At 40.0% G+C, this 70,150-nt stretch overlaps 9 protein-coding genes and 2 long non-coding RNA genes across 12 annotated transcripts in view; 2 read left to right on the plus strand and 9 right to left on the minus strand.

The window, feature by feature from the left end:
• Nucleotides 1-10,023: 10,023 nt before the first annotated feature.
• LOC146234962 (uncharacterized) lies at nt 10,024-10,843 on the minus strand. Its single transcript, XR_014741565.1, has 3 exons — nt 10,700-10,843; nt 10,369-10,586; nt 10,024-10,201 (listed from the first exon to the last, which is right to left on the minus strand). It is a non-coding gene; the product is annotated as an uncharacterized LOC146234962 (long non-coding RNA).
• Nucleotides 10,844-13,998: 3,155 nt separating this feature from the next.
• LOC146234963 (homeobox protein Hox-B1b-like) lies at nt 13,999-15,706 on the minus strand. The gene is made up of 2 exons (XM_084689117.1): nt 15,104-15,706; nt 13,999-14,986 (listed from the first exon to the last, which is right to left on the minus strand). Exons 1-2 carry the CDS (start codon nt 15,648-15,650, stop codon nt 14,607-14,609), a joined length of 927 nt encoding a protein of 308 aa, XP_084545243.1. The 5' UTR covers nt 15,651-15,706; the 3' UTR covers nt 13,999-14,606.
• A 2,290-nt stretch (nt 15,707-17,996) lies between these two features.
• Nucleotides 17,997-20,422, minus strand: hoxd3a (homeobox D3a). Its single transcript, XM_084688638.1, has 2 exons — nt 19,978-20,422; nt 17,997-19,530 (listed from the first exon to the last, which is right to left on the minus strand). Exons 1-2 carry the CDS (start codon nt 20,420-20,422, stop codon nt 18,782-18,784), a joined length of 1,194 nt encoding a protein of 397 aa, XP_084544764.1. The 3' UTR covers nt 17,997-18,781.
• A 16-nt stretch (nt 20,423-20,438) lies between these two features.
• hoxd4a (homeobox D4a) lies at nt 20,439-32,045 on the minus strand. Of its 2 annotated transcripts, XM_084688640.1 has the most exons (4): nt 30,611-32,045; nt 30,127-30,223; nt 22,228-22,288; nt 20,439-20,524 (listed from the first exon to the last, which is right to left on the minus strand). In XM_084688640.1, exons 1-3 carry the CDS (start codon nt 31,077-31,079, stop codon nt 22,279-22,281), a joined length of 576 nt encoding a protein of 191 aa, XP_084544766.1. In that variant the 5' UTR covers nt 31,080-32,045; the 3' UTR covers nt 20,439-20,524; nt 22,228-22,278. The 2 variants fall into 2 exon arrangements, with proteins under 2 accessions (XP_084544766.1, XP_084544765.1); XM_084688639.1 differs by lacking the exons at nt 20,439-20,524; nt 22,228-22,288 and having other exon boundaries at nt 29,898-30,223.
• A 10,985-nt stretch (nt 32,046-43,030) lies between these two features.
• hoxd9a (homeobox D9a) lies at nt 43,031-44,257 on the minus strand. The gene is made up of 2 exons (XM_084689599.1): nt 43,625-44,257; nt 43,031-43,346 (listed from the first exon to the last, which is right to left on the minus strand). Exons 1-2 carry the CDS (start codon nt 44,241-44,243, stop codon nt 43,105-43,107), a joined length of 861 nt encoding a protein of 286 aa, XP_084545725.1. The 5' UTR covers nt 44,244-44,257; the 3' UTR covers nt 43,031-43,104.
• A 1,983-nt stretch (nt 44,258-46,240) lies between these two features.
• Nucleotides 46,241-48,683, minus strand: hoxd10a (homeobox D10a). The gene is made up of 2 exons (XM_084689777.1): nt 47,715-48,683; nt 46,241-47,020 (listed from the first exon to the last, which is right to left on the minus strand). The coding sequence occupies exons 1-2, from the start codon at nt 48,445-48,447 to the stop codon at nt 46,746-46,748; spliced, it is 1,008 nt and encodes a 335-aa protein (XP_084545903.1). The 5' UTR covers nt 48,448-48,683; the 3' UTR covers nt 46,241-46,745.
• Nucleotides 47,574-51,005, plus strand: LOC146234968 (uncharacterized). The gene is made up of 2 exons (XR_014741775.1): nt 47,574-48,224; nt 50,688-51,005. It is a non-coding gene; the product is annotated as an uncharacterized LOC146234968 (long non-coding RNA).
• An 830-nt stretch (nt 51,006-51,835) lies between these two features.
• hoxd11a (homeobox D11a) lies at nt 51,836-54,548 on the minus strand. Its single transcript, XM_084688888.1, has 2 exons — nt 53,869-54,548; nt 51,836-53,181 (listed from the first exon to the last, which is right to left on the minus strand). The coding sequence occupies exons 1-2, from the start codon at nt 54,470-54,472 to the stop codon at nt 52,949-52,951; spliced, it is 837 nt and encodes a 278-aa protein (XP_084545014.1). The 5' UTR covers nt 54,473-54,548; the 3' UTR covers nt 51,836-52,948.
• Nucleotides 54,549-57,871: 3,323 nt separating this feature from the next.
• Nucleotides 57,872-59,504, minus strand: hoxd12a (homeobox D12a). The gene is made up of 2 exons (XM_084689099.1): nt 58,911-59,504; nt 57,872-58,764 (listed from the first exon to the last, which is right to left on the minus strand). Exons 1-2 carry the CDS (start codon nt 59,473-59,475, stop codon nt 58,523-58,525), a joined length of 807 nt encoding a protein of 268 aa, XP_084545225.1. The 5' UTR covers nt 59,476-59,504; the 3' UTR covers nt 57,872-58,522.
• A 2,498-nt stretch (nt 59,505-62,002) lies between these two features.
• hoxd13a (homeobox D13a) lies at nt 62,003-63,504 on the minus strand. Its single transcript, XM_084689365.1, has 2 exons — nt 63,005-63,504; nt 62,003-62,781 (listed from the first exon to the last, which is right to left on the minus strand). The coding sequence occupies exons 1-2, from the start codon at nt 63,369-63,371 to the stop codon at nt 62,549-62,551; spliced, it is 600 nt and encodes a 199-aa protein (XP_084545491.1). The 5' UTR covers nt 63,372-63,504; the 3' UTR covers nt 62,003-62,548.
• Nucleotides 63,505-68,400: 4,896 nt separating this feature from the next.
• evx2 (even-skipped homeobox 2) overlaps nt 68,401-70,150 on the plus strand; it is a 4,251-nt gene continuing 2,501 nt past the window's right edge. The window contains exons 1-3 of the mRNA XM_084689077.1: nt 68,401-68,875; nt 69,267-69,508; nt 70,130-70,150. The exon at nt 70,130-70,150 is cut by the window's right edge and continues 2,501 nt beyond it. Of these exons, the coding sequence (XP_084545203.1) occupies nt 68,482-68,875; nt 69,267-69,508; nt 70,130-70,150 (657 nt within the window). The 5' untranslated portion in view covers nt 68,401-68,481. The remainder of the gene's footprint in view (nt 68,876-69,266; nt 69,509-70,129) is intronic.

The following is a 70,150-nucleotide window of genomic DNA, read 5'->3' on the forward strand; positions in this document are numbered from 1 at the left end:
GCGTGCACCTCGTCTAAGAGGCGGAGGTCGGAGGTGAGATCTGGCTGTAATAAAACCATATGCTCGCTGTTAGGGAATGAAATGTAAAGGTATTCCGATGATCCATCTTCATTAAACTATTTCCCTTCTCCCTTTCTTAGAGGGAATCTGTTTCAAGGGGGTCACATGTTTGCCCCTCTCCCACACGGCCGTGTGATTTTAACAAGCCATGTATTTAAATATAGAAGCCTGTATCAGAGCAATGCAGCGTGGCGCAGAGGCAAGGAGAAGCGGGAGTTGTTCCCATGCCGATCGGCCGCTGTTCAAGGGTACACTTGGAAGATTTCCCATCATCCCCCTCTGAGTGATACATTGGGATCTGACAAATGCAAACTGTGGCATTTAGGCAAGCAGGGGGAGTGGAGCGCAGCTACTGTTGTGCTGCTAATACCAGATCCCTCTCTGCCATACGGGCCACCAGAAACATGATCACACGCTGGAAAATCAGATAACATCCCTGTTAAGAACAGGTCAAACTAAATGACCGTCCTATGTTGGTATTGACCACGTTTGGATTTACTCGTTATTGGGATGAAAAAAAAGAAGGTTTCTTGGAAAGGTCAAATTAAATGTAGAACACTCAATGTGAAGTTTACTTAAGCTAAATTGTGACAACGGTTCAGGACTGTGAAGAGTAGATTAATCACTTCAGAGTCGAGTGGAAAGTTGAAAAACAGTCAACATCAGCTTGTATGTGCATAGTTCAAAAGCAGTTTTTGACATTATAATTAGATAATTGATGTCGCTTCTACCAACTGAGACGAAGATAGGCATCACTTTTGTGCTGATTCATAAAGAAAATACATCAATGGCTTTCTAGGGCGGATCAGATGAATTGCCTTTTTCATGAAATCATGTTTGTCTAAATAAATAAATGCTCCGTGATCAATCTTCAGTATCTCAGCCGAGTTCTTTGTCTTGACTGGCTCCTCATAGTCTGAGCAATAGGTATTTTAGCTGGCTGATTACCTCATCACTCCAGGGCGAAGCTGTCTCCCTGTGAGTGAGCAGGTCCACGTCTCTGCCTTGTGCAACCCAAACAAACACAAACACTCCAGATATCTTCAACATCTGCATTTCCCGCAGCACAACTTTCAAGAATCCTTCCGTATTCAAATACTCAACCAATATTCCAACACGGTCTTCGGCTGTTGGAGGAACCGGGCGTCCTGATTGGACGAGACGTACAGAACAGGATGTTCTCATGGAGGAACTAGTTATAATGGGTTGGGTTATATCTTCTCTTTTCTATTTCTCCAGGGCCATTCCCTGTGTCTGGTTGCAAAGACATTAATTATTCTGCTTCCAGGAATTACCTTGCTGCCAGGGTATCTGAATTACTGCCTTTTGCCTGGGCTGCTCTACGTTTTCTTTAATGCGCCCTTTAATGCAGTTTATCCTAATCCGGCTCATAGATAGAGGTGAATGGAAGAACTGGCTCTGTGTATATTATGCAAATTGCAAAACCAAGTGATTAATTTATAATGGGTTTTCGGTGCGATTGCAGGCTGTGTGATTTGATGTCAAGGGCAAGGACGTTGTAGGAGGCCCGCGGTGAGGGGTGGCTGTGCCAGCTCTGGGCTCAGACACAGCATGACAGGATCTCCCAGCATCGAGAAGAAACACCTCCTCCATCGATAATAAGAGCTTTTCAAATCCCTGCATGCCCCCCCTCTGTGGCGAGGGGCCTCATTTATGTCCGCTGTTGCGGTATTGTGTCTCAGAAATCAATCATACGGGAGAAATCAATCACATTCATCCATTGATCCCTGCCCTGGATTTGTGTTTGTGTTGAACTCTCTTTGTTTTCCTCGCATTATGGATCACCTAATACGTCCACCGCATCCGTGTCATAATGCCATATGAAAAGCTAGTTATTTAAACACGCGCACACACACCACACACACGCACACACATTCCTCCACAGCCCAACAGCCTGACTGGGATGGGTCCTCTAAGGTGCCGTTAAGGGCGGTGTGTCCGTCCTCCAAGGTGCTGTTCAGGGCGGTGTGTCCGTCCTCCAAGGTGCTGTTCAGGGCGGTGTGTCCGTCCTCCAAGGTGCTGTTCAGGGTGGTGTGTCCGTCCTCCAAGGTGCTGTTCAGGGCGGTGTGTTTACAGCCGAGAGGAGGAGCGTCCGAGAGGGTTTCCAGGGAGACACAAAGCAGCCGTGGCACTATTCACACCTTCAGCTGACAGAGCGCTGATGATTATAGCAAGGACAATGCCCTGCATGTGTCAAACAATTGGCAAATAATTGATGTCATCTTTTCCACTGTTGTTCCTGTGGAGGGCACTAACGGTGTTGCCGATATTAAACCCCCCACACGAGAGGGAGCAGAGAAATAAATAATAAAAGAGAGGTGCTTCAAAAGACTGATGGCGGGAGAGAGGAGTAGAAGGAGAGAGAGGAGGGAGGAGGAAAGAGAGGAGGGAGGAGGAAGAGAGGAGGAGAAGGAGAGAGAGGAGGGTGGTGTGGAGAGGGAGAAGGAGAGAGTGGAGGGAGGAGGAGAGAGAGGAGGGTGGTGGAAGAGAGGAGGAGAAGGAGAGAAAGGAGGGTGGTGTGGAGAGGAGGAGAAGGAGAGAGAGGAGGGTGGTGGGGAGTAGGGGGGGAAAATGCCATCCTCAGCTCTTTCCTGACTGAAGATGCACGGCCATCTGTGAGGAGACAAACACACGTCTGGCCGTCATTTGTCCGACGTCTCACGCGATGTGAAGGGCTTTTCAGTCGCCATGCCAACCTGCGTGGCAGATGATGTATGTGTTTCTTCAGTCCCGTGATTACTAGCATGGAGCTGCAGAGCAATGCTCTTCACCTCATCAGTTCCACAGGCTGCGCTCCTAGGTGGGTGAGGGATTCGCTGCAAGATGGCTTCTGACACGCAGCACAACCAAGGCGTACCGGCGTGAATATTATACACTGCATTTCGCCACAGCCAGCCACTGTGACCAGATCAATCGGGGTGGATGGGAAGAATTACAATTTTAATAGAGTGCCCAGCTGCAGTAATTAAAAAGAATGATTATATTTTTCCTAAATGTATGTATGAACAGCAGGGGTCTCAGGGGTTAGTGTTTGTTCCGTATGTATGTTTTTGTTTTGTTTTTAAACCCGATGAAGAAACTTTTGAGTGACAGAGCGTGATGGCGTAATGGAAGTGTGCAGGAATGACCTTGGACTGCTGCAGGAATGTAAGGCTTTTAGGAATACACGTGCGTGTGTGGACTCAATTGGATAAAAAACAAACTGACTCGTACAGTAACAGTAAGTGCAGTTTATTACCAAGAGGAAACGGAAAAGCAAATTGTTTGGTTCAAGCAAACAACAACCAATAAAACAACAAACATTTGTTATTTGTCAGTTCTTGTGCACTACTGAATGGAAGATGAATTCCTAAGGATTTATTAACCATTTCACGTTGGATTATACTGTACATAACTGCTCTTACCAATTTACTGGAGCGTGATGTTAGCTGTATTACCCACTGTCTGTGCACCCATTAATCACAGAAATTATTATAGTCATTGTTACAAAGTTTTACTTAATTTAGACCGTCTGGTCCTTCTGCCCTGCTGGGTTGAAATTATTTTAGGACCAGCAGGTGATAAATAACATCTTAGGGTAATAATAAGAAAGAAAGAAAGAAAGAAGAAGAATAGAAAGAATATGGAAACCCCAAAAGGCCTGGAAACAAGATACGGGGGGGAAACCTCAACCCAACCCAAGGTAGAATCACCCAGGCTGGGGAACCAGCGTGTGGAGACTGTTGTGGTGGTCGTGGGAGCCGTGGGTTCAGCTGCAGGGATAGAATGGAACAGCAAAACAGGAGGAATGGATCGTTCTGTGTCTGCTGTTGCCTTTTGCCACAGTCCTGTCGGTCAGGGTCGCCATCACATTTTTGAGTTTTGAAGACTGGAGCTGGCAGGAGAAATGTGTAACTGACTTTGTGCTGCAGAGAAGGAAAACTCATCTTTTTAAATACGTTTTTTTTTTTTTTTTAACTTAGAAGAGACCTTTGATTTGGTTTGTTACCACATGACCCAAGCTCATAGTAAACGGCATCGAAAATCTCACGTCAAGTATGTTCTGGTCTGCCGTCTTGATGTTGACCATTGTGTTTTCTGTGGCGTCTTTCAAAGCAGACTAGGTCAATGGATTTCATCCTCTCATTGACCCAGTAGCATATCCTTGACCAAAACAAAACTGTGACCTTTGAAAGGTTTAAGAGACGGGCAGGATTGCAGTTAATTGCTTCTCAGCTCACGGCAAAATATCGCTTGCTGCAACTAATTGAGCTGAGTCGCAATCTCTCAAAGCACCAAGGGTTGTCTGTCACCTAAAAGATATCCATTGTGTGGGAGCTACCGCTGCGGAGAGGGGCAATGTTGTTGCAAGATGACCCTGGAAACAGTCCCGTGTCAATTGGTGTCAGACTCTGTGAGAAGCACACTGGCTTGCCTCTGGCCAAACAAACCCTAAACTGGTCCCATTGTATCCCAGGAGCCCAGCTCAAGACCAGGCTGACGTGGTTGCGGTTGAAGTAGCCTGAGGTGGTGACAAAACAGGTAGTGACCAGACAAGGATCTGGTTAGGCAGCGGCCAGCCCTATCGTCCCCCCTCAGCCCCGCTTCACAGAGACAGCCTGCATTGGCATGGTAATGTAGGCTAAAGCAAAGGGGAGCTAATCTCCTTGTAATCACAAAGCTTTTCTTTGAGGGTGTCGTTGTCACGTCCTGGAAGAGGAGCAGCTTTAGCAGTTTGGGGCTACATCAGCTAACGTGATAATCCTCTGATGTGTGATGCCAACTCTTTGCGCCTTTGTTCCTCCGGGCCACAAGTGGAGAGCCCTCCGTGGGCCGCCCGTATCTGAGCCCTGCAGCACAGTCGAAGCTTTGTCCCTCATCAAAGAGGAGGAAGTTCTCCGCTCCTCTGCTGGTTCTGCTGTTCTCTACAGCGGCTACGCTCTGGACGGCGAGGAATCTTTCATGTCCCAATTAAGGGTAAGAAACGGACAATCGAACGACGGCACCTTTGACCCCGAAATGGCTTCTCGGAGCACCCGGCAATTTGTCTCGAGTGGAAATGACGAGCGATCCTTCACTGTCCACAATAGCGCACCACAGAAACGCACGCGCTCTTGGAATTCGGTAGATTTCACGGTGGGGGGTTAATTAATTTCTTCTAAACAATGCCTGGTCTTATTTTTTGCCACTGGGATACAAACCGGGCCATCCAGTTCACTGCTTCTAGAAATGGGAGGGAGAAAAATCCATTAGCCCCCCGCTCCCCGGCCCCCCCTCCCGCCCGCACCCCCCCCCCGCCAGCCCGCCCGCCCGCGGCTGGCAGCGCCCGCGGCCGTGGGTGAGCGGCAGCAGGTTAAATGTCACTCAGAAAGGAACGTGGCTCCTGGTGGACGAGTGGACGCCACATCCGCCGCCGCCGTTTTGGGTAACTACATTAAACAAACCCTCCGAAGGCCCCAATGAAGCATGCAATCTTAATTTTTATTACGGCAATTCATTATGCACTCCCCGAGCTTATGACAGCTCCGACTGTCATTAACAGATTAATTATCGTTTCCCCCCGCACTCAGAGTTATAGAGAAATGCCTGTGCACGCAGCACCCGGCCCCTTTAAAAACAATCAGAGTCGGCTCACAACATTTCTTTATTCCGGCGCCTTTACCCTTCAGCCTTCCTTAAAGTAAATGAACTAAAGGAAGCTGGGGCTGTTCTCCTTAGGTCACCTCCTGCGACCGCGGCGCATGACAAAGCCCTGGCCTTCCAGTGGGACGGCTGCACTTCAAACGGGGGTGGGGTGGGGGGGAGGAATCCCCATCCGAGCTTTTCATGCGCCGAGGATCCGTGACAGGGCTGACGAGAGGCCGACAAGCAGGCCTCCTTTGGCCTTCATCTCCTTTGTGGCGCGGCCCAAACACATGGAAATGAACATGACAGGGAAATCAAAGGAGAGTGAAGGGGCAAGACGTGCCCCCTGATTCACCTACTGTATGGGGATCCTCCCCTGGATGGGTGACCGACCCCCCGACCCACACCCAGCTGGGCCGCACACCCACACCCTGACCCCACAGCAGCCAGCCAGGACGGAGGGGACGCCCCACCGGCCTCTCTGACGCCACCACAGCAGCCTCTCTCTCTCAGGCGACATCATCGAGTGTCAGGAGAATCTCTCTTGAGTTGAGAAATCTCTGCCACATAGACTTCTCTAAACATAATCGTCGGGAGATACGCTTAAATTGATACAACAACAAAAAACGACTCCATGTTGTTTACTGTAAATGACAAAACAAATGGGGAGCTTTGGTTTCGTCTGGTGTATTAAAAGGCCCAGCGTCTGAGCCGCCGGGAGGGCAGGGGAAGTAGGCTAGAGTCTTGTCCCTCTGTGATGGAGCTTGACAGAACTGGCTCACATGCTCACAGACCAGAGAGACTGGAAGCACATCCACTGCTTTGTACCCAGCTGGATGTGATGTCTCAGCCAGCAAGGCGCTGGCAAGGTGCTGCAGGCTGGTGCTGCCATCTTGCCTGCCTGCCTGCCTGCCTGCCTGCCTGCCTCTCTGCCTGCCTGCCTTCCTGTCTGTCTGTCTGTCCTCTATGATCAGTGGACATAGCTTCTCAGTTTGTCCTTAAGAGAAAACACACAGTGAGCCCAATCCCTCTTTTACCCTGCCACATACAGTCCTCTTACAGCAAATCACATGGCGAAACGCTTCATTAGATTATCCCACAACAGAGTCCTGAACTTGAAATTGGTTTATTGCTTTAAACTTGCGAGTGCCTTCCCAGAGACCATACAACAAATGGCCCAGAGAGGAAGTGACTGGGCTGAATGTCTGTGTGTGCACAGCAAATGGAGACTGTGTGGGGCACAGTGTGACTCATGCTGCAAAGTACCATGTATCATTTATGAGCTGCAAGACACAATCGTAAAGAGAGCTCCTTTTCATTAAATTGTAATTAAGATGAATGCTGGTGGAAAGCTTTCCTTCTCTGAGGTGACTGAGCCCATCACTGATTTACTGGATGGAACGACACTACTGCAAAGGACAGGTAGAGGAGATGATCGTCCAAACAACGTGTGAGCGTGTGTGCGTGAGTGTGTGTGTGAGTGTGTGCGTGAGTGCTTCCTTCAAACAGTACTTCTTATACTGCCACGCCAGTGATTACAAAGCAAAAATGGAGACGGAGATCAAAACAGAAAAGCAACGACTTCACAGCTGCCACTGTGAGTTGTGTGGGTGTGGGTGTGTGTGTGTGGTGTGTTGGGCTCTGATGATTGGGTGTTGTGTGTGTGTGTATTTGACAGAGAAAGATGAATGTGTATGACACAGAGTGGAATGTGTGATTGCAGCCATGCAGATAGAGGATCAGGAAGCCAAACAGGAGAGTGTGAGAAACACGTAAGGCAGGATCACAGGGTGGGTGGGTTTGATTTACGGCAAGACAGTCGAAACACTCGTAGGTGTTTCGGTATGGTATCGGTATGTCTTTGATGAAATTCCACTGTGGTACCACTAATTGAACGTGCTGTCGACATTCTAGGTTTCATGAAGTGAAACAAAAATGTTTTTTTCATCAGACAGTTCCGGCCCCTGATTTGGATTGTTCCCGGTCTTAAAAACACTGACAGTGCATCAGCTGCACTGTCTCTCTATGAGTCAGGATAATGTACTGTGGTGCGACTCCATGCTTTGATACACTGTGCTCAGTGGGTTGCAGTCCATGAGTCCCACAGAGCCATACTGTGTGCCATCACGCTTTCTCCCCCGCCCCATCTCCCCCGACAGGAGCTCTCAGTGTTTCTCGTCGTGAGAAAATCATTTCATCTATTTCACTCTCTGTCAGGGCTGAGCGCCGGCCTGTCAGTCTCGTTCAGGTGAAGCGCCGAGACACCCGTCAGACACTCCTCCCCTTCGCATTCCACGCGAACCCGGAGACGCCGGCTTTCTAAGTGTTATTGCGTCCGAAGCTGTCGGCAGCGTATTCTTCATCTGGGACCTCCTCTTGGCCTCTTGGACTTGCTCCAGGCTATAGCTGGAGGCTGTGACGAGGGAGGGAGAACCTCTGAGAGACTGCAGCCTCTAGCTAGAGGCTGGAAGAGAGGGAGGGAGATGGTCTGAGAGACTGCAGAAGAGAGAATAGCAGGTCCCACATGGTTAGCATCAGATAGGTGGAACGATGGGAGTCTCGCACACAGTGGATGACTTCTCTGTAAGGGCCAGGATGACCTCTCTGTAAATATATACACAATCACCTTCAAATCTAATCAATAGGCGGGATAGTGTGGGGGGCTTAGCGCGTAGATATTCTGCAGTGTGCTGACACACAGACAGCGTAGGAGAATGAAGTAGGTTTTTTTTTTGTTATCAATTTACTGCACGTGTGTTTCTGGTGTTGTGTAAGGCAAAATGAAAGGCCAGGAAGACGTTGGTGTGCAGCCATTACATATTTTGATGTATAAAAAGTCAGATCGATCTGTTTCCCAGCGTGTGTGAAGATTGATGACGTGGCGTGGCCATCGCAGCTTCCTGCTCACTTCGATGTGTTTCCCACCATGCCTTCGCCTTCGTAAACTAGGCGATTGGTCCAAGTTCAGCCACAACTTGATTTTCTGTGTGGATGAAAGGTACCTTAAAGGCTGGGGAAGGGGTGGGGAGCGGTGGTGTGTGTGTGTGTGGGTGGGGGGGCGAGGGAGGATGGTTGAGGAAAGGGGGAGGGTGGGGGGAGGGTTGGGAGCGGTGGCATTTCTAGCTCACTGAGATGCTCAGTGAACGAGCGGGGCCGAGGCATTAAAGAAATCCATTGTAGTCGCTCAGCCTCACTGCTGACAGAAATTAAATTGTGTCCAATGACTTTTTATACAACAGCGCAAGGTCTGTGTCAATATTGCCTGGGGGGGGTGGGGGGGGTGGGGGGGGTGGGGGGGTGGGGGGTGGGGGGGGTGGGGGTACCAGTGGTGAGCAGGCACAGGCGCCTGAGCGCTGCTGCTGCTGCACACAGAAGACTGACCTCTCTCCTCTCGCTCAACAACAACATGTTGCAACACAGTACACCGTGACACGGTGGGAATTCAGCGGGGAAATGTGTGTCATGTCAACAGAGCCTGTGTTAGGGGGGTTCCAGAACCATCGGGACTGCTTCTTCTGAGAGTCGACGTCAGTGTTACTCGGGTCCAGCTCCCTAGTTACTGCTACCACTACTGTTTACTTATGACTTGCTACTCCTGACTACATAGAACGGTGTCAATCTGAAATCTTTTCTGTACGTTCCTTGTTAGCTGACATTGCAAATTCAGTCCATGAGTCACACGTGTTTGCTTACCATTGTAAATTATTTCAAACTAACTTGGCAAACAAAGCTGATTCTGGTTCTGATTGTATTATGATACAAAAGCTAATGGTGTATTTCCAAGCTCTGAGAGTTTCTGGTTGTGGTTTTGCCTGTGGCATGTGGTAACTCTATCCAAGCATGTGGGTTCCAAACCATCTGATATCACCACAACCACAAGTTTTTCAATTGTATTGAATAGCAATCACTGTACTTGTGGTAGTTTCTGGAAGATGTGTGTTGATAAACAATAAAACAGATGTCTACTATGTTGCATTTGTTGCTACAAGTGTGCTGTCTTGAAACTGAACTCCGAGCTTTGGAGGAAAAGGAAGACTCAAATGTCACACCCTAGGTCACCATTTATTATTGTGACATCAAACCAGGACAGACACAGTTTACAGTCCAAGTGAAGACTAACAGATGGATACATGGTGGAGTCGAACGTTTTTGCGTTTTCGCGTTTTTTTTTTTAACAGTGAGCAGTACAGAACAAGGAACTGGGTACTGACCATAAGTTACATCTTTTTTTTTTAAGCGTAAGGCATGCTGTGTGAGGCTGTAGTTCACAGAAAGTTCACTCAAACAGCAGGCTCTGTCATGGTGCTTTTGAAAGGATTCACTCCACTATCTCCCCTGCAGCCCCCGGGTAATGGATGAGGTGCAAGGCTCCAACAAAGGCCTCATCTGCATCCACACGATAAAGTGTATTACAAAGGAGAGGCAGGTTGCTTTGAACACTGACTCTCAGAGAGACACATGCTCTTTATAAACAGTCCATGAGCCGACCAATAAAGGTAGCCCTTCGAAAGGCCGCCTGCAACAGACAGATAACATTTCTGAATGAGCGAATACACACGTTCATTCAACTTTAAGTTTACCTGCAGAACCACTGTATGAAGAAAAAAATGATGGCGGTGGAATTGCATGTGCCTGTTTTTGTAATGTGTGCGCGGTTAATGTGCGGTGGGGGAACTGCTGTACCACGTTAGCGCTCTATAATGTGCTTCGGCCCAGGGCCTGTTGTTGAGGTCATATCAGCCCGGAGAGTGGACTGCATTGTGTAATTGACTGGCTAGCCCAGAGGCTCCTGGAAACGTTAGGCCTCTCTCTGGTCACACCTCGGTGCCTCACAGCTGACAAGGCTGGTCTTGTAACAAATCACACTCGGGCGACTGCCGTGTTCCAGCGCTGTCCTCTCCCTGAGGAGCGACACGAACGAACAGGCCTGTGATACCACATTTAAATATTGATCAGGATCAGCCTTTAGCCTAGCTGCATGTATGAATGAGGGCTAACCGCTGGTCTCAGTTACCTGTAACCATAGAAATGTCGGGGAGGCTGTGTTTCTGCGCCGGCAACTGGGGGTGGGGTCGGTGGGGGTCCCTGGCAGTGGCGAGGTGGAATCGTGTTGCCACGACACCCGGGGGAGAGAGAACAGATGGGGACGGCGCTCTTGTTGTTGGGCCAACAGGACGCTCGGACAGGCAGCCTGCACATTTACAGTCATGCTTCAGAGCGTGCAGGAGACACACTGGCCAATCACAGGAATTTAGGAAACACGCCTTGCCGCGCCCGACATGTAAACCATTGTGCGCACCGCAACCTGTTTAGTTGCTGCACGTGTCCAAAGTGTATCGGTTGTAGGGAGGTCATTTAGTGAGGTGGGATTCATTCACTAGGTGTTCTTGACATGGTTGTATGGCTGCAAATTGAAATATTGGCATCGATTAATGGGGTATCAACCTTCAACACGTAAAAATACATTGGATGGAAATGTGTGCCATTCATCCTTTCAGAGAGATAGATGGATTCCATCTACACGATTCCAGAAAATAACATTATCTGTCCCATCTGGAGCTGAAAGAAACTGCAGATCACCCACTTTAAAAACAAAAACATTCGCCAGCATGGTTCCCAGGGAGAACAAATGTATTCAGATTATGCCTGGTGGCCAGAAAGCATCCCAAAATCCTCCAGTTTGATTTTATCCCATTTATCATTATTCTCTTTGGCAAACACAATGTCATCGGCTCCCAGAAGAATTATAGTATTGCGCTGCAGAAGACAAACAATTTACTGGCACTTTGCCTCGCTGAACAACTCTGTCAGCTTGCCAGAAACCATCCATTTTCAGCCATACATGCTTTACTCTCTACGCCCCACACATTTGTTTTGGTGCCAGCTCTTCATATTTAGAAAAGACAGTATGCGACGTCTCGTTTTTAAATGATTTAACATTTTTCAAATATCAAACATGTTGATTCCCATTAAGCATTTTTCAGCTCATTTGAATGATGGACGTGGCAAACACAGGACTGAACCAACAGTTCATTGTGCTCCAACGAACAGTGTAAAGCAACAGTAACGCCACACAAGTTGGTTTTGCCGCGGAATACACAGAATGTTAAATGAATATCCATCTCAAATGTGCACTGTGTAATCTGTATGCTCTCGGCCACTATGCCCTGGAAGAGAGATAGCAGATAAGATTCTTCTTGGCAGGCTTTTCCGCATTAACTCCCTCTCCAACAGCAGTGTAAATTAAGTGGGGAGCCAGTGCTGTGTGCCGGAGGTGGGCCGCGGTCCGGAGGCAGAGCGGAGCATAGAAGCGCGATGCTCCAGGGGAGCGACTTCAGGAGAGCGGCTCCAGGCCAGCGGCAGGCTACATTATGCTGCGGCAGGGCCAGGGAGCTTTCTGGCTGACAGCCCCGTGCCCTCGGCGGACACGCCAGGACCACTGCCACCGTATTCTCAGGACATTTACATTATTCAAAGATAAATGCATTGTCAATTTTGTGTCTCCAAACACTAGATATGTGTGCCGCTCCACTCCTCCAGCAGCCAAAGGTGGCTTCACCTCTGCCCACCGCTAGACACACTACAAATGAAATCAAATGTCTTTCTGAGGGCTGCAGAATTATTTAACCCTGCATGCTACCTCTGAGGGACTGAATTATAATGCAAAAGCCCATGGGCTTGAAGAACAATAACTGCAATAAGACATTTTTGGTACTTTCTAATTTGAAACGATATACTATCATGAAAAGACATTGGGTTTATAGCCTATAGAGAAGGACAACATGGTGTTGCTGTCTGGTCTTCTGCAGGTTTTTCTGATAAATAATGATTTCCACAAAGTGTATGTGACCACTATAAATAGTATGGTCATCATATAATATTTTATAAGATGGCTTCTTGGACAGACTTTCAAACCAAAACTACTGAATAAAGATATTCGTAAAATAATCAATCTCTCATATCTAATGGTCACAGACCATTCTACTGAAATAATGTGTCTCGGATTACAAATGAAAACCATGCAAGATCATTCTTTATCCAGTGGACAGATTAAATTCCAAACGCTGTTACTGTAATAGGCACACTTGTAGCTTTCCATGAATTAGAACTCTAATTATATTAGGTACTATTTTAAACAAAATAACACATTTTCAAAATCCATAGGTGTAATTTATAGGTAAGCCAGGTTCATTTTCCTGGGTAATCAATTTCATTGGAGGAATAGAAGACAAATGTAATTATCTAAAGCGCTGAGAGCTAGGTATCACAGTCACCATGGAAAGGTTTCCAAGATAAATGAAGATGCAATTTATTCAGTCATAATTTCAGACAGAGAGTGCCATAAAGAAGATCAGCCATATGCATCAGCATGGGGGAAAAGAACCCATTTTAAATTTTCCTCTGGAAGTATTAGAGACAATGCTTAGGTTATGTGTGACCTACTTCACACATTTTCACTTCCTCATCCCTCAGGTATTGACACAATGGAGGGGGTGAGATTTGTGGTCATGCCGCCCGGCCACCAAAAAGAAGGAATCGTAACACAGGCAAAGGAGGACGTTGTGTTTAAGATGAGAAGCTTTGAGTTGCTGAGGATCTGCATTTCTTCTCACTGAAGAACCCCAGACAAACAGCAGCTCTCGTATCAATCCTTTTCGTTTGGAAAATGACAACTATTTGGTTTGATGTTGTGCAACTGCATGTTTGAGGGCTGTTTCTTGCTCAGGTGACCATACCAGATTAAACCTGTTACAATAACAAAGCTGATGTTTACCTTTTTGTCATTTTTTAGATGATTTTCTCCAACCTGAAACACAAATTGTACACCTGGAACGTTCAGCAGAAGATCAAGGATAAGAAGTCTACAGTTTGACAGTATTTCAGTGGTCAGAATCACTGTCTGTACTTAATGGCCACCTCGCAAAATAACCCTCATCTTCAGTCCCAGCTGACATGGTGGACTGCACTCTCACTTTGGGAGAGATGGGGTGAACCACCTCCCGTCTGGTTCCTTGCAATCCCAGGTGTCATGGCTGAACACTAAACATGGTGTTGATCACTCGTCCTTTTCTGTGTGGAGATGGTGTGGGAGGCAGACCTCAGGTTGGAATGATGCAAGTCTGGCCTTGTGTCTGTTGTCCCACAAACGGAACACTGAAATGAGTAAAAATGTGTTTTGGCATGTTAGGAGACGTGCAATGTTAGAGGCAGAAATTTGACGTTTGCTCCTCTTATGCAACAATGTCAACTTGGTTGTGGGAAACGTTTGGTTTGGAAAAAAGAATCCCCTCTCACAGCAGGCTTGTACTCGTTTTTCTTTAATCACAAATAAGGCATTTGGAAAAAACACATCACATTCTAACGATTTAACATTTTGTCCTTAGTGTTATTTGTATAGTCCAAGTAGGCATGTTGAGGAATCAGTAAGTGTTATACACAGGATATTTTGGAGATGTTATGATTCAGGCACAGACACATTGACAGCGTAGCATCTCCATTTTAAGGCATTTAAAGGTTTGATTAATGCAGTCTGTTTGCAAACAATTAGCTAATCAGTAAATACTCATTGTAAGCAATAAGTATGTCTAATTCATGATAGTAAAACAACAATGAATTAGTCATATTTTAGCCCTCTGATTTACAGCATTGTTTTATATTTGGTTAAGCAGTGCAACTTGCTTTTCAGAAATCCCCCCGAGGCAGATGATATTGTCTTATACTTTTTCACACTTTCATTATAAAACCCCATAATAGCCCTGTGCACAGACAAAGAAAAGTGGCATTTTTTTTAATGGTCATTAACAAAGACTTTTACCCTACTTCATTGTAGTACCTCTGAACAACTAAAGGCACAAGATGTGAACACCTTCATACGACACAGAACAGAAAGCCTGTTAGTGTCTCCAATGTGGAGACTGAAGCTATCCTGAGATCTGCAGGAAGCAACCTTGTCTGTTTTCTCTGTTGTCCACTGTTGGTGTGCATAGAGGGGAGCAAGGGGGGGGTGAACCTGGAGAGTGGGGCTCTAACGAGGAACAGTCTGAGCCTTTAGAAGATGAGGTCACACACACCAAAGTAAGGCCCTCTTTCTCTCTCTTCTTCTGTTTCATTCTTCTGTTCTGAAACCAAATTTTCACCTGCGTTTCGTTGAGCTTGAGAATGTGGGCAACTTCTATTCTTCTGGACCTGGTGAGGTACTTGTTGAAATGAAATTCTTTTTCAAGTTCTGTCAACTGCTTAGTCGTGAAATTGGTTCTTTGGGAGGACTCGTTGGCCGTTAATCCATAAGCAATTGATTTACCTGCAAACAAAGGGAATATAAAATGAAACTATGAAGTTGCTAAATTTAAAGAAAAAAAATACATCCTACATTTCCGCACAAATATTTCAAACGCAAGGTAATCCTATCGCTACTTACTGATTTTGGGGTTTCCTCTTTTGATTTTCATCCAATCAAACGTATTCGCCACAAGTTTCCCTTCCTGCCTTGGAGCGAACTCCCCTTGGGAGAGTGGGCTATTCTGATGACTTGGAGCATGGTGTCCTCGCGATAAGTTCGGCCAACGTTGGCTTGCGTCTCCGCCGTTGTGATAAGCCTCCTTGTGATAACTGAGAAAGGAACAGCTTCCTGAGTAAGTTGGGTCCATGGACTGGGTATGTATCCTGCACCCCTCAGCGTTGTTGTAGCTTCCATGTCCTGAACTATAATCCAGTCCCTGGTCCACGTTATTACGCCCAGGCACCGTCGTGCCGCTATCGTGTTGCAAGTCAAACACATCTTGGTGATGCACTCCTGAAATCGACCGGCTGCTACGGTGCTGGTGGTCCAGCAGACCAGACGCTGAAAGTCTCCCCACACTTTCTCCATGATACTGAAGCGCCCCTGGTTTGTGCTCTTGGTGGAAGTATTTCGCTGGTAGTGCGATCAAATCGCCTCCCGAACAGAAGTCTAGATACGCAGTCATGTTGTCCCCTGTATGTCCGGCGGAGAGGTTAATGATTGCCTGCTCCCCTTGTCCTCATTAGTTAGCCTACTGTACTTCCTTACCCTACATGTAAATATTGCCCACCACTGAGCAGGCGTGGTCTGGCCCTCTGTTATCCAATCAGGACCACAACAAACACCCAGCTGCATTTTAACTTTGTTCTCTGTTGTCTAAATCTTCCTGACTGAGAATGGTGACCAAGCATGGTATTGAAGTATACCCTAAACGGCCTGATGAATGACTGTAGGGTATTGATTGAAAGAATATGCTATGGGTCCTTTAAAATACGCAATAAGCAAGCAAAAGGCTCACCACATCAATGTCACAATCTTGTTCATTTATTTGTATCATATTACATAGGCTATGTAATACATGTTTGTATTAGGCTATACAAGTTATATGTTCGTACATGTAGCCCATCCTAGTTCTTAGCAACTGACATCGTTTTGCAAAATTTGATGAAAACAAACCCTTCGAATGAGTCACCATTAATTTGGGTACGTTTTCCTCTCTTCATCACGGTTGGTGAGAGATCCATTGGCAACTACACAAATTATAATTTTTCATATTCTTTGCCTCTTCAAAACATGTTCCCCAATGACGGATGCATATATGTTAGGCCTGTACCTAATCCATCAACTCTTTATGATTTTTCTGTATTCGGCTGGCTTCTGACGTTGTTGTTATTGGCTTGACTGGTAACGATTGAATTTTAAAACACGCTCAGGCCTGCCTAAGACAAAAGATGGGTTAGTAGCGGATTATTTTTCACAGCAGATACACGCTACAGACTAGTACTTACTTGATTGGTTTTGGACACATTTCCATTCCCACAGCAGTCACGTTTCTTATAGCCAAGCCTGTTTCCCGAATGTCCAGTTTCTGTCAACTTTTACTTCGAGACAAGTTTCTGTCCACTGACAGAAACTAAGGGCACATAAAGAGGACAAGAGCACATAAGTCCATATTCTTTTTAACTGATATCTGCACAATAACCTTCATGTCATTTGAGTTGTTACATTAACGTGCATCCTTGATATAGCCAATAATTATGCATGTTTTGATAACTGCACGAAGTAGTCCATAGACTAATCCAGATAACAACGTCATCGTCATCTTGAGTGGCGACTCGTTGATATGAGAGATGAAAGAGCAAGCTCAGTTAAAATGGCCGCCATTCTTTGTGCATCGACTACATATAGAAGTAGTACGTTCACTGTGTCGGGATGAATAGAATCAAAAGACACACGTTTTAAAATGATGTAGTCTATCATTGTCTTTCGGTTTTCTATATTTGCTTGATATCGGGAGGAGTGGGTCCCTTTCATCAACGACATTCGCATATGCATTGGATTTAAACTAGGCCTACACTATTTACTAGTTCACTATTTTCAAAATGCAGTAGTGAAGAAATCATTTTTAAACCCATATCAGTCTCATGTGGCTCTGATTAATTTGCCCTCTTGCGCTTTTCTCCTAGTATAATTCACACTACATGGGCACAGTGTGCTTTTTGGACCTCTTAAAGTTTGGCCTCTCTCAGTTTGAAATGTGTTTCATGAATTTGGAATGCAAATGCTTTGTTCACAAGGAGGTGGAATCAGTCTGGAGCCTGAAAGCGACGAGTTTTTGATTAATGAGCTTTGAAATGGCTCTCCAGGAGCAAGAAAGGATGCGCGGGACTTCGCTACAGGGCTGGCTGGCAGGCTGGCTGTGGGGGTGCGGCACAGAGCTACAGCATTTCCAACATCACACAACATCTCTGCTTTTGTATCAGGTTATTTTACGCACGAAGATTTCATTAAAATGAACAAATAGCAAGTGCTTCGGAGATTTCCATGGCCTTGTAAAATCTCAACCCCTAATACACACATTGGCTGCACTAAAGCTTTCACTTATCCTGGTCAGAATAAGAAAAACATTCATACATGTCTCCCCTTGTCAACTATGTCAAAGAGTAAAGCATTGGCTGAATCTTACGCTAAACCCCTCCGTATCATTAGAAAAGGAATCTTCCTACACAGTGATGATTGCTCAATCGTCTTTTTTTAAATCAAGTGCACCCTCTCTTCAAATACCAAGGTTACAATATCATAACCTTCTCCTGACCCATTTGATACCATTTTGAAATTCCATGACCTCGTTCTCTACTTACACGATAGAGTAGGCGATAAGAAAAGGTTTTCTTTCTTTGTCTATTGCCAAACCTTCCGTGTATTCATTAATTCCCATTTGCATGAAGAAAGTTGCATGTTATTTATTTTTGTGAATTTAAACACTTTATTTACAAAATGTTAAACACAATAAAATATAACATTTCCATAGCATTAAGGTTTCATAAATTTATGAATAGTCCAACTGAATGAAATAATGTGATATGAAAATCTGCAATGAACGACGCAACATGACATGCTGGTTTGTTTAAATTTCTATGACCATCGATATTTCAATAAAGCCTATTTAAATGTCTTCAGTGATGCTGTGACACGATTGACCATGGAAATGTATCCCAGGAATTCACAAAGGATTTAGCTCACACAACTATCACCAGAACCATGACAAACTAGCAGGAACCGAAAACCTGTTTACTTGATGAATGTTGTTAAGTCGGTGCAACTATGTTGCATAAGTTCCATACTTATATAAATACTCATGTAATTTATGACAAATAATGTGCGATACAACGTTGTTAAATAATAAATAGGTAATAAAAAGAGATAAATGCAATATAATATTGGGGAAATAAATAATGGCAATTGACAGATAAGAGTATTTTTTTTTATAAAAATCCATCTCTATTAAGATGGGTGTCTACTGTCAGATCTACAGGACTTACCTTCAAGTAATGTTATGAAAATGTCAGTCCTTATATTGCGCATTGCACTTCAGAAAACGAACAACTGACAAACGGTCTGCCACTGCGCATCCTCAACAGTCAAGAAACAGCTATGCTTAGAAAATAATTACACAATAGCATTAATAGTAATAGCAATAATAATACTGTAATACACGTGACTCGCTGGAGTGTAATCATATAAATTACTTTTGAATAGTGAGGTAATAAAAGAGCGTAACATATAATTTGGGCACACGGATGGGAATCCTCAATATTACAAATGCGTAAGTTTAGGCGCTTCTTGGATCCGTCCCTGAGACGCATGGTGAGAGGTGAGGTCTGTGTATGTGGGGTGGGGGTCACAGGGTCCATGGTGGTGGTTTCCCGGAATCTGGGCGGCACAGCTGTAGTCCACGCTGGCGGATGAAGGATGAGGAAGATGGCCGAGGTTGAACATGGGGCCCGAGGCTGGCATGGAATCAACGAAATTCCCCCCAACATACACGGGACTGCCTTGTAAATTAGCGTTGGCAAAACCACCATTGCCTTGCATGCTGTGGTGTTCATATTCGGAGCCTAGGTACCTTTTCTGTTGTGGTATGCAGCCTCCTAATGGTGCCGTGTATGCAGCCAAGCCGTACACGTTTTGCTGCGGTTTGGCAAATGACGGAGGCGAGGGCGCATCATAGCTCAGGCTGTTTACATGAGGGAGCTGACCAGAATATCCAATGTGATTTGGGCCACTTAATGGTGGGCTTCTGTCCGGGGAGTGTCCGATTGGAGAGTGCATTATCCCCTTCGATTTCTGATCCTTTTTGTATTTCATCCTTCTATTTTGAAACCAGATCTTTATTTGGCGCTCTGTGAGATTCAATAAATTAGCCATTTCCACTCTTCGAGGGCGACAAAGGTACCGGTTGAAATGGAACTCCTTTTCGAGTTCTACGAGTTGGGCGCTGGTGTAGGCAGTTCTGACCCGCTTAGAGGCCGGCCCAGGTGGACTTTTTTCATCACAGGGCTCACCTTGAAATAGATAACAAATGCCATGAGTTAGTAATCAATCCAATTCTAGAGCTATGCATTTGGTATACCTTTGATTAGGTCCGATAATTCAACTGTACTATTCATTTAGCACAGTACCAGCACAGAGGAAAATAGCTACATTGTAACACAACCCTCAATGTAATTGTTCAATTGAGACTGTTATTATTATCCATCCGAGGTCAGAATCAATATTGGCCGGGTTTCCCAGATTTGTTAAGTTGCTCTTAAGGCTAAGAACTTCTAGAACGTTCTTAGAACGCTCCTAAGAAGCGCTTAGCATTAAGAGCTTCTTAACGAATTTGGGAAACCCAGCCATAATCGTTATATGACAGACCTACACACACACACACACATACACACACACACACTCTCACACACACATACATACACAAACACACATACACTCACACAGACTCACACCACTACCTGCTGCAGATGTGCAGTTGTTGCCTTTCTGTTTTGCGTTCTGTCTCGTCTCCTTCATCCACGGGAATATTTGCTTGGTAATTACTGGCGTGGCAGTATTAGAAGCATTGTTTGAAGGGGACTTTTTCTTCTGAGATGACGTGTTTGTGTTGGAGCTAGGTGAAGATGCGGTCAGTGCGGGAGGCTGCTGCTCTGACAGACTGGTTGGTTGGCTGTTGGCTTGACTGCTGCTTGGTCGCATGCAGTTTCCATTCATGTCATTGTCTTTGAGTGTTGGTGGCCGAACAGTGGAGGTCTGTATTGGACAAACCGGGCCCTGATAATCATTCTCAATGTTAGAGGTTGAGTACGATTGATGAGATGGTCCATAATTGTAGGAGTCTGGTTTGGGGTAGGAGTAGTTTCCAAACAGTCCAGAGTTATCGTAATAAGTAGCTTTCTGCATTTTGAGAATTCAGAGCATAAAGGCCAGTGTAGCTCTATCCAATGGCATGGATGTTCTTGTACCACGTGATTGGTGTTTCCCACCGTCTCTGGGTTCCGTGACCTAGGAGGAGAACAGTTTTTTAGGCTTATTGTTGAACTATATTTGAGCCATAAAAGCCATGAGTATACGAGTACTTCTTGCTGAAATATGATTCAGTCTTCATAAATGAGTTACATTTAACCAATTGCCAGTATCCCGGATTCTTAACTGTGTCTTATTCCATTAACTGAACATATATGACTCCAGGGCATAAACAGAGATCATCTCCCGAAGCCCTTCTCCATACTCTCCCTTTCAAAACATTTGGCATTTGAGAAACAAAAGAGTTAAAGTTTAACCTGTGATTCAAGACTCTTTGTGTAACCCACTTTAGAAACGAGCTGAATCAGCATTTGAGGTCGACACAATAACCCTTTCACTATATTTCAAAACCCCAACAGACAAGATAATCTCTTTCTTCACCTCAACATACATGTATCTCTGCTGAATTCAAGTCGAATGCGAAGCCTGGCCTATACATTGTATGTATGTATATAAGCTTTAAGAGGGACATTTTGAGACACTATGTTGTTATTGTGCTCTATAACCAAGTATATTTTTAAATTTTACACATTTTTATACATTTTATACATTTTTAAAACTAACTATTTTATGCTACTGGGGGCTAGTGATGCCTAGCGAATAATTTCCTATCTAATATTTTCACTCTATATTGGAACGCCCGTAGGGTAAATCTCCGTATAAATACCCTTTTAAAACGAGAGCATTGAATAAAGGACCTATTTGGAGCCTACAGCTAGTCAAAACCTCACACAATTTAACATACTTAATAATGTTAGAAAGTCTTATAGGCTACGTGAAGTAGGCCTACAGAAATGAAGACAACCATATACAGTAGCCGAAAACAGTCTTTGCGCAGTGCATAACAATTCACCTGTCATGGTGGACCGCAACAAAATTTATGACCACAAATGTTATGGTCGTAAACGCCTTGGAGAGGAATGAAAGGAAAAACCCCTTAAGACTGGCCACCCTCAGAAGTGTAAAACTAAGCGTAGGAGGAAGGCAAGCAGAAGAATTTCATACTCCGCAACTTCTCTATGTAAGAGTCCTTCCGTAGCCTATAAATGGTGCCTCGACAATCATTCTTCATTGCATAAACTGAGCTCGTGCAAAGGCTAGAAACATTTGCCAAAAAAAATACATTCATTTGTAAAGGAAGGCATCGGTATCGAAGAAAAGGAAATACTGAATATGGAGTAAAATGGTCTGACTGGTGAAATTTTGTCGAATCTGATTATATCGTTTTATTTACATTGTGTGACTACACACGAAGTTGTTTATAAATGTGTCTTTTGGATCTCTGTATTGGTTGTAGTTTTAGTTATGTTGAGTGTTAAATTTAGGCCTAGATTAGTTTACGGTTTGATCTTGCTCGAACATACTTGCGTTCACGAGATTAACTGATGAAATTATTTTTGCGAGCTATGTTTGGATGCTTGAACAATCTTAAAGGACGATAGGCAGCACCATAGTCCACATGGACTGTGTTTTCTCCCCTTAACTGCGGCTTTACTTATTTTAAATTGTTACAGTAACGATTAGCACAGAGAGAAGGCCTAAGGCCCAGATTAATATAACCTACCTCAATTTGATTAGGCAGGAACAATGAAGTACGTAATAAACTGTATTTAATTCGATGTATTCAAAAAAAATGTGACTGTTTGATATTGAATTGATTGAAAAAATACATTTTTTCTCACCGTATTTTGTGCGAATCCTTTGTATTTTCCCTCACGCGTTCATCATTGCTTTCACCTGGACCTGAAAAAGAAAACAGTGCATTGTTTAAATAAACCGCTATCCACCTCCATTGCAAACATTCGATTAAAATGAAATGCAATACGGCCTAGTGTGGGTTTAAAGGCTATCAAGTGCCATTTGGATTTAGATTGCTGTGGCATAGCCACATATGGAATCTTTGTATAATTTAGGCCTATTTAACTTCAACTTCACAACACATTTGTGGTATCAGTTGTTACGCATTCATATTTTATTTAGAGATAGGCCTATGTACCCCCCCCCCCCCCCAAAAAAAAAAAAAATAGATGATCATCTCTTGGTCTGTGCAAACCATTCTCTCTCATAAACGGTTAGCTTTGGGGGAGAAAAGTCTTAGCTGGCAATTCTACACAAAGAACAGTCGTCCAAAATATTTAGCAGTCATAAGCCTTTTGGGTGACCTTTGGCTCTTCAGCAATAACTCAAAGATTAATGAACAACGAGAGGAAGGGACACAAGTTAGCCACATTGAAATCCTAACCACAGAACTTTTCACAAGTGTTTTAAATCACAAACCCTGGCTGAGACTCGGGAGCTTGGTGTCCTAATTTTGGAGTTTAACATCAGAAATAAGCAGTTACTGCTATGTTTCTTGAACTTTTAACACTCGCGTTTTAGCACAAATGTCTCGTATCTGATGTATTTGAGAATAGTATATCTCCGTTTTTTCTTATAAATATGGGGTTGCATCCACTTAAAACGGAGAAATTCATCTGAGACTGTTGGTAAAATGTTAGGTTTTAAGTGGGCTACTTTGGAGGGCGTATAGTTCGGCCAGACATGGTTCTCTTTTGAGACAACAATGTTTCTCGCCCACGCACTGTTACGGTAAGTTTGGTATATACAATGGAAATTGCTCTGGGAATTGTATTTAAAATGTAGGACAAGTGTTATTAGCCTACTTCATCCTTCTTCTCAAGCAGTCACTCGTTTCGAGTATCTGGTAAAAACCTTCACTTTGTTTACGTACGGAAATCGAGGTAGACATTGCTTTAGTGGATCTTACAACCTAATGTCTCTCCGAATACTTTTTACATTTTAACCTTTAACCATGTGATAATAATATTATGTATTCACTGTTTAAATGGTAAAACATGTTGTATTCACTGTTTAAATTGTAAAACATTTATACATTAAGGTCAATGTTATGTGGTTGCTGCTCTATATAGGCTAGTTGATTGACTTGAAAGTAATTTGATTCTTACGCTATTTTGGCTGGTGGTTCTTTCAAAAAGAAAAGTGGTAAAAATTAAAGACTTAAAATATATCACATCTCTTCATCTAATATTTCTTTGTTGCCTATTTAATGTTGACAGCAGCTTTCTCAGTAGGGTTAGTGTAGTCAAAAATACATGCTAGATAATTCAAAAGAAGTTGAAGGTAGCTGTCACAACAATAGCAATGAAAACAATTGCATATAGCCTATGTAATGTGTTATTTTATAATCCTGTGCTTATTCCATAAAATAATTGAAATTAAATAGTGATACACATATAGGCTATATGCAACCAAAATAAACATATGCTACTGTTGGAATTTACTTGATCAACAAATTATAATGCTGCGTTTAATGTTTGCTATTGTTTCCTAACCAGCAATTTTCCAAATATTTTTTAATACAGAGTCAACCATCAAAATCAATGTATAACAATGGTAACATTGCAGGTTAACGAAGCCATATAGTTGAAACCAAATAAATCATGTCTAACATCACTGTGCCGATAAGACAACAAATTAATGTGATTTACGATCTAACAATCTGTAAGTCAGAATGAAAAGTTTTTCTGCATCTTTCTTTCCTTGAAGTCAGTTTTCATAAAAATGCGAAATCAGCTGAAAACCTACCATCAAAATACATCTGTCCAAAGTAACCTTTCAAACGGAGATTCTAAATTGTGAATACACCTCGAAATTCCATATCTGGTCCTTATGACTCTAGTTACCGGCGAGGACGGTATTAATAAAGATCTCCTCCTTTGAATGGAATACATCATATTTATTCTCTCGCATTATGTAAAACCATGGTTAAAGGTTGCATTTTGCCATGCAATTGCTTACCTGCAGTGTCAATTTATCATACCAATGCTGCTCAGTCTCAATTCCTTTCCATGCAGTCTCTAGGATATATCCTTCACCCTTTGTCTGCAGACAATACTGTCCTAAACCTGATCTTGCTGTTTTTCAGACATTTCCATATACCAATGCAGACAGTATTCCCGATAGAATGGAAAGACTCACGTTCAACTACCAATAAAAAACGAAGAAGGTATCCTTATTCCAGAAAAAACGTTGCTGGCAATCAATCACCCACTGAAATATACTGCAATTCTGAACAGTATCACAGTTGGAGCAAACATTAGGATTAGGGGTGTTTCGGAACCTTTATGATGACAAATAAAGCCACAGCTTTAAAATACAAGCATATTTGTTCACGTGATCCAGATGCCAGATTGTTCTGATTGAGGCTGCTTCTTCAACCAAGCCTTACCTCACAAATCCATTTTTAAATGGAAGAGTATACATTTCATTATCTGTGATGAAAATGCAACGTTGTCATAGGGTTTTTCTCGTTTACATCTTTCCTCTGCATGAATACAGAGAAAGGGTTGTCCTTACTGGCACACACTTACATGACTCGAGTTAAGAGTTCGTTATGAGACTATTTGCTTCACACTTTATCGTGTTTATGGTTGTTACAATGGTCTATGCATGTTCATCTTTTGCTCTGACAATTTTACAGTTATCACCCTGTAAATTGGCATGATTTGTGTCCAATTCCAAGTCCAATTCCTTCTACACTGTATTTTGCCAAATACATCTGGGGTGTTAAAATACTAAGGAAGCATTTTCATTTGTTGATTTCCATTTGGATTTCTCATTGCTACTGCTTTTTAACATTCGATACCGGACGGACACTAACCAACACAAAGGTCTGTTTCGTATTAATTTGGAAATATTTACAAAGTGACGAATGAATAATAGTCTAATGTTTGGGCATATAGTAAAAAAAGGTCCTAGATTGTATTCAAATAAACACGTTGTGAGCCCCCTTTTGTCTCCTGTGTCTATTTTGCTCCCAGCTCACACATGGTATTTTAAAGAACAACACGGGAAATGGAAGAAACATTTTCTTTCTATAATCACTGTTTTCGATGTAAACATCTTCAAAGGACAATTTGCCAGAAAAAAAGTCAATTGGAAGATGGAGCTGTGGAGCCATAAAGCCGGTGGGGAAACTGGCCGAAGTACCGTGCACCGTGGAAGAGACGCTGGAGCAGCGACGAAGCATATGTTCGGGGGGTAATAAAAGTGAAAGATTTACAGTCTTCGCCCGGCCCCCCAACAGCCTCACACCCTTTCAGGAATTACTGAGAATGATTTACAACGAGTCAGATAACTGTCAACCCGTTCAAATACAACTTCCACAACTCAAGGAAATACATTTCGTATTACTACGATAACCATTAAAACACAGTTAAAGACGCGGTATTGTCCAAACGAAGGAGAAGGATTCCCTTGATATTTGCGGTTATATTCACCTATCGAAGGCCTTTTGACGCTTTCCACACACAAAAAGCAATAGTCTAACAAACATATTTCACCGACATTAAGCCTCTTTTTCTGCCCTTTACAATAAGTGAATGAATGGGTTTTTACGACTTTCTGAAGGGGCCTTATACACCCCACCAAAACAAACCAAAATCGTACAAACCATTCTCATAACACAGCAAAATATATGTAGTAAATATATAGTATAACATATTCCCATTTGTCCTCACTCAGTATCCAAAGGGATACCTTTGCATTCTCTAAAATACTCTCCTCCAAAATATTGACACTGCTGACCATTTCAATAGGTTTCTTCTCATAGAAAGCAGAGCATTGAGGAGACTATTACAAGTTCAGTCTGTCGAAGGCGCACATCAAAGGGCACTATTTATCAAATATCTGACAGATATGGTCATTTACCATCTTACTCAAAAAAAAAGAGGCTGAAATATTTACCTACCAAGCTTCCATTGGTTCAGATGCTGTGCTAAAGAGATGGCTACAGTTGCGTTGAGTATCAGACCGTTTGGATATTATTTTCTTGGGATCTCTTCAGTTTTCAAGTCTGATAGAGTCCTTGCGATTAATGACGACGCCGTGTTTCTAGGGGACGTGCTGCATTAATTATTTAGACAATCACGTGGTCAGAAATAGAGAGAGGAGCTGTATAGTCTCCGAATTATATCTTCGAATGCAGACAGCGCAGTTTAATACATCTTAAGGGGCTGTCTTGCTTGGCGAAGACAGTTTCTACGAACAGCTGGAAATCAAATATGGCCGTATGAAAGCCATTGTGAGCGCGGCAATGGTGTATTCCTATTCGGTGCAGTGTCATTGAAAGCGGCACTCGGCATGGCTCTCATTTATTGCTTTCAGACATGTAGGTCAACGCACACTGCACGTTTTAGGGCTGGTCTGATATATGATTGCTTTTTCTCACATGATTCAAGAAATTCAAAATGTTCCAATGCTCTTGTCAGGCTACATCAGAGACGACTACAGGTCAATATTCATGTCTCAAAACATTGACTTGCACTTTCAACATAAAATGAAGAATTTAATTTCACATAAGCTGTGATACTTTGTCATTGACAATGCCATGTTTCTGTCAATGTCAACCACTGTTATATATCGGTTGGGATGGGACAAGCGTCATTTTGCATCATTACCATGGTTTGCCATTATATGATAGCCTATAGTAAAATTGAATTTGATAAGAGGGTAGCATATTCGATATAATAAGGTGAATATGTTTCAATAGCCTAAATATGTGCCCATTGAAGCAAACCGAATATAGCCTCCATGCACAGTCTCCAGTGCGCACGCACAGTTACATTCATATTCCCACACGCACGCACGCACACATGCACACGCACAGACAGTATCTCTCTATCTTTCTGTCGTTCTGTCTCTCACAAACACACAAACATTATTTCTTTCTCTCACACATAAATGCGCGTGCATGCACACACGCACACAATGTCCTACAAGCCCATATCTGCCCCAGTGTGAGCAGTTAGATGGGCCCTGGACAAATTCAGATGTGGCCTGTCATTTAACTCATGTATTTGTACCACTTTCACATGAAGACGTATATGTCCCAAATCTCTTGCCACCTGGGTGAGCCTTTGCATCTTTACAAAGACTGAGACCAGAGTGAGGCGGGTTTTTGTGTCAGCCGAAAGAGTTTCAAAACGTGTCATCTACTTATTTCGAGCCTTGCTCGGTATCCCGGAGATATATACCAGTTTCTCAAACATCTCTCAGTCTAGTACTAGTGCTGGTATATAGGCTTTAGCCGATTGACCAGATCTTGGGATCGATGTTTGATCCCCGCGGTGACTGTCACTCTTGGAAGAGGTCATAGAATGGTACAAAGCTTGCTGTACCTTTCAGGAACTATGTTCTTGTTATGGTGAACCACAAAATAAATGTTTCTCGTGTAATGTTAAAGGCAGGATGAGCGCGAAACCTTAACTAGACAACCAATAGGATATGCCTCAAAATCCACGGTTTCAGACCGTTCCTTCTTGTGTATAAACAAATAATTTGAGTAGGCTATATTGTTTACTTGGCCTAAAGGAGTTAATTGCATTGGCCCATGTATCTGCATGGTTTATTGAACTAACTTTAAACAACAAGGTAATGCAAATGTTCACAACATTTTGAGTTCGAGGCTTAGAGCCTACTCCCAGCAGCCTAAAACAGCACAACTGCTATAGAACGTCTAACAGATGGCTTGACACTAACGTGATTACAGAGTCCAAATCATTGTTTAGACAAACAAATTGTAAATATTATTTAAAATAGATGCATGCATCTCGAATCAAAGTCAGTGTCTCAACTCTAGAATGCATATCAAGTAGAAATCTTTATTTTTCCAATAAACTTTCCAAACAACAACTGGATGCACGATACAAGATAAAAAGTGTGTACAAAAATAAAATCAGAGATATTGCATATTAACATAGTGACACACAAATACATAAACTTTTGGGGTGCATCTGGTTGAATAAATATTGGCCTTTAAAATAACGTAAGTTTAACCATGGTATACAATTCAATAGTCTATTGCGTCTCAAACTAGTGGGGAAAAGTCCTTAAATGAAACTCAATGCGAATAGCTCCTGAAAGGCTGTAGGTCCGGCGGGTCAAGGGTTTAGAGGTCAGTCCTCGCGGCTGAAATCTGTCTAAGGGATAGAGACAGTGTCCTCTGGATGAACCTGCAGCTGAAGCTTTGTCGAACTTCAGTTGAAATACCTTTTCAACTCCTCATCGTGAAGACTTCAGAGAGAAGACGTCTTCGCAATGTGTGAGCTCCTTGCTTTTTGTAAGGAGGACAATGATAGGAATAATACAAGAATATCTGTCTTAAGACATGACATGAATGCCTCGGATTTGTCGTGTGTAAATGGAGGGCTATGGTTAGATTTTAGCAGCTAAGCTTAGGCCTATTTACTAAACTATTTTACCTTGCATACAAATTTAACCATGCTCATAATTCACAACAGTTTTAAACGTATTTAGCCTAAAATAAATGTTCATCACATATGTTTAAAACTGTTGTGTACAATAAATGTACAAATATATTTAAATAAATAATAATAATGAAATGTAAACACTACATTGGGGAAAACATCACCTTTTCTCAAATTCTAGTTTTATTTCTGTTTTATTTGATTGCTGGTCCAAAACTAACGAATCACAACTAACACATATCAAATTGTTACCATGCAGGAACAAGAGGACTTTCGTGTAAGAATTTCAGATGCCATGGGAGAGCCTTTTAAAATGTACATTGTTTACAAGGATGTCAAGGGAGATTTATAACCATCTAGGGGCACTCAGAATTGTTAACTAACGGGAATGTCTTAATTGAAGATTAAAATTATGCGGGTTTATACAAGTTTATTGTATCAAACTATAGGCCTTTTTGCGTCCACAATTTGATGTCCCATTGCATCTTCTAAAAAACACTGAATTGAATATTGTAGTTTGGTTGGCAAATTAATATCTTGATATTGATATAGGCAACGAATGTGTCTATGGATGTTGTCTAATTTCACATTTAACTAGGCTACATTGTGCAACACATTTATGTAGTTTCTAATGGCTTACGCGACAATATCTTTCCAACTCAATTTGTTCAAAAAGCTCACCTGATATTACCTCTTCCCCATTTGGCATGACATTTCAGGTCGTGTTTTAACTGTGGTGAATGCACGACAGGGTGGATTATGAACTACATCCTCCAGCTTCAGCGGAGGATTGTCATAACATGTCTTCCATGTGCAGCTATCCAAAAGGAAAACGTTTTCGTTCGATTCACTGTCCTTGAATCTAAAACTCGTCCTTTGTACTCATCAGTAATAATGGTTGATTTGGACAATAATGGTTCAACACATCCGAGAATCCAACTGAATATAGGTATACGGTTGGGTAACTCTTTCATGTTAAATAGAGATTACCAAAATGCCACAATTTGAGACATGCAAAGTCAAATAGGCTACAGCGTTGTCCTTTATGTACATTTCACTAATAAAAGAGTTATAAGTTGCCATCTTATTCATAAAGTTGTAATATCAGTCTGGATTTCCTTCTGAATACTTTGTAAATGTTGGTTGGAGGATGAAGCTGATCTCCCCTTTGTATTAGGTAGTTTATGGTCTTTTTTCCATTTCATTCTTCTGTTTTGAAACCAGATTTTGATCTGTCGCTCGGAGAGACAGAGTGTGTGGGCAATCTCTATCCGCCGTCTTCTGGTCAAATACCTGTTAAAATGAAATTCCTTTTCCAATTCCAAAACTTGCTGTCTTGTGTAAGCTGTCCTTGATCGTTTGGGCTCAGGACCAATGTAATCCGTATTCACTGTGAGAGAGAAAACATGAGAGTAACTAAATGTAACCTCGCAAAATATGACAAAAAACATTTACCCGGTGCGCTCAAACTTATAAATTTAAGTTAACAATGGTTCAACTTATTCTACAAACGAACATTATTAAGTGAATATATAACTGGATGTTGTTGTTATATTTACTCTCTGAGTTGCCTGTATCAAGTATGTCATATCAGCCAATATGTCTTTTTTAAGAGCTCTATGCGACGGTCAGCGTAGCGGCCTATTTCCTCAGCAATGAAAATTTATGGCTGGTGTAATTGACGGGCCCTTCAAAGAAGCCCATAAATATTTCACGGATAAAATGCTGGACCTCAGTTGGCCCTGTGGAGAAGTGCACGGTAGAAAGTGTATCTTACCAGTAGTAACGTGAACTTTCTTCATCCAAGGGTACACTACTGCAGGCTGCTTGGCTTGTATCCCGTTTTGGTTCTTTGTGTTTTGTTGCTGTCCACAAGTCCTGGGACCAGCCATTTGGGCCGGGGCACTCTGCGTGGTCTGGTCGGTGAAAGGGCTTGGATGGCTGGTTCTCTCCTGTACATGACTCTGTGGCTGCACTGTTGAGTCCTGCACCGTGGTACACCCGAAGGGCTGCTCTGTGTAGTTTGGCCGTGGATAGATTCCTGGATGCTGGAAGTCTGTGTCCTGCGATGGACTGTAGTAGCTCGAGCCCTGGTCAGGTATATAGCTATTCTGTGAATATTCCTCACACGGAGGAAATTTTGGATCCACATACTTAGAGTTCACCAAATACGAACTCATGGCCATTAATTTCTGAAGGTAGAAAATACTAATTTTTCTCGAGTTGTCTTTTTTTCCTCCCTCCATAAAGCCCTCCTACTTGCTTTCAACTGAATAAAGTTAGGGAACCATGTGACTGAATTGGCCAATGGAGATGAAGGTAGTCCATAGACGGATAAATACACACCTAACAGCAATTTTCGCTAACTTCACAACACAGCTCAGTAATCTAATACAACTGGTTGCAAAGAGCAGCTTTACAACATTAACACAATTACAATTCAGAAGCATTCAATATATAATTTATTGGAATGACAAGTTCTCAATATTATTAAGATAGGCTAATACCATGTTATCTGAATGGAATTAGCGGTGGATAGTCTATACATTCCGATGTTATACAACAATCTGGTTAATATGTTTAATGTTCTACAATATTCAATTAAACTATAGCCAGGTTTGACAGATAAACAAACAAAAGATACAAACCCTGCCTTGCCACAAGAAGAATGGGCATAAAGCCATGGAGACAATTGAGAGAGACAGTCTTTGTCATGAAGGGGTCATCCAAATGTTACATGAATCTCATCATTTATTTTGCCTCAACGCTTTCAACAGCCTCTCGTAATAAAAGAGTTATATTCTAACTGAATTGCCATAACCTCATGACTCCCCGGTGTAAACGTGTTGAAATAGTTTATGTCATGCTTTGTTTCTGTAATGTGGACTATTTGATCTCAAACGGATCGTTAATACACATGTGGGCTAAATGATTCAAAGTTGTATAATTCCTCAGATTTCATAGTTTAATTGTCCATTGACATGACGACATTTATTGATAGGCTACAGCTTTGTGGCAGTACATGTAAAATGTGTTCAGTGAGCATTCCAATATAAAAAAATGATGATTCCCGTAAACTGTTTTTCAGTAATCTCAACATCGAATATTTTGTTTATAATGTTTTACTGTAACACTATAACATCCGTGTAATGGACATGAACGTCACATCCTCTCATGACCAAGATCTAGAGAAAAATCATATGAGTCGATGTTTTTGCATCGACCATATACTCCCCTAGGATCGAATCTGTGACTATAGTTTCATCACACAAATTCGGTTCTACAGGGTATATATAGACGACGGAATATTTGCTGTATATTATGTTCCAACTAATATACTAATACACACAATGTGTAACATTGTGTTTTTAACTAATTGTGTTAGCCAAACATCACTGCTCCAAATATTCAGCTACGACAGCCCACTGTAAATAACACTGGGATATCATACAACATGAAGACCTATATTCGATTAGGCCTGTGTTCCATTCGTTTATAGCATACACCGGATGAAACAGGATTGTGGAAAGGGCCAATGGTTTGCTAAATGGGATGAAGACATTATATTGAATGACATGTAGGCTAAACTCAGGTTTTCCAGCAGGCTATATCCAACGTCTGAAGCTTGACAGTTGAGTGGACACATACGGCAAAAGGCCAAAGGACATGGGTCAAACTAAATCATTTACAAACATATCAAAAAGTTCAATTATTTGTATTTAGTCGACAGCTCAGAGTCCAAAAGTTCACGAATTCCTCGTGACCCATCCGTTACCGTCTACTGCAGCTCTGGGGTCATGGGAAGGCGGAGGCTACCGAAATACGTCCTCGTTCTATGTGATTATGCATTTATGGCCTTTCTATCGCATCATTCGTTTTATAGGCCATGCAGTTGTCTTAACAAACAATTCGCTATATCCATATTTTATAAACACATCCAAATAATAAGCAAAGACTTTAGTGGAAGGCATTCGACAACTTTGTCTATCGTCTCTCTGATAGAAATCAGTCCACAGAAACTGCCAGATAATCAGATATAGTCAGTTGCTTTGATTTTATGGCGTCCAGTAGCCTATATGTTGACTAGAGGCTTATGCTAATGACTGTATGCGTCATAGCAACATTTACATTAGTGCATTTCCAAATCATCTCGAAAGAAGCATTTGGATAAATAGTCCACAACTCATTACAAAAATATAATATAAAGATTTCAATATATTTTTTGAGAGTGGGTGACCTGCGTTTCACCTTGCCCCGCGACTTGTTCTGAGGGGGTCAAAGCCAAGATGGTCTGGGTATAGCCACAGACGAACACAAGAAAGATAACGTCAGCACTTTACACTGGCTGGTCTGTTTTCATTTTCATTCTACACATTTCATTGCAACTGTTCAATTAAAATTTTCTTAATCCATTTCTCAATAGGCCTATTAGTTAGACCACTGATAAATTGCGGAAGGTTGGTCTTATATAGCATAATTATTCTCGTTTTATTTGGGATTTTATTTTAAAAACGGCATTGATGACAGTTTCTATGGTTATTCTGGAGCCAAATAAGAGAAAGAAAATGAGCATAGACAATTGACTAACGTGAATTGCTATCTGAACACTGAGTAAAATTTAAAGAATAGATAAAAAACTATGAACATAATGCAGTCTCCATTGTGCTATTTCAAACGTGTATAAGGAAATAAAGGAATGGTCAGGCAATTGCAACATCCAAGTGATTTTGTTCTAGGGTTCAGATGATGAAAAATAAAAAATAATTGAATAAACAAACTCAATGTTTGATTAAAAAAAAGTCTGATATTTGTTACTTTCATCATTGATTTTGCCAGATAGACTAAAAGGTGTATTAGAGAGAGAGCCCTGCCCTAGGTGGCGTGATAGAGCATATACAATGCAAAGAAAGATAGGGTAAATTAGGCTCCAAAAGGTATGCATTCATAAACGAATTGTTCATTTTATTGAAAAAAAGCCATTTGCTCAACTGCTGCTTGGGCTAAATAATAGGCACGTCTTTCTTAGGTCACAGATATCTAAGTATTTTGTGATTTACTTTGATTCGTGATAAGACAAGCAAATATAAAAATTAAAAATACATTTTTAACAGGTGATAAGTAAAACAAAAAGTACTGACACAAGGAGACAACTTCAGCAAAACAACCAACATTGTAAACAACTTAAGTTCAATTCAATTTCATAGGCTACTTTAACAAAATTAGATTTTAAGTGCAAAGGCTTTTGTTGGCATTTGTACAAAATAGTTGTTGTACAAAGTAAACAATGTAACAATTGGCCATGTTACAAAATAATTGTTGTACAAAGTAAACAAGGCCATGTTGATATACCCACGCCATATTCATTATTTAAATAATTGGAATTTCAGGCTGTGGATACAATAGCCCACCTACATTTTGCTGCTTCAACATCGTAAACAATAATGGGTTATATAGGTTACAGTAGGCCTATACAGAAGTAAGTTGTCTTTTTAGTCCTGACATTCTCAACGAGCCTTGTTTTTTTCGCCAGTGAAAGTAAACTGTCTAGGCTACGTTAACCAGACTCGCAGACAAACGAAATTTGATGACATCAGCTTGCGCATGCCACTGCACAAGCCTATCAAATAAAACGGTGCTTACCGCAACGATCACTGTAAAGGACTGGATATTGGTGAGCAAACGTATCCATATTCAGACACAGTCAGAGGTGCATACTACCAATTCAAAGCTGTATTCCAAACCATCTGGACGGCCTTACTAATACACAATGAGAATTATATTTTGGCTTGTCAACTCCCAGGCCATAAAACAAAGTTTAATGGCATCACGTGCTCCCCCACAGCCATTCACGACACCGCGCTGGTACCATAAATAACGTTCAAAGTTGCACTTATTCAATAAGGGCGCATACACTAACGTCACTATAAAATAAAAGTGATCGCCACTGCAATACCTTTTGTGTACAATAGAGAGCCCTTTCAACTGAATATATGTGATTTCAGGTTAAAGTTTAAAATAAAATTGCACAAAGAAAGAATCTTTAAAAACTAAAATTTGTGTATATAGTCTACTAATTGTGGGCATAGATTTGATCACAACAGAAGTCGTTTCCTGAATTGAGATAATAAAGCACAAGCAAACTTGCTTTCAAGCCTCATGGTCGATTCGGGATCACGTGATATTCATCCACGTGGATCGTCATCGGATCAGTGTGTGGTTCTTAAAAACCTAAAGCGCCCCAACCGCACGACAACACCCTCTGGACTATGCTGTAGGTGTAACCCAAACATGACAGCAACATGATTCATAAAACGTTTGCAAACAGTAAGGACTGGATAATACCGTGTAAAATACCCATTGTGCACAATTAAGGACAGATAATAACACATTAACCCATACGTCGCTGTCAAATCGTTCTGAGACATAACATTCGGCATGTTTTGCAGTAACCAATCATGTTTCAGTTCAGTGACCTACAAGGTGAAGGATGCGGAAAGGAAACGGACAAACTGCCTGTTGTTGGGCAACAGCGCCTTCTACTGGAACGTACAGTCTTTTTCAATTTTCTGACAAATGTGAGATATTTTGTCAAGAACAAAACATATAACTTGTTGCTTTAGAATAAGATTGACATTTGCTTTGACTTATAAATCAGAAATAGGCCTATAGATAAACACAAAATGGATGCCCCTTCTTTGCATGGCAGTCAGTGTAACGGGCTTTTAGGCGTACTTCATTTGTAGATTTGTTATTGACGTCAATAATTCTTGAATTATGTTTCATCCCATAGGCTGGTAGCGCTTAACGTATTTTAATCATGACACACAGGGGTAATCATATCTAACACCTGGGCATTATTCTCAGGATCCATTACCACCAGACAGGCAAGATTTGCCTGAATAAATGTAATGACCTAATATGTCACACACATTAAGTGTAAAGAAACAAGTTCAACAGAGACAAATACGCATTTATGAAAGAATAGCCCATGATGTGATCCGGATATAGCTTGATAAGGGCTATAGCTGCAAAGTATGCTGTAGCTCCTAGGCCCCAATCTGGTGTGCTTCGAGGTTCTCTGTTTGCCGCATTGCAGTAAGGCTGTAAATACTTTCGCAGCTGCCTGTCAAGCAACGGTGAAATACTGTCTTTGTTGCATTGCTCTCATCTCCAAGCAGTTGAAAACTGCCACGGAAAATGTTCAACTGCTGCTTAGAATGGAAGCCGGCATCCTTTAATTCTAGAATATGAAGATCATGTTTAGACTATAGAAATGAATGTGTCTGTTTATGTTTGTCTTCAATAGCTTTGTAGCCTATATGCCACATCTATCTGCCTACATAGGTTTTAAAGTAGGTTTACTTGATTGTAATGTATTTGTATGTAGGATATCGTAGTTTTACCTGGGACGCGGTTAGAGGTTTTTACGGCTTATGTGACACGTTAAAATGAAAACGTTTTTAATACTTTTCATCAGCCCAAAATACATTTAAAGCCCAATTCCACCAGTTCACAGTTTATCACATTCAATATACTTTGGAAAATCATTTGTCAGGCAGTCTTACATAGCCTACTTGACACTGTTGTGACACCACTGCATCAATTAATATCCATGTTAACGTCATTGCACATGCACTGGATACAGGATTCAAGCAAATGTACGTACAAATAATCTAATTGTTTTTAAGAAATGTGTATTACAATAATGTTTTATATGTGTCAAAGAAAACGAAAGGAAACTCAGTTTAAATGAAAATAAATTATCAGCTTGAATTTACTTATAAGCAATGTTTATTCTGTTTGCAAACACATTTTAACAACACAAAGCAAATCTATATCTTTATGTACCGTGCCATGAGAGCAATTTTGCTCAAATGCAACTACGCTAATAAACTAACATTTAGATAATGGTTTACCGTTGCTGATGCATTAACATTACCTCATGATACAAATATATGAAATGCAGGCAAAAGAAATGCTTACCTAATGGAGATATGTAATCCATGGCTTGTCTTGTGGTTTGGTTTGAGTAAAACATGTTGTCTGCAGCATCGAGGCTCTCCTTTTGGCACATATTTAAGTTTGCACAGGTCTGGAACCTTCTCGTGACAGATTAAGCTAATTGTAATACAGTTTTTATAGTTGTGGACGAATTATTCACCGTGTAACCAGTAAAAGTAGACACATTTTGAGAGAGAAGTCTTGCGTTTAGGTTGGGACGGAATAGATGCAGAATGCAGGGAAAAAATCGCCTGGGAAATCAGGAAAAGGGCCATAAAGACGTTTGCCTCTTGCACATGACCAGTGGCATCCAATGACAGGCGATAGAAGCACATAAAAAGGTCTATTGCCAAGTTGTAAATTGTCGTCCTACAAAGAGGAATTTGGACTGCAGCAATTCCTCCTCTTTGCGCATAATAGCATGCCTTTTCATTTATTCACCACAAAAGCTCATCTTTCCTCAGCTTGTGTTCCACATAGTCTATACTTTATATCTAGACCTGAAAAAATACACGCATGTTTTGGTTTCCAATATGATTATTTTACTCAGTTTAGTTCCAATTCAAATATGAATAGGATGGGTTCCTAACCATTTATCTAACCAAAACCAATACATTATGTGCCATACCATAAAAATTGAATATTTTTCAAATCGAAGTGAATAACGTCATACCGTTTTGTCCATGGATTTGTATTTATAATGGCTATAATACTTAGTAGGCTAACCTTCTATTGTTCCACTTTTGATACATCCATGTCTGATTTCAACAAGAGGGTGTAAAACGGTCTCCTTATATGTTTGGTGTATCTTGATGTGTTAAAAGTATAATTCGTTTTGGTTCTCATACTTTTCATGTAAATTATAAAAACATTTTTTTTTAATTTCATATAATATTAAAAATTATATAAATAAACCGTGTATTTTGGGTATTGAGAGATAGATACTACACAAACCTAAAACCTAAAAGTGAACAACGATATAATATTAGACAATTGATGCAATAAAAACTACTTAATATGTCCTGTTTTGTAAAGCATTAGTCCAAGTAGCCTCGGCTATATGCCCTGGGTGACGTTGCACGCTACAGGAAATCTATAGTCTGAAAATATTTAAAGTTAACGTATCAAACCACTCTAGATTACCAACAGTTTGTTTAAATTATTTAAGAGATGTGTACCCAAACTACAAAATCATTGTAAGCTTAGGCCTGGTTCAAATTTTCGAATATGAGCCAATGTGGTCAATCACTCATTAATGTTTTAAGTCTGGACTGATAGTTGTAATCAATGCAGGCTATAGAAAAGAGAAACATGAGTTATAGACCTATATGTGTAATCATAACACTTTCGCTTGATAAAAACTGTGATTTTCTGACTGTCTGAAATGACAACGAAACAATTCATATGTCTGTTTCCGAAATCCCCTTGTAGATCGATCATTAACATCGGAAGAAGGTTTAGGAGGGCTGTCCAAGGTGCTGAAGGGAATCTTATTCAACCGTCCATAACATAATACTGTATTTTCATTTGTATCCTATAGCCTATTCAATGCTATAAATACAGAATAGCCTAATCTTCAAATAGCCAATCAGTTAAGAGCAAGTTGTTGGTCTATACACTGCTATTAGGGTTTAAGTCACAGTCTCAGGATTTTCAAAACATCTTCATGGTGGAAGCTGAACCCCATCTTATTCACGTCTTTTTGAGAAGCGCTGTGTAGCCTACCATGCCCCCGCAACCAAACTCTGAGTTGCAATCACTAAAATGAGACACCTCATATCCTCTGGAATAGCTTAATTAAATAATTGGTTACCCAAACATTTGAGTGAAAGACAAAGCACTGGTTGCATTTCCCGTTAAAGATCGTTCGTAGTTGTTGAGAGCGTTTTTATACGAGCAAAATAACGAACGATCGTTATATTTTACGTGCGTTTCCCAAACATTCTCTTTACAAGAACGTTGGTACGTGTCTCTGAAGAACTAAGACGCTTCCCGGATGCCGAAATGTGATTGTATTGTCGCAACTTCAAGAGTTTTGGTAAATAAACTTGAACCAAAATAAAAATTATTTGTCGGCACAGAAAACGTTTAGGCTATGTCATTGCTATTAGCTTTTATAGTTATATAAAATATATAATTTATATCGTGTGTGGTTAAAAAAATGTATAAATAAATAAGTATAATATATATATATAGATATATAGATATATAGATAGATAGAATGATCATCTCTATCTTTACGCATCCTAGCCTTGTTATAGGGTTGGCCTACTGGTGTCTCCACTGAGTATCTTTGCTTAAAATGCATTTAGCGATCTACGAGTGGTCTGGAGCTCTCGTTAATCTACGAAGATTTTCAAGTGACTCTTTAGCTACGATGGTTTCGGGAAACGGCCCGTGCAACTAAGATCCATCGTACGATGGACTCCACGATCAATTTAGGCTTACGATGCTTTCGGGAAACGCAGCCCACTGATTTGTCAATGGGGAGTAGACCTAGCCTATAGTTAGTATGTTATGGAGTATAGTTTTTCAATGTTGAGTGGGCCTATAGCTTGAAACATTCATGCTAGTGTGGATGAACACAGTTGGGCCTCGTTAACATTATTTTGTTTCGAACAGTATTATTTTATTAATGTATTCAGTAGGCTACATCGCCTTGATTTAGTATCCTAACTGGAATACATTAGCATAGGCCTAGAGGCCATTGATTATTTGTCTGAGAATTATTTAAACAATATAATTTTTTCCACAATTGGGCTGAAGTGAATTTACTAGATGTTTGTGGTCATTTCCCGCCTGCTGAATGAAGTGGTATGGGTGTAAAAGCAGCAACGAGTAGGCTACGTTGCAATGGACTAAGAACTGGTCTGAAACCATGCTGCAGAGAAACGCATCTTTAGGATAACATGGCACCAACGATGATCGCACGATGCACGTAATTCTTCTAGCAATAGCGCTGATATCTTAAAGAATAGCCTATATGATTCATGGATTCAAGCCTAGGCCTGAAGCATTTCAGAATGTGTCGACCCATCGTTTGCTCTTCATTAAACTTCCATCCTTAAAGGCCCTACTCACTATACATAATCAACGTCAGTTGGCTGATTCTATTGTATTAGGTAAAAAAAAAGTTGAAACTTTTCGTCAACTTAAGCTATAAGTCCTTATAGCTCAGGCTACGTGCTTTGAAAACCAACTTTACGACAGTCATCCTCGAGGTCTGGTCCAGAAACGCCTGTGGACAGAGACGGGCTCTTTCATTTCATTCGCTCTGGTAGCTCGCCAGTATTACCACCACAGGATTTATTGTCGATGTATTGTAGCAGCTCGGTCTCTTGCGGTGTCGTAAAGAGCTGCTGTCTCTGTAAGTTATCGTATCTGAGAAATTTAGAGCAGTGGCAATGACACATAATTCCACAAGGATTTGCTTGATAACGCCCGCTCTGGAATTGCATGCGTTCCAGCAGGATTATAAAATTATTTGACCTAACCTGTGATCGAAACTCGCATAGCTAAGACTGACAAGAACCCCTGGAATTGGTCAATAGGTCAGTTGTGTGCTATAGCCTACTCCCTTTAAGCAAAACATGGTTTAATTTATATTCGGATTGCATGGTCTAAAGATGTTATATACAGTGTTTCAATAAACCATAAACGGAAGCATGGAGGCTAGAGGGCTTCAACACAACACCCACGCCACAGATTTTTCGTCGATTCTTCTGATCAGGGCTGGCATGATTGGATACTGCTCTGTTACATTCACTTGTGAGATCAGTCATGTCCCCTGTGATTATCAAATATCCTTTTGTAATACCACACGTTGCTGTATAGGCTAGTCTACTGAAGCCGTCCTGCTACAGTCTCAGTCAATACCCAGGCCTAATAGTAGGCTACTGGCTATTGTGCTGTGCATAATGTTGCAACTTTAAAGCAAGGTAAAGTTTAAGCGCAAGGCAAACAGATTTAATACAAAGTCAAGTTCTGAGTTACATGTGTTACATTTGGTAATGTCCCCGTTATTTTGGGCTAGATGCATCATATGTTTTTGATTAAATCCCTCCCAGATTGAATACCAAACTAGATATCTGGAAAGGAAACGAGTGGGTTAGGGTGCATAAAGGTCCCCTCTTTATCGTCCTCCCTATTAGTATTTTATGAATATAAAGTAGGCTATATGCTATGTAGGCCTCCTATTTGTTTGTATTTTCTTAGTAGGCCTAGTATTTCAGTATTTAAATGAGGTGTGGACCTATATTCAGAAAAAGCAAAACAGAAACTGCAATCACTTTCTAAAGTCAACAATAGTAAAAGAATCAGCACGAAATTATTATGTATTATTATAGACTGTATTGCAGGTAATGTGTACATATCAATGTTATTTATTTTTTATTTTTGTATAATTGTTGCGTAGGACAACAATATAGCTCATAGCATTCATTCCTGTCGGTTTGGCATTTAAAATCTTATCAAGTCACGTCTGAAAGACGCGGTCTTGGTGCACCAGTTTTGCTTCATTAACACTCTCTGGTCGAGCCACTGATATAGCCGTATAGGCTAATTAATTCATTGTCTGTAATAACCTAATTTTTGACAGTGATCCACGAAATGTTTTAATTATTAATGGGAAATCACCCGTTCTTTTGGAGGCGTGTTGTGTGTTACCCTACTGATGGCAGGAATAGTAGTCCTTAGGACAACGTCGCCCTCTAGCGCTTTCGCAGACCAACCTTTAAACGTTGAGAGAAAGCAGAAGGGTGCGGAAAGAATAACGTCTCATGACCCCAGCTGTGGCGTTAATACCATTTAGCCTAGTGCTTGGTGATGAGAATAGCCTACACCGTTGGACTGTTTAATTTCCACCTATAAGCATCACATTCGTAAAGGTCTACGTCGGTCTATTCACTGAATCCATTTACAAATAGGCTAATCGACTATATGAACATATAGCCCCAGACTATTGTATTAATGAAATTAATTAAATAAACCCGTCATTTTGAAAGTAGGCTTATCCTTTATTATTGTATTCCATTTCAAAATAGGATTTGAAAAATCATAATTTTCGTCTAAAGATTTCGTGTTCTCGGAGTCTACCAAGCAGCAGTCAAAGTGAAGTTTTGCTGTCTCAACTGGAAATGCAGTTGAAGAATAAACGTGACTTTCTATACTTTAGGGTGGGGGAGATTTCCCCTCTGTCACGAAGACAGACAATTCATCGACCAGACACTCTGTAGAAGAGTGTCTGCATTTTTGTTTGTCAGCAACGGATTCAAACACCCAAGCAGAGATTTTCAAAGGAGAGTGCAATTACTAGCTTGACCCATAAACTCATTTAGACCAGACGTCTAGCCATCGATATGGGTTTATTGGACCACGTTTCTTCCTGCTTTAAAGCAATTATACGTACAGGTTTGACAATGAATTCGAAATTCGTGCAACACCTCTCACAATCGTAAAGACTTTATTACTATTTCCCCTCAACAATGCAGGCGTCTCAAACATTTTAAGGGAAATCCACGCAAACCTTAGTAGCCTACAGAAATTAGACTAACGGAGTAACCATAACTTTATGGAGTCTTTTTTACGTAGCCTATGACTGATTAAACCCCATAATGTGTAGCAAATGTAGAAAACCCAATGAAGTACGATCAAGTCTGTGTAAGAAAATTGTACACATCCTAAAGGTTTCCAAATAGGCTAATGCCTATAATTGGGCTTTGATGTTCTCAAGCTATAAGAAATTGATAGCCTATGTTATTTGGATGTGTTTGGCGCCCGTATAAGGATGGGCGTAGGCTACGTTTGCAGAAGGTCAAACAAAATTTAAACATATAAATACAATGTTTACATAGAAACTTAGCTCTATAGGTACCCCACTAGTTAATTTAACACCAAATCTTACATTCAAATTGAAATGAAATAGGAGCTACCTGACTCGGTTGTAAGTTAGTCATAGTTGGAGCTATGTAGAATTTGAAGAGAAAACAATGAATGTAACATTGAACAAGTCAAATTCAAATTATAGAACACAAGTTTAATCCCTGGTGGGCAGGTGATAAATATACAAGAATGTGAATTATCTCAGAAATACTTTGGATACCACCATTTGTTATTAAGACATGTCTGAGCTTGGAAAAATAGATTCCGGCCACGAGACGAGTTTTTTTTTAGCCTAACTAATAGAGAAAGCTTCGAGTGTTTTTATTTGTATTTTTTATTTTTATTCTAATGCATCAAAGAGGCTAACACAACCTATGGAATCCGTGGACTTTATTGATCCTTACTGCCTCTTTCTCGGTTCATCTTCTTCATTTTCATTCTTCTGTTTTGAAACCAGATTTTGACCTGCCTCTCAGTTAAATTGAGAATTCGAGCAACTTCATAACGTCGGTCTCTTGTCAAATACATGTTGTAAAGAAATTCTTTTTCCAGTTCTAGTGTCTGATATTTTGTGTATGGACATCGCTTCTTCCTCGTTGAACGTGCATGAATCCAATTTGCAGCAGGGTTTTCTGAAGAAAAAAAAAGACACAACATAGTTATTTGCACTAAATAATGATGTTGTGACAATCGTGATCTAAAAACCTGGATACAAATAGGTGAGGGCGTTAGTTTAGCGTTAAATTATTTTTGCACATTTGTTTTAAATACCCAATTTATAGTCAAGGGTACTTTTTTGGCCCTCGGTATGAACCAGACACTTTTATAGGTTATAAAACCAAGAGTTTTACACACCCGGCTCGTACAGTTCTTAGAGGCTGTAAATCATGAGGCAATTTCGTTCACTTACTTGGGTCAAGTTGTTGTTGTTTGTCTTCTTTAGACTCGCTGTGACTCGAAATATCACTGCCAATGCTCTCTTTGGCTACTTTTTCGGGACACTCGGATACTCCACACGCGTAATCAGAGGCAACAGTAGTTTCTCTTTCAAAAGTGGCAACCGCAGTCTCTGTCCTTTTCGGTGGTGAACTTTCGTTCTTTGTTGCATAATGTCGACTGTTGGAGTGAAAGCCTGGAAAAGAAACGTGGTTCGAAATCGGGTCTATCCAAGACCGAACATATCTGTTGTCAGACGCGGAGAGATGAGACTGGTGAACGTATGGATGGTATATCCCAGACACTGCACCGGAAGACTGCGGGTGAACCGAAGACCAGGACGACGGGAACACGGCAGTTTTAGGTGCAAAACTACAGGATGAAAAATCTGCGTTGTCCCCTACACCTGATGGCCTTGAGGTCGCGGTGTGCGGACCCTGGACGAAGCGAGCACCGTACACATCCTCCGGTTCATGTCCCATTATAGAGTCTACATAATAGTTACTTAGCGTGCTACTAGTCGACATTTTTGATCCCTTCGTAGTCATATAAAAGGTTACACTGTTACGGAAACCTTCCCCCTGAACAATCATAGTATTTTTGCTGGCTTCATCTACAGGGATTGGTTACATGAATCACGTGATCATATTTACCAATATACAGTGAGTAAATCAGTCCGCTTATAACGGTATGTTTAATTTGTGTTTTCGTTTTCATTGATCCCAAAGGAACGAGTGATCGAGAGGATGATTGACAGAGTTTACATACTTTTTTTGTAAGTAGCACTTTAAACATGAATATGGCTTGGTGCGGTGACGGACTACTTTTTTTCACGACAGATTAATACACACATTTATTTCACAACCACCACTCACCACTGATGCAATGCCACATTATAGAGAATGTCTGTAAACTAATGTAAGATATCGTCGTGAGGTATGTCATACACGTGATGCTTGTAAAATATTTTATAGACTACTGAGCCCTCGTAAAAGAAATGCAATAACATGTTGTAAAATAACTGGACACTATTTCCGCACCCATTCTCTGTTTGTATTGTTAGTTTCATTCAGTGACAAGTCACTGTAGCTTGGCTTCTCTTGAAGTTAAATGTATAAAGGAAATACTGTTTGTATAGACCCCACTGATTGTATTTATTTAGTGCAGCCATAATTTCTTGATGTATCAATAAAAGGTTTATGAGGTGAGTTTGATTATAGTCTATATTAATGTTTTTTTTATTTTTATATAATGGACTCTTGTAAAATGTAGGCCTATCTGCAAATTGATGCCTAATGCATACTAAGAGCATTCGTTTGGGCAAAACATTAAGGAAAGAATGAAAAATGCCGAAACACTTATAACTTCATTTTCAATCGACAGTGAGATTTAAAATAAGTAGCAAGGAGAAACTTTTCAATTTGTTTCCAACTGCAGAAACAAGAGGCGCCAAAAGTCAAACGTAGGTGGAATGTTCATGAATTTGTGCTTGAACATCATAGAGCTGTCTAGTCTACAAATAAGGCCTCAACCTCAAAATGGCTACATGACTGATCTGGCTTTTCTGAAGATGCCTAAACTAGGTTAGGCTACATCATTTTGATATGGTCAAGGAGGCATTTGATAAGGAAACTAGTCATGATTTACTTCTCATTTTAATGCGTATAGTGTGTGTGTGTGTGTGTGTGTGTGTGTGTGTGTGTGTGTGTGTGTGTGTGTGTGTGTGTGTGTGTGTGTGTGTGTGTGTGAATGTGTGTGTGTGAATATGTGTGAAGTCCTGTGTGTATACGTGTGTTTGTATTTGTTAGTTTGATTAACTGACTGTTTATAAGAGATCATCTTGCAGGAATAGCCAATATTCACGATTTCATATCACAGGCAGGTCACTGTTAGTTGTGGGATGAAGATTTCGTAGCAGGAACTCCGCCATGACTTTTGCCGCACTGCAGAGTTATAGGTTCACGTTGCAGGCCTGTGTTAACTGAAATTGTGCCACTGCATCAGCGCGTAAGCAACTATTTTTGGCTTCAAATTGAAGTTAATTAAATAACCCACACTTGTTGTTATTACTTACATTTTGTGACGTGTTTCTCTTTTGATTACATCTAGGCTATAATTGTATGGAGGCCTAAACCAAACTATTGTGTCCGATCGTATAGGCTAATTGTCGCTTCTGATGTCCACAGCAAAACTACCTTTTAATATATAAGTGTAGGCTAACAAGAAGGCTAGTTATGCACAATAAAAGTCATAAAGGTTTTTTTTTAATTATTTTGGACATGCCTATAGCCTAGATGTTAGCTAACTATTAAACAATGTAACCCTATAGCTTATTCAGACATCGTAGTCTATTTTATATTTGAGAAGAAATTGAACGGTTAGCGTGTAGCCTATTTCAAGTTATTTTTTACAGTGCATTATCACTGCAGATAAGACTTGAATTAGGCTACAACAAACATGTTTAGCAGTGGGACAGCTTTTCGCTGGGGGAAATTCATCCGTGTCTGTTCGCTTACACAAAAGGCACAAATCCATAGGTATACCTTTTTCCAACATAAACACGGCAAATTTGATAGGCAAACTGCTACAAGACAGAAAAGCATGTAAAACATAATAGGCCTATACGTATAGTTGAACCATCAATTTATTGCAGAATACATGCCACAAACATGCAATAGATTTAAACACCAACATGTAAAACCACATTTAGGTTGGACAGAGACGAATACGATTACTTTTGAGCAGTTGAGTTTGCACTCAATTCTGAACTAATGTACACGATCAAATCACTCTTAGTAGACTAAATGTGCTTTTCTAACATATTATGACTCTCCAAATAAGTCGCTCTTGCGATGTGTTCACAATCACAGAAAACTGTCCAAAATGGTATCATATTTCCAATAATTTAAGACTATAACCCTGCGATGTATAATTCAAAATACACAATGCGTCACCATGTAAATAAAAAGTAACGGTACAATCACAGTTTTGTTGGATAAAATAATGAATCTTGAGTCCAATCCCCCACTGCATCTCATCCCATGTAAATAGGGAAGCAGAAATATACAATAGCACTGCCTTTCAAATATGCACTTTCACGAAAAGGTGAGATTTGAGGTAAGTTCCCGAATTCGATTTTCCCTACTCATTTTCTTCAGCTTCATCCTACGGTTTTGGAACCAAATCTTCACTTGTCTGTCGGTGAGGTTGACGCTTTTACTGATCTCTAGACGGCGCTCTCGAGTCAGGTACATGTTGAATAGAAACTCCTTTTCCAATTCTAGCGTCTGGTACTTTGTGTAAGGACATCTTTTCTTCCTTCCACTTTTTGCTGTCAACCAATTGCTTGTTGGAGTATTAATCTTGGAATCTGTAATGAAAACAAAAGCAACATTTTAGCAACGTGGTATTCTTTTAAATTGATATTAACATGGATTCTTACATTACAGCTCAAAGGGTTTAAAGGGCATAATGATAGCTTACTTAAATGTTCCCAATACACACAATAAATCAGTGTTGTAACTTTGTAGTTGTAAGGCTTGCAACCTATTCCTGGCCTAAATATAAGTAGGTTAATTAGTTTTTTCTTTCTTTAATAAAAAAAGACCCAACGACTGTAAATTAACTTCCAAACTGTTTTTATTGTAATTGAAAAACATTGACATCAAATGAATGGATAAAATAAATAGATGCAATATTCAAACAATTGTTGAGGTAACAATTACGATTTCACAATTGTAGCTAAAGAACATAAATTGGATGGGAAGATGTCTAACCACCCAACAATATAACGTTTCAAATAATAGCCTACAGCGTATTATTACAAGGCACAACCCTATTACATTGTTTTATAAATAAAGAACAATAATAGGGCAACCACAAACAACAAACACTCGACTGTGTGATGCGGTCGCAGCGTTTCCTGTAAAAGCAGTTACTGCAACCTGAGAAAGGCTCTCATTAAACATTACGACTTTAGGGTTGTTTGTGTTTTATATTGGGTTTTATGATGCTGGAGCGTTCATATTACATCGCAATACGATTAAACCTTTTATTGTACCCACCTTTCGTCTCCTTCTGTGGCAACTCCGGGCTAGAGACTGACGCTTCGGTGGAGCAATTTTTCTCCTCCTGCACGATGGGCTTGGGATCTGGACTTTGCACTGGTGTGGGTGTTCTGCTGGTTTCCCGGGTTTGCGGTACCTCGACTGTTTTCTTGTCCACTTCGACAAAGGAAGGTAGCTGCGATTTAGGAGTGACTCTGTTAAGCTGCATCAATGTCGTGTTTGGACTCGTCGTCTCGTGGCCATAGTCCTGGTGTTTTCCACTCGCATATGTTTGACTCAGTCTGAAATAGCCCGGAACAGGGATCTCGGGGCCATCAACTGAACACGATTCTGGGATTATATTAGAGTATGCGGGGACATCGGACGACCTGACCTTTGCTCTCTTGTCGGAATACATGCAGCAGTTACTTTCTTCTTTAATGTTTTGTGAAAATGTACAATTAGACAATTGGTTGGACTGTTGATCTATTCTGCAAGATCTCGGATCCGTCCAATTATCAATTTGAGGTATGTACGAATGGACATTCATGCCCATATTTTGATGGTTGACGTCCCCTCTTTTACCGAGAGACGGCAGGAGTCCACAGGTTTGCATTCCGTAAGTTCCCATTTCTACTCCGGACGGCATGTACATGTTGCTGTTGGAGTAAAAGCTGTCAGACCTGCAAGCACCAATTAACGAATCAACTAGAAAAGTATTTGCCGCGGGAGAGCTGTTGGGAAAGGACATTTTGGATTAGTTTTAAAGACGAGAGAGATGTCCTTTGTAAACTGACATATCTAGCAAAACAATCTCCGTGTAACTCAGGATGCCTCTCTACCACATGACGAGCCCACCAATGAAATTTGAAAATGGCCTTGAGACGAAGCCTCCTCTCTCGCAGACGCACTGAGTCACACGATGCAGTCGTGGTGAACAGCGACACCTAGAACACGGACTTGAAATTGGTTTGAACAGACTCACAAAGGACATCAAAAAAGCACTTATTTTGCTTGTTAGAATGAATGAAGAAGTGCAAAAAAAGAGCTATAGTTAAACATCAAAGAAACGACCTGAAATCGTCATTTACATTAACGGTTTCTACTTAGGCTGTTGAAGAATATGAAAGACACATTTCACACAATGTATGATTTGGCCTATAAAAAAATCAGCTATTACTTATTATAAATAGTGATGCTTATATCCATTAATATCACGAACACAAAACGCAGTTAGTCATACTAAGGATTTCTCAAAGGATAAAACAATTGTTCACAAATTTACAATATCGTAGATATGCTTGAAAATTGGGAAGGATAAACAATCCAGAAATTGTAGATTTGAATAAAGAACCTAATTGTTACGCATTCGGCCAACTCGAATTCTCGGTTATGCACGCATAGGCTATTATTATTTAATTGTAGCCTCCTTTCAGGCTTGGTAAGCCTGCGTGTTGATAGACTACTAATGGGGTTCTAAATGGAACACAGTTGATAACCAATTCAAGCACAATGTCCAGAAGTAATTAGGTCTAAATCTAAATCCATAATTACAGTTCAAATCTAGCCTAAATGAATGCACTGAATACAGTAAGTATCCCATTCTAGGCTTTTATTTGTTGCCTTAATTAAGATCTCCAGTAGGCCTACTAGAACATTTGAGTTTGATTTCCTGGTAACTGATACACAAAACAACGTTTAGGCCTCGACAGACAGAAAGTCAGTAGCAATAGACAACGACGAATTTTTCGTATTAGCTGAAAACGCTATCATAATGACACTATACTCTTTATAATCCATTCAAATGATGTTTCCTTCTTTAAACAAACCTTACCGTCCCGGGGAGTATTATGCTCGAAATTAATAATGTTCTTCAAGCTCTAGTGTTGGAAAGAATAGCCTATTATTACTTTAAAATGTAGACACACATGTCAAATTATACACAGAAATAGACTTATAGTGATGAAAGACGACAGTTAGGCCTTCTCTGGTAAAACATAGTGGACTAAATTGTTACATAGATTTTAAACATGAAGAATGGAGAAAAGCCCACAGGGTCTTAGTGACTGAATGAACTATTCTAGAACAATTTTAAAAGTAAAATGTTCAATTATTGATTGACCTTACAACGTTTGTGGCAAACATCATAAACATAATCGACTTGGAGATCTAAGAACAGGTATATAGCCCAAAATTGTTATGCATTTATTTGTTAACCCATATTATAAAATGTTTATAACAGTTGCGATATTAATCTAATATTATGTTGAATAACCCAATTAATCTAGATAATCAAAGTTCCGGCTAACGGATGGAGCTTAATAACAAGCTGTTGATGACAGACCTTCTGAATCACGTTACAGGGACACTTAATTATTCAAACAAATTAATATGTGCAATTACCTGTTAACAGATATTAGTAAATCATAACATACCTTCAGACGAATGTATAGGTTAATTTAGGCAAACAAGCCTTGCGTAGCTACTAAGCCTTACTGTCCAATGCCATTAAAAAGTCCAAACAACGCTAAGACTTTTGATATGCCACCAACAGCCTAGATTTAAGGTCGTTAGTTTCTTCCAACCAAACAACATGATTCCAACTATGATCTTAGCGTAATGTTGGTTATTTTTGGCACAAACTGACTTAACTGTTGCTGTAGGCTGGCCATTGACAATGTGTAGCCTGTTCACGCAGAAATTGAAAAGTTTATAAATATAGTACCTAATATAGCCTGCATTCTAATAATAGAAACGTTTACGCGAGGTTGTGATAGCCTACTCGTTCAACTGACTTAAAAATAGTGTAACCAATTGATGAAAACTCCAGAGAACAAAGGTATTGTATGTAAACGTACTCATCTTTACATTTTCAATTGGACGACGACCAAAGCAGTGGATCAGTGGAACTTGGACATTTCCTCTAACATCTTTGGGGATTACAAACTAGTCAGGATAATTCAGACAGCGACCTTTGTGTTTTCCTTGCAGATGTAAACAGGACTACTGATTGGAGCTACACGCCTGCCCTCGTGTGGATAGAATGGAGAAGAACGGCCTTTACTCTACGTGTTGCTCGTCATTCGCCAAGCAAGAAATCCAAAAACAAAAATAATAGTACCACGTAACAAGATTATTGTTTACATCATAACGTTGTCGGAAAAATGTATCGGCCTAATCTCCTTAAATATGTCGAATTTGTTTGAATTGTTTTCATCCACAGATTAATTAAGCCTATAATTGATTATTATGTTAGCCTACTTTCTCAACATCAAAACAAATACATTTAATAAATTAACCAAAACTGTCTATTGAGTGTTTATTTATTGACTAATTTTAAATATCCACAGTACAATAGATATTCAGAAGGTTCTCCATTTGTCTGACGCTTAAACGCATGTGTAAACAAACTAGACTGATTATCCACTCGGAAACGTATACAATGCATTAATAGACTCCATGGATTTAAAATGCCTAAACCAAATGATAAAACGACATTTGCTGTAATGAATTTCTAGGATTTAATTTCTCAAACTGAAATCCCCGTTTTTATTGTGCATTTTTTCTTTCATCGCCTTTACATTATAGCCTATTCTTTAATAGCCTACGATACATTACCCAGGTCAAATGACTTATTCTTGTGTCCTTATATAGCATAAACTATATTATACTAGTTATGATTAGTCTTGCTAAATATTTCAATAATGGGATGCAATTGGCATGAGTTGGTTTGTTTGTTAAGACAAAATGTAATTGATAGATTATACAGAGTATTTTACAATTGAAAGTGTGGCTCAAAGATAGGATACCTGTAACTGCAGTTTATAAGAAAGGAAATCCACACTATGTCAGTTGAACAGTTAATTTTCTCAACACAGTTTAACTACAGCTACATGGTTTATCTATAGCTTTATACAGGTCTACAATAAAACCCCATGGTTCGCAGCCATTTTGAGAACCTATACTGCAGTGCAGATATCAGAAGGCTGTTGCGCATGAACACAACCACCAAGAGGCGCCTTTTGGGATATATTCATAAAGGTGAAAGGTGACGACCTTGGCAAAGGGGAAGTTCAAATACAGTTAAAATCATATTTGAGTAAAATGAAAAAAAAAAGATTAACTTAGTTGTACGGTGTTCTTTAATTTGTAAACAAATGTATTCTTTATCTAACAAAACACCCCGACTTATTAACACAAATAAGTTGTAGGAGGCTGTGCCGCCATAATGAATTGCGATTTAAAAATTAGATGATGGTGTATATTTCATGCGTCTTTTGTTTAAGCATGAACTAGGGAAGCACTACCATTTTTCGACTATTTTGGGGGGTAAATAACAGCATTTGAAGTGGCCATGGGGTTCAGTCCAATAGCCCCCAATCGAGACATTTACAGCTCGTTTTTATTATACTGTCTAGACGGTTCAAGGTTTAGTAAACAGCATTGTGTTAGACAACAGAAAGGAAATAAAAGATCTTCTAAACTTTGAAGTTGGGAGAATAAGGTGCTGATATGGCAAATGATGAACACTTTACAAGAGCCCCACTGGTAAAGTTAAACGCCATCCCCACTTTAGTTTTAATAAATAAACTACACAAACACTAGACTCTGATAATAGCAAATATAGTATATCTAGTTACGTTGTATGTGTTGCCTATATAATTATTTATAGTTTTCCCACTTGTACTATTTAGCCAATTCGATGCGTCGGTGTGCGTAATTTGCTTACGTTAGTAATTATTGAACGTTTAATACATATATTTTTCATGTGTACTTTATTGAGTACCACAATACACATCACATGCGTTTACTAAATGCATACACAAGTCTACTGATATAAATTATATTACTATATGATTACTGTAATCAATGTAGGACCTATGTATTTTTTATAAATTTCAAAGCATGTCGGAGAAGCCTCAACCCAAATAAATAAAGATGCATCTAGATTACACTTATTTATAATAATAATAATAATAATACACTGTAGATTGGTAGATAATTTCGAGGTCTCCTGACTGATCTGCCTTGACTGAATTGAATGATATTTCACATAAGAGGATGTACGTAGCCTGTGTTCATTGAGGTAAGTGTGACATAAAGCCTTGCATAGATAGCTCCAGCCAGCAACAATGTTCAATAGCCTGTAGCTGTGACGTATAGGCTATAGTTTTTTTGTGTTGGATGAAAATGTGTCAAAGTATTTGCATTGTTCAGGATGATATTTCACAGTCCAATTTACATGTGGACTCTCAGAATAGAGGGTTTCCTGTAAAATACTGAAGCCGATCTCGGTTGAGCTTTTTCTCTTTCATTCTTCTATTTTGGAACCAAATCTTCACCTGGCGATCTGTTAGGTTTAACATCCTTGACAGCTGAAGTCGCTTCTCCTTGTTTATGTAGACATTGAAAAAGAATTCTCGTTCAAGTTCTCGTATCTGGTATTTGGAATAAGGGCATCTCTTTTTTCTGGACTTTGTTGAACCTACAGAAGAAAGATAACGTTTTTAGAGAGCAGTTCATACTAAAACAGTGTTGTCAACAGGTTTGAGGTAAAATATCAGCAAACCAGACATTGGCCTACACTAATACCCTGATGGGTGTGCGCGTGTGTACAGTACAAACACGCGCGTGCGCTGCCATACATAGTCTTTGTATTCCAAACCCACGTAGGAACACACACACAAATATCCCCCCGTCATACACATACACATACACATACACACAGGCAAAACATGCATGTTTGAAGTTCGCCATTAGCTTTTAAGGATGTAAAACTATAGCCGTTATTTCTGACTAAATGTAGGCCCCTATACATCATGCAAGGCCTACAACTGCATAAATACATATGACAATAGAAAAACTACCATAGTCGTCGAGGATCGGAACCCCTGCCACTGGGGACTAGGCTACATTAACCATGTATATCTGTTTGGGTAATACATGAACAAATGCATTGCTGTGTACATTAGGAATATAATATTCCATTATCATACGCTAGTTAAAGCGAGTACCTCACTTACAACTCAACTGTTTTCCAATCGTAAATATCTTTACAACCATAAAGTAAATCTTATTGGGATATAAAAGCTTTTGTACGCTTATAAAGCGGCACATAAACCCGGACCGACAAAGTGGACGTTCCATAACCCCATCTGATGCTTGTACCTACTTGGTCCGTTGCTCTTGTCCCCCGCGCAGTTTGATATCGAAGAGTCCTCGTCTGTGTTCTCAGCTGGGTCTACAGACTGTTCTAGTATATCTGGAGTCTCTTTATTGCACGCAGATTCTCCGGAGGCATTGTCTGTCTTTTGTTTTGAATGGTCAGGGTTGGCTTTCTCAGAGCTAACAGTCTCGAAAAACTGGTCGAACCCCTGAGGAAGAACTCCATTTCGGCCAACGTTAGTGAAGAAATTGCAGGGCGAGTTCGTTCCCCCACGGTGGCCGAACAAGGAATCATTTTTGAATATCATTTCCGCCCGGTTTGATGACTGAATTAAGTCTCGGTGCATTATCTCATCCGTTGAGTAGTAAGAAGCGTAATTACCCCTGTAATGCCATTTGCTTGGGTGATCCAGTCCATAGTCCCTGAAAGCCACATCCCGAACAGGTTGGACTTGAGCTATGTTTGAAGAATAGGGAAAATTGATTTGACACGATGTAGTCTGTGGTAAAAAGGAGGAGACCGATGAAAAATCTGGCGCCGAAACGTAATATGTACAACTTGGTAAATACATATTTGGCGCACAGTTGCTGCGCTCATCGTACTCCGTCATCTCTCGCCTTCCTTTGCGATAGCGAAGAAGAATTGGCAGCTTGAGTGTGTTAAACTTTGTCCATCTATTGCACCATAGGCGTGTGGAAAGGACCCGTGAGGGAGAAAAAATCGGAAACGTGGACTGACGTGCAATTCATCTTGATCGATTCTTGAGGTAATTGTGTCATGTGATCCGGTAAAGGAATTACCATACATCAATATCATTCATTAAAAACTGTCTCGAGCAACTCATGTGGGCGCACACGGCAGTTCATTGGTTGCCTGGGTTTAGTTAGTAACTCCTATGTAAATCTGTCTGCTTGCCCTATGCAGCTCTCGAAAAATACATTAGTAGATACGTTTTTCAGCAAAATAAGTCAAACCAGAGGCACACTTAGACCTCTCATCTATCAAGTATTCTACGTGGAACATCATCTGCATCAAGAAAATTATAACCGCCCACATATTTAACCCTTGGTCTGTGTGCTATTTTAAAACAGTGCCAATTACGCATTCATTTTTGTTTGATATCTATTCACATTCACACGTTGCACAAAAACTCTGAAGATTATTCCAACGTATTATTGCGTTGAGGAACAGGGAATGACAATCAACCATTTCTATAGATATATGCAACCAGATCTAGCAGATAAAGGCTGAAATCAGTCACTGGTGGCGTGCGTAATCTTTTCGATTTCGTAATACAAGGGAATTGGCTGAATTGGTTAACCATCTCAACCACACATCAACACGATCTTGTTTATACGGTTATATTCATGTTATACTTGGTTTTAAATCCTGAATAGACCACAGGAAAAAATAAATCTTAAAACCCGTTGATGGCCATACCCTACATGTTAAACTGCTCTGGCCTGCACAGATGCAAAAGAAAGAACGTAAAGGTCAAAAGCAACGAAAATAGGATACCATATCAAACACACCGGAGAGAGGTCAACGACTGAAGGAATCAGTAGTCTTAGTCTATTTTAAATGTTAGGACTTGCGCTATATGCTATGGGTCTCCCTACACAAAAGAAGAGATACGGTCCAAATCGATTATTTTGGAAACATTGCTTACGTCTTCAAGTGTTTCAATAAGCTACTTTATTTTACTCGACTCTAATAGCGTTTGGGACGCTACGCGAATAGTACGTTTAGGCCTTTAGGCTCATAACTTTGTTTTTCATATTTAAAAACAGTAGTCTAGTCTTTAAAGCACATACAAAAGAAAATAGTGCTCCTTACCTTATTTGTCAATTTTAGAGACGCAATCCAGTAATGGTAATAGTTATTTTGAAAATGTATGTAAGCATTGTATGATGGATTGAAAGTGTGTTCTGCATTGCCAAGTACAAAACAACCGTGCTGGCTTTGAACGTCTGCCGTCTGAGACGAGTGCACCAAGCAATCCCAATAACCGTCGACACTCAAATCATTTTATTACACAGACAAAAGGAAGCGTTCTAGTTTAAGTGTATGGAGTAACTCAGCAGGAAAAGAACTGGTGATGGTGCGAGGAGATGACTTTGTTGCTGTTGTTGAAGGCGTCTGGGTTTCAGGTCTTTAAGTTTTCAGCGTTGTTGAAGTTGGAAGAGATATTTGAAATATAAAACTTTATGCGCATTAATGTACAAATAAGGGTCAACGTGGGGGAAAGTGAGAGAAAGTAAGACCAAAGGTAGGCTGGACCGTTAGAATACATTTAAACATATCTTGGAACGAACATCTATCTCCTGCCTTCCTTCAGTCTACTCTGTCTACTTCTGTCAACAATAAACGGTAAACATCAAGGCTATTTTTTTATTTGAAGAAAAAGCCACTTTTCAGTAAACTGTAGGCTAAATACATTAAAGTACTGTTAAACAGTCAACAGAAGAACAAGATGTGATTACAGTGTAAAAAAAACGAAACTAAAACTAATAAATACACACTCGTGACTACTTTTGCCTGTATATTTTTTCTACAATTAGGCTATTGCATGTATTTAAAATGTCTCTATTTTACTACTGGAACATAAGACCATGTCAAATGAGGGCTACTATGCGTAAATGAGACCTATATGATTATTCTTCAGTGAGAAGGTGAAAACATGAGTGATTACATATTGTTAAATATGTGAATGTTATATATATTACAATGATTGAAAAAACTCTGAAACAGAAGCTGTATTGATTATGTTTTGTAAATTGCATGATGTAAATTCGTATAGGTTATTTACTATGGGTCGGAAATACATTTGCTTAATTGTAGCCTCAGAAGCAGAAGTTTAAGAATGAGACCAAAATGAGTAGCTTAAGCATCAACACTGAGGAAGTGAGCGAGTAGGGACATGTTTTCAACTCTGCCTCAAGTTCCCCTGGATGTGTCACGAAATAGGTTTAACTCCTTGCAAAAAAAGTCCTTGGTTATAGATGAACAGAGCACTGTTCATGTTTTGAAATGCAAGATTAGACACTGACTTGACCTTGTCTTTGTTTTGACGCCCCCGGTATCAGAGGAACGCAAGCTGACGTTGCCTATAGGCCTAAGCTACCCTTAAGATCTCGTAGTGGAAAAAACTACTTTGAGCGCCCACGAAATAGGGTACAAATAAGAAACACATACTCTTTAAATTATACTTATTTGACATCATTTGACAATGTCATTCCTTGCACTAAAACACAGATCTACACAGTCTCAAATACCTTTATTTTATTTTTTTTATTAAACAGATAGGCCTACTCATGAATTAAACAGCTTACATTTCAACCAATTTTAAAGATTCTGAAATAGCATTCATTTAGGGTCTGATTAATTTACATTGTAGGCCTACAACCCCATGCTTATCCCGTAACAGTGTATGCCAATTACTTACTTACCCATGGTTTCTATGGGAAACATAACAAAATTACCTATATACTGTCCCAGGTTCCTCAGCTAAATCCGCAAAATATGACTGTTTCTATAAAAATGTAAGCGAGACGTCAATGTGTCTATTTAGAATCCCAAACCATATTTACACCATAGGTAAAGATAGGCTAAGTCGCGTCAGATGGTTCTAACCAAGTCTACATGTGAGTGCTCACTATATGTTTATCACTGGACAGGAATGTTCATTTTGACAGAATAACTGTACCAGCACAGATTTAGCCTATTGCGCATCTGAAATGTTAAGGTAATGATATCCTCTTATTGAGATTATCAGTCCCCACTGACCTCTTTTGCAGCATTAAGTGTTAATGTAAGAAATATATTTTGCTCTCTCTGGGTTCACTTTGCTATCATGTTTCATCAGCGTTAGGCCCACGTTGGAGCTCACCTAATGTGCAAAGTAAGAGGAGAAACTTTAGTCGTTCAATTCAATTAATGAAAGACAGTGATAATGCTGAAGACAAGTTTATTGTACTGAAGTATAGCACTCATGCAGTTGACACACCAATTAAATGAAAATTTCCCACAGTTCTTGATTCCACAGCTAAATACGAACTTGAGCTTGGAAGAGTTATTCCTGGTTAACCTACAAACTGTAGCACACAGTCCGGTCCACGTCAACATGAAAGGCAGACAAACATTTCAACCTTAGATAGGCTATGTTTACTTAGCCTATCATAACATATACTTATGCACTCATAAATAACATTTATTTTGATACATTTGACGAGAAATAAACACATCGTCAATCCAAAATACTGAATCGTTACACACAATATAATGTGCGACAGCCTACGCCTAAACCGTCATCGTAGTCTTCTACTAGATCTTTGTCAACAATAACGATATTGAATGAACATGCTTTCCGAAACAAAAGAAATACACAAATGTTCAATGATTTCTTTCAAAACACGACGATGCACAGGCTATCAGTGAGAAATAACGCATCGCTTGAGAATATTTGCATGCTAAAATACACACGAAACCGTTTTAATTTACAACATTAGAGGGTCGTATGATAATTTAACAACATTTGAAGCTTACTATATTTTTTTATCAAACCATGTGTATTTTGCCAAGGTCAATATATGAACACAGTTTTGAAATGGCTGTGGTTGCCTGGGCCCTGGTCCTTAGGAGGTCACGATCAAGCACATGACTATCCATACATAGAGAATGCGTGCTCGCGCATCATCAGTCTTTTCTTCTTCATTCTGCGGTTCTGGAACCAGATTTTTACTTGTTGATCAGTTAAGTCCAGTCTATCGGAAAGTTCCTTCCTTTTCTGTCTGTTTATGAATTCGTTCATCATGAATTCATTCTCAAGTTCAGCGAGCTGTGGTTTAGTGTATGGCTTTCTCTTCTTTCTGGGTTTCACTTGTGCTGAACACCAGGGTGCACCTGGAAAACAAATAGGTAGAAACACGTTGGCAATTACATTGAAAGCAGGCTAAAAGAAACGTGGAACACAGCTTTGACCACAACCGGGAGGCTGATTAGTTAGCTCACCAACCAATTGTCAACCAACAGTTGTGAGATTTACTCACCATCCGAACAAGACGCGCGGGAACATGCATTATTTGCAGATGGTTGCGTTGGAGTATTTGTATGGACCGATTGCTTAAAGGCAGTAACTCCCTGATTTGTGGAATTTAGATGGATTGGTGGTGCAGAATTATGGGACTGTCGGTCCAAGTTTGCGTACTCGTATTTCGAGTTACGCGCACTGATCACTCCATGTTCACCAGCAAAAAACGCTTGTTTCCCAGATTCCTCTGGCTTGTGGTTTACGTCCTGAAAATAATATTTACTTGACTCGTCCACTGGTCCCTTGTTGTGGTTGTTTGGATTAGTATTCACAGACACTGAATTGTGTAGAAACGGCGAAGAGTAGCCACTGAAGGCACGGCTTTGTGGTGGAGATGTGCACGAACTTGGAGAAGTCCACGGGAGCGTGCACACCTCCCTCCTGTTATAGGAGAGCTGATGAAGAGCGGGATGATGGGCTCCATTGCCCCGCAAGTTTGTGAAATATAAAGACTCCGGGGAAGGAAAATTCAAAAGAGAACCTACATAGCCAGAATTTAAAGGATTTCGCTCACACATTTCCATTGAGCTCTCTCAAACGCTTCTTACACCCCTTTTAGCTACTCCTAAAGAATAAAGGGAAGCTAATTGTTGATTGGCTAAGGAGGCATCACGTGATATGCAAACCATGTTGTTTAGTCCTACCCTTGCTCTTAATAAGGCAAGGCATGCTATTCTGCAAGGGAAGGCCCAACAAGCTTATAATCAAAGAAAAAGATTGGTTTATATTTTTTATAATAATTCCCTTATCTAGAAACCCATAAGTGTACACCACATTTCCTGCACACCAACCTGCCTGTGTGAAGGAAATCATGATGTAATGCAAACAGAATGGATGAAATAAAATGCAAGTAGACTTCTTACTATGCAATTTAGATAAATATCCTTTAATGTGTGTGTGTGAAAATACGGACGTCGATCTAATGGTTCAAAATCGGTGTAAAATCAACATCAACATTATTATGTGCGTGAGCGTGGACGTGGACGTTAGGTAACGTTGACAATTGGAACCGTTGCAACATCTTTCTATTCATAATTACATCACTTGTAATTGTTTTTGGTTTTGTGTATGACCTCAGTCGCAGTGTATGTGTCATTGCTGGGAATATTTAGGAAAATACGTAGACTGTATGATCTTTCAACAGCTAGGCCTATACCAACGCTACTCGTGGAATGGTGGCAAGAACAAACATTAGGGACAATACTTTCTGGATTTAACCAAACATATTGTAGTGAAATGTAAAAATGTAAAAAGTATTAAGGTCACTACTTGTAGTGGGCTAGATGTATTATATTACAATATATTTGGTGATACTTCTTGATAATACGTGCTAAACTTAACATGAATAAAATCACCTACTTTTTTGACAAAATAGCGATATTGTGACTAAAGCCTATAGGCCTAGTTAAAGTGACATTTTAGATTTTAAACTAAATAGTATTTAACTTATTAGGAATGCACTAAATATGATAAGAACGCAAACCTGTGTCTTAACCTCTCCATTTGTTAAATTGGTCTACAAAACGATGTATAGTTCATGACATATCCTTGAACAATTATGTGAAAATAAATACAGAATTTAAAATGTTTCTTAGGCCATGTTTTTGAAAAACACTGTAGCAGAATGCTCAACTAGAATTAGACAAAAAGCAAGGTGTTAAATATAAACACAATTTAAATGAATGTGCCTTTGTTACAATTGATTCAGTAAAATGTACATCCCAATAATATCCGTAAATTAGTCAGGACAATATTGTAATTTTTCAGTGGCTAGATTGAGACTAGACCTTTCACTAACTCATTTAGTAATAGAGAAATAGCGTAGGCTTAGCCCTGGATCTACAATAAGCAATTCTCCCATCACATCAATTCCTATACAAAGTGACATAAACCTGTATCTTTTATGTTGAAACGTGGAAATACCCCTATATTCATGTATATTCATTGGTAAACCACCAAGTGAGGACAACCAGGCGACAACTTCGTCCGAAAGACAAGCTTTCTGAAGGCTATGGTCTGATTTTACGAGACTTGGAAATGCTAATGTATATCAACGAAAGTCTTTGTAAACCAACAATACATAGAAAAGAATGTACAAAATGTCTCAGCTATTGCAGGGTTGGAAAAAAATGTGTTTTACGCATAGAAACATGCGTTAATCGTAGTTCAAGGTCAAAGTCCAGAGAGCACAAAATTAAGCAAAAACAAGTCCAAGTGCACGCTAACTTGTGACAGAAGAAACCGTCCCCCAAGTCGCCATTTCTGAAGACGAGCTGTCTTAAGTTCAGGGAACCTTAGGTCAAAGGAAGACATCAATTTGCGCTACAACTATTGCGTAAAAGCCATGTTTTTAGTATCAAAATGTAGCCTATTGTTTTCTGTGAGTTTTGTATGAAATGTGGTTGGCCTATCGGTTTAAATTAATAAAGCTGCAGCCTTTACGTCATAACATCCATTGCGTGACAACAAGTTATGATGCCACATTATTTTACTGAAATGTTACTACTAATAAATTAATTTAAAATGTTCAACAGAAAGTTAACAGACAGAGTTGTTGCGTGTTGAGTCCAGCAGATGGCGAAACAAGCCCATAGAAATGTTATAATGGGTGGGCCAATCTCATGAAGAGCCTGAGTATAAGACAAAATAGGCCAAATGTAAGCCAATCATGTGTAAGAAAATAAAGTAATTATATTACTTCCGATGACTAGCATGTGTTATATTGCTAAATGATTATTTAGCAGAACAATGGGTGGTTTTAAGTCGTAGACTCCTGAAATGGGACCAATTTTCTGCCTTTTCTACGACTGAACTGCGTCATGATTTGCTATTTTTCTTGAGAAGGCATTCATGATAAAACTATAAAAACAAATGTTTTTGTGCGTCTTGGAAGCAGCAAAGGATTTTGCAATCAAATAAGTTTATGTGAACTACAGTTGGGGGCGCGCATATTGCCCCGGCATCCTGTGTTTGAAATGGAAATACTCTCACAACCAACAATGAAAAACACTGTCACAAAGTGGATGACAATAATTATTCATGTGGATTTTATTTGAATAATTCTGCATGGCATAACATAACAATATCTCAGTCTCTGGCAATGAAACCAACGCAATGCACATTCAAAGAGTGCAGTGCAAAACTTAATGAATACACATTACAAGAGTACTGTCATAAGAATATATAACACTCGAGTCATACTTTCTGAAAACAACCTGTGGATACATATAGACTTGAAAATCAACTTACAAATATGTTTTTAAGTTCAGAATATAAGCCTATAGCTTGATGGGGAATTCACTGATCAAGCTAGACCTATGTGCTCTTTCCTACCCGCGGAATATCCACAACCAAAACAATCATTAACGTTAGTCTTACAACTGACAACATTTCTACATTTCAACACATAGACATATAGCTATATAACATATGTTACTCTGACTTGGCACACTTAAAAAAACAGCAGCTTGTCTGATTACATTTAAGAAAAGAAAAACAACAGAACGATTTACAAGAAAACGGGTATAGAAAGCTACCTGAGAGCTTTCAGTTTTCAACATAACCCTTGGTACATTTCAAGAACAAGTTTCGTCACCTTTAATATGAGACCTTCTTATCTTTGACGCGGCGATTTTGAAACCATATAGTTACTTGTCGCTCGGACAGACTGGTGGAGAAAGCTATACGTCGCCTCTTGTCCTTGGTAATAAACTTGCTAATGGTATACTCTCGTTCAAGTTCCTTGAGCTGTGGCTTTGTGTAGGGCACCCGTTTCTTTCTTCCACGTCGGTAAAAAGTCCTGACATCTGGCTGCTTCGTTACTGCTTCCTCTACAGACGTGCAGATAAACAAGAGGCGTTGGGAGGAAAATGAGTTAAGAGGAGTACAACTTTATTTCACTTTATATGATGTGATTATGCACAAAAAATATGGAGACCAACGTATAAGTAACCTATAGGCTATCTAGTAGTATTACGCTTGAGTAGCCTATCAAAAAATCGATCGGATTATCAACTATACACCGGATCTATTTTTCCAGATGACCAATTATACTGGATTTCTTCTCCAACCGGGCAACATGACGCTTCACACAAATGTCCTTTTCGCCAGAGGAAAGCATCATGTTAACATTCAACAACTGAAGCATTATACCTGGGATCGATGGGATGCACAAATGTGAGCTCTGGGACTGGTCCCTATAATGATACACTGAGTTGCTACAAACAGGCCAGTCCCGGGGCATCGGATCTTCCATGGGTAAAATATCATGCATCGGATCCCTGCCAACAACAGGTATGTCTACATACCGAGGGCTCCTGGAATAAGAGTCCGTGTAGCCTTCATAAACCCGTAAGTCTTTGATCCTTGACGTTATTGCACTGCAGTGTAAGTTGTGACTAATGAGTCCTGAAAAGGGCATATTTTGTTTTACAGAGTCTCCAGAAACCGACGTAGAGGACGTCAGTGCACCTTGCTGAAATGCATGACTGTCTGGGAGTGTGCAACCAAAGTAACTTCTCCCAAACCCACAGTCAAATGGTGGAGGTGCATGTCTTGATGCTGTGGAGAGTATTGTATAAGATTTACAAGATTCTGTCCAATGAGCGCTTAGTTTGTTATCTTTAAATACTGCCGCAGGTCGTTCGAGTGTATAGGGATGATAACTGCAATGAATATAATCGCCCAAGCCCTCCATTTTCACTTAATGGTCAAAATTTTAAATCCTTTTGATTACAATTTCAAATAGTCCTCCTAGATCGAAAACACACGAAACACAATATGTTGCCTTGCATGCTACGACAGCAAACCCACACTGAAGCCAAATGGTTTTATTTTTGCTTGACAGATTACAGAAGTGACAATGAAAATGTGGTTGGCCAGTTTTTTCACGTGACATGCAAATATAATCTATAGGCCTATGGCTAATGACCGAGACAAGCCGGGGAGAAAGTTAGATTATCGTACACAACCTGCCTCATAATTTCGTGAAACTTATTGTTGTAGCCAAATCTTTATTAATAAACGTTTATAGTACCATAGTGTTGAAAGGATGCTATTTAATTAATCTATATTTTGAACAACTGTTTTTCATTTGTGAGCTTTGTTCATAATAATGTGTGGATGGGACGTAAGGGCATGTAGGGCCTACATGCGAATAAACTACATGTAGGTCTATACTAAGGCGTGAAGTGTTTATACCAAGCTAACGAGAAACGTAGGTCTTACAGAGGTAGCCTACTGAATATCGCCTTTTCGGGACATTATAGGTTAATTGGACTAAAAGTTTCCATAACGTGTTAATGGGTCCTACCTTTAACGTACTAAACAGGCTGTAACTTTCAGTACGCCTGTAAGACCTTATGAAAATGTTATATTAGGTCATCCTCATAACGTTATTTACAGTACCAATTGGGTATCTAATCGTGTATGTCCAGGCAAGGTTTATAATTCTCCTAAATAACGTCCTTAGGACATTCAGAGGCCACCATAATGCTACGTCCTGAATAAACTTACTTGTGCTTATTTATCTCTCATATTAACTTTCCAAAGTTGCATCTTTTTTCATCATTATTTGCTCACTAACTTTTGTGAGTTGACACCACAGGTACGTTATCACGACTTTATATTGTCTAAAATGGCATTGACGTCATGTCCTGGAACGTAATTTTGTTAGCTGGGTAGTTCCTATGTGAGCAGTAGATACGAATTGTATCTAAACTAACAAGGATACATTATTGGACTGAATTTGAGTCTTCTGCATGCCAACTTCCTACACCGGCAGGACAGACAACTGTTGCCTACCACATAAACAAACCCACTTTGGTGCACTGAAAAGAAAACCCATTCAACTCGCAAGACGCTGTCATTTATGGGATTCATTTTATGCATGTAGCAGAGCTTTTGTCCAAAGCGACGTACACATACTAGTTCATTTGGAAAGTAGGCTCGGCAGAAGATTAAGAATAAGAAGTATATAACGATGTCAATGAACAGGTTTGTATTTAGGCCTACAAGCCACATGGCAAAGCAAACATTTCAGCGATCAGGTAGGCCAACTGTGCACACAAAGAACAGAGCAACAAAAAACAGCAACACATCTAAATAACTTAAATAGTAGGTAGTAAAGTAGTGCATGCTGAACAAAAATACAATTACAGTGTTAATCTCAATTACTTAACTGCAAAGGATTAAAGGCATCTCAATTTCGGTAGCAAAAAGTGCAGAAAAAAACACGATATATAGGCCAAGTGCAACATTGAACACTATATTTACTGCTGGCTGGAGTTTGTTGAATATGATCTGAAATACAACGTGCAGAGAAGATACAAATTCGCAGGCCTATCATAATAAGTAGGCAAATTAACTGATATAAGTGTTACTTTCGCTTAGTACGCACACAAACAGAAGTTAGTCGAGGTAAAGTTTGAAGAGGAGTTTTGAGGCCAGGTTGAAGGTTGGAGTGTTCAACCTGCAATTTGTGTAAAATGATGAAAGAACAATAACTCGTCACTAACATATAACAAATAAAAGCCAATAGTCTAATCTAGGACATAGGCCTCAAGGTTGACAGTATACCGGTCTGTATATATGACGTTATAGCCAACACCTCGCAGAATCACAAAGTGTTATTTAAGGTTATCCAGATTAAACGTTTTGAAACACTTGTTAAACCTTCCAAAAACAATCATGGACGTATGGGTGATTTGCACTTCTATAGTTTTGATTTCATTCTGGTGGTTTGTTTTATTATTCTGTTCTTTGGTGGAATTAATCCGTTTTTACCGTGTAAACCGTGACGTTTTGGAAAAAAATGCGTTATATTCAAGGTTGTGTTTTCCTGTGTCGTATTGAGGCACTGTCACCATTCAAATTGTTTTCAAACATGGATGCCCCAATTCAGTTGGTAGCATGTTGCCCGCAAAGGTGGATAATCGCCACTAGATGGCTCTCTCAGTTTACATTCGAAAAGAGAATGTAAGAGAATTTTTCGAAGAAACCTCTGACCGCAAAAAAAGGTTTCTGGATATATTTACAAGACGATTGGGGCAGACGCATAGGAACAGTTTACAAAAATCAATTTTACTTACTACTTTTTATATAATCTATTCGTATTTGTCTACTCTTGTTTGACTGCAGCAAAGTGACGGAATGTTAAGACAACCGTCTTATCAGTAGGTACTGCTCATCATGGAGACAGAAAACTAACAAGCTGTAGTCGGCCACGAAAAGACCTGTAGCCTACGTGTAGCATGAATGCACGTGGAAAAGCATAATAAACATAGGCTACATGTATGACGAAGATGATGATGATATATGTGTTTACGCAGTTGATGCTATTTCATAGAAAAGTTCGTTGGGATCAATGTTTGGGACAGGTCTAAGTGGAAAAATTAATTGTGCATCTAATTCTCATCTATTAGTAAGTTTTGTAACATGTATTCATTTCAGAGGAAAATATTTGTGTTAAATAAAATTAAGGGACGTCAGCATGTTAACGCATGAAATATCAATAAAATAGGTTATGTCATTTGTAGGCTACATCTCTTGATTATTATACAACCTAAAGTTGTATTCTATAGCCAAGGCTACTGGCGCCATGATGAGGTGATAATGCTATACAGGCTTTTCCACCATGGATAGGTTTCACCTTTTATTTCTGATTCGAATGAGCTTTTCCAAAACGTCACAGCATAGGGCTACGTCAAATTATATTCTTTCGGCGAAACTTCCAATAACGCTTCACTTTTAGATGTCACAAACCTTAATTGATTGACATCAGAATCATGTTCATGTAAGTCAAAATCGGTTATTGAAACGAAACAGGCTAGGCCTAAACCTATGTTGGAAAATTCTACAAGGCAAGTCTAATATAAATGGAAAATTATGACGATCTACTTAAAAATAGAATTGTCGTAGGAAACATCCAGCAGCTTTATAATTAGGCTATCTATAGCATAACGTTTTCGGGGTGGGATACACAATACTGTATCAGAAAGCTAATCCAAGTGTGCATTAAAGTCGCTACATTTTTGGTAATTTTGTAGGCCTACACATTCTTCATAGTCAATTCTAAATTACAGTCCAAAGAAATCCGTTGTTTTTTAAAAGGAGAATTAATCTACGGACTGAGGGGCAGGAAACAAAACAGACATCACGTAACTTATGTAATACTTTATGTAAACTGAGGGGGGCGCCAGAGAACGCACTAGACAGCACTTCCGGGCCCCTCTGCTAAACTCCACTATCAATACCCACATAGCGTTGCACATTCCCAGTTAACCTCGCCATTACGAACCATTCAGTCTCAGAACCCAGGACAGCGCCTGATCTTGGGCCTATTTTTAAACAATGTATTGCCGATAGATAAACAGTGCCTGCAGCTGGCAATGATCATTAAGAGATTAAAGTTAAATAATTTCAATTTCATATTAACAACAAGACAATGCAGGTGCAACAATAGCTGCTTAAATATCACACACCCGCATGCAAATAAAATCCACATGTTTTACTTTGGAAAGTGATAATGGCTAGATAAATAGGTATAAGCAAGTAGCTATCAACAAACGCTGTGAAATTATAGAATGTTGAAAACAGTTCATTGTGCCTTTTTATTCGTTGACCACATTTAATAGATGAAACGCTCAAATAACAGTGGTATAAATGACTAACATCTCTAATTTCGTAGGCTATGGTTGAAATAGGCTGTAAAATTGTATTGCAAGATAGGCTGAAGGAAGAGACAAAAAATGCTGCATGGCACTAACGTATAATTTAAACGAAAACATTATTATTAGGCTTTTTTTTTTACATAAAACTGTTGAAAAGCATTCTTAATTAAGACTGTAGTATGCTACATTGAAAATTCCATTTCAACCAAGGTCAGACCTATTGTGATATAATTTCAGTGTTTCACGAAAAAGCAGCAATAACATAATCGAGGAAGAATGAAAAGAGGAGAAAGAGAAGATGGGTGAGGGGCAGAAACAACAGAAGGGACAAACAATAGAGAATCAAAGCATAATGATATTCCTAAATGAAGAGGGAAATGTTGCCGCGCTCATTTTATTAATCAGACTGTCAATTTCACCCCAGAGGCCAAACCCAAGAGCAATCTAAAGCAGAATCAGATCAACCGAGGGACCAGCACTCCACTCTTCACTTCTCCTCTTCCTCTTCACTTGGATATATTTGTCTGACCGAAGGCCGCCTCCATCATCAACTGACAGCCCTCTCGTATTTATTTGCTTATAAACCTGTTACAATAAATGATCATTCGAGCAGCGTCACGCGCACACCTTAACGACGAGCAGCAACCACTTTTTGATGAATGACATTTTGGGATAGAAAGGATGCACGGGTCATTTTGAGCAGCCATTCGTTGCTCGCGTTGGCATCTTATATTTCTGCGTCTCGCACATAAAAGGTGTTTTATTATTTAAAGACAGTTGCTGAGTTGACTGCGGATTAGCTCCGCCACAGTCATCGGAGCACTATCCCTGGGAATTTTTCATTTTTTGCTTTAAGACTTAATGATGGACAGGATAAGAAAAGAGATGATTCTGATGGAAAGGGGTCTGCACAGCCCAGTTTCTGGCAAAAGACTCTCAGAATCTGGAAATTCGGTATTGGAGGCCCTTGAAAATTCTCAGCACAGTGGTCGACTAAGCCCGAGAATAACTTCCGCTTCTCTTCATGGAAGTCTCGGGGATATTCCAACCAAAGGCAAGTTCGAAATCGACAGTCTCTTCGGTAACCATCATAACAGCGAAAATACGTCTTCAGCGGAGATTTCATCCTCAGAAAGCCGTAAGAAAATTAGCTTATATCCAGAAGTTTCTCAAGATTCCGACATCAACAGTGATGTGGAGGTGGGATGTCCATCGCATCGCTCCCCGAGCCAACACAAGGAAAACAATAACAAAGGTAGCGTTTTATTTTAAAATAGCCTATAGGCTAAACGTTTTTTCATATTCCATAATATTTTAACTGAGTAGCCTATAGATCTAGAAACAGCAAAACTACTTATTATTGCGATAGGCTAAGCTAATTCTAATAATGGCATAAAAGACTATGATAAATGGCTTCGTAAAAACATTAGAAGGGGTTTAAAATTAAATCAGTTTATACATGCAATTTTGGAAATACCTAACTTAGTTTTATTTATTTTCTGTAAGGAGGCAAACGTTTTTATTTTTGTCTTTTGTTGCCAGTAACGTTTCCATTAGGCTGTATTACTATAATTCTATAATCCTGATAATGTGTCAATTTGAATTGACTTATGTTCTATCGAATAACTTGCATGGTTCTGTTTTAGGGTTTTCTGACAATATGTCTGGAGGGTCCAATACAAGTTCATCTTCGCTTTCCAACCTTAACGGTAATTCTATGGGAGGCCCAAACAGTTCTAATGCGGATCAAGTCAGAAGATATCGGACTGCTTTCACCAGAGAACAAATAGGACGACTGGAGAAAGAATTTTACAGGGAAAATTATGTCTCGAGGCCAAGAAGATGCGAACTGGCTGCAGCACTGAATCTACCTGAGACTACTATTAAGGTAGCCTTTCTATCTGTATTATTTACTAACATGATCATCAGAGGCTGTATACTGTTTTAATGTTATAGTTTTATATTATCATATACCCTACATATTTGACATAGGCTGTGTAAACAATTACGCGCAGCGGATTTAAAGGGAACGTTTAGCGACTCCCCGCCCCCCTCCCCCAAATATACTCAAACATACACATACCATACTTCCAGTAAACTTCTGGATGAACTTGATTGTTGTGGAATCCTGCATGCTATTGCATAGCTTGGATGATTTTGGGATTGCGGAAAATCTTCGGAACAATTAAAAGGGCGACGTAAGACTATCAATTTGAATAAAGCAAAATACCCCCTTGTCTCTCACTCAGTCTCTCTGTCGGTCTGTCTCTCTGTCTCTGTCTGTTTCTCTGTCTCTCTCACACATAAATACACACACACAGACTTAAGATTTATTTAGAATATTTTGACTAGACCGGATGCCGTAGCTTGTGCAGTGTGCACGCTTAAAAAATTAATCTTAACATCAGACGCATCAAAGGTGAAATAAATATTCCTGTCACATTAAAGGCCCATAGCCAATTTAGGATGTGTTGAGCTCGAATAAACTTGCGCTTTATTTTGTGTCTAGGTCTGGTTCCAGAACAGACGG

The sequence above is a fragment of the Hypomesus nipponensis genome, chromosome 23 (assembly GCF_054491055.1).
Source record: "Hypomesus nipponensis isolate SF chromosome 23, ASM5449105v1, whole genome shotgun sequence".
NCBI classification, from domain to species: Eukaryota; Metazoa; Chordata; class Actinopteri; order Osmeriformes; family Osmeridae; genus Hypomesus; species Hypomesus nipponensis.

What these genes read in the sequence shown, in the direction of transcription:
- LOC146234963 (XM_084689117.1), bottom strand. Translation starts at nt 15,650, where the DNA reads ATGACTGCGTATCTAGACTTCTGTTCGGGAGGCGATTTGATCGCACTA. An exon ending in AAGAGGAAACCCCAAAATCA is followed by an intron (nt 14,987 to 15,103) that starts GTAAGTAGCGAT and finishes CTTTGTTTGCAG; the next exon opens with GTAAATCAATTGCTTATGGA.
- hoxd3a (XM_084688638.1), bottom strand. Translation starts at nt 20,422, where the DNA reads ATGCAGAAAGCTACTTATTACGATAACTCTGGACTGTTTGGAAACTAC. An exon ending in CAACTGCACATCTGCAGCAG is followed by an intron (nt 19,531 to 19,977) that starts GTAGTGGTGTGA and finishes ATCTATTTCAAG; the next exon opens with GTGAGCCCTGTGATGAAAAA.
- hoxd4a (XM_084688639.1), bottom strand. Translation starts at nt 31,079, where the DNA reads ATGGAGGGAGGAAAAAAAGACAACTCGAGAAAAATTAGTATTTTCTAC. An exon ending in GAAAGTTCACGTTACTACTG is followed by an intron (nt 30,224 to 30,610) that starts GTAAGATACACT and finishes TCTCTCTCACAG; the next exon opens with TGAATACGGATTACATTGGT.
- hoxd9a (XM_084689599.1), bottom strand. Translation starts at nt 44,243, where the DNA reads ATGATTGTTCAGGGGGAAGGTTTCCGTAACAGTGTAACCTTTTATATG. An exon ending in ACAACAACAACTTGACCCAA is followed by an intron (nt 43,347 to 43,624) that starts GTAAGTGAACGA and finishes TTTTTTCTTCAG; the next exon opens with AAAACCCTGCTGCAAATTGG.
- hoxd10a (XM_084689777.1), bottom strand. Translation starts at nt 48,447, where the DNA reads ATGTCCTTTCCCAACAGCTCTCCCGCGGCAAATACTTTTCTAGTTGAT. An exon ending in GCCACAGAAGGAGACGAAAG is followed by an intron (nt 47,021 to 47,714) that starts GTGGGTACAATA and finishes TTTTCATTACAG; the next exon opens with ATTCCAAGATTAATACTCCA.
- hoxd11a (XM_084688888.1), bottom strand. Translation starts at nt 54,472, where the DNA reads ATGACGGAGTACGATGAGCGCAGCAACTGTGCGCCAAATATGTATTTA. An exon ending in GGACAAGAGCAACGGACCAA is followed by an intron (nt 53,182 to 53,868) that starts GTAGGTACAAGC and finishes TTTCTTCTGTAG; the next exon opens with GTTCAACAAAGTCCAGAAAA.
- hoxd12a (XM_084689099.1), bottom strand. Translation starts at nt 59,475, where the DNA reads ATGGAAATGTGTGAGCGAAATCCTTTAAATTCTGGCTATGTAGGTTCT. An exon ending in CCGCGCGTCTTGTTCGGATG is followed by an intron (nt 58,765 to 58,910) that starts GTGAGTAAATCT and finishes TTTGTTTTCCAG; the next exon opens with GTGCACCCTGGTGTTCAGCA.
- hoxd13a (XM_084689365.1), bottom strand. Translation starts at nt 63,371, where the DNA reads ATGCCCTTTTCAGGACTCATTAGTCACAACTTACACTGCAGTGCAATA. An exon ending in CCGGTTGGAGAAGAAATCCA is followed by an intron (nt 62,782 to 63,004) that starts GTATAATTGGTC and finishes GCACGTCTGTAG; the next exon opens with AGGAAGCAGTAACGAAGCAG.